The sequence below is a fragment of the Glycine soja genome, chromosome 5 (assembly GCF_004193775.1).
Source record: "Glycine soja cultivar W05 chromosome 5, ASM419377v2, whole genome shotgun sequence".
Lineage (NCBI taxonomy): Eukaryota > Viridiplantae > Streptophyta > Magnoliopsida > Fabales > Fabaceae > Glycine > Glycine soja.
In genome coordinates this window covers 14615233-14687321 of record NC_041006.1, presented here as the reverse complement: position 1 = coordinate 14687321, position 72089 = coordinate 14615233, and the positions used below count along the sequence as shown (strand labels likewise).

General features: G+C 37.4%; 1 protein-coding gene and 1 non-coding gene across 2 annotated transcripts; one reads left to right on the top strand and one right to left on the bottom strand.

The window, feature by feature from the left end:
- Positions 1-14591: 14591 nt before the first annotated feature.
- LOC114413853 lies at positions 14592-14698 on the bottom strand. Its single transcript, XR_003666998.1, has one exon. It is a non-coding gene; the product is annotated as a small nucleolar RNA R71 (small nucleolar RNA).
- Positions 14699-26358: 11660 nt separating this feature from the next.
- LOC114412351 (protein RRP6-like 2) lies at positions 26359-49584 on the top strand. The gene is made up of 15 exons (XM_028376193.1): positions 26359-27168; positions 28607-28762; positions 34800-34958; positions 35039-35122; positions 35362-35441; positions 35571-35621; positions 40299-40416; positions 45443-45525; positions 45715-45760; positions 46629-46716; positions 46805-46974; positions 48051-48116; positions 48206-48343; positions 48435-48533; positions 48656-49584. Exons 1-15 carry the CDS (start codon positions 26500-26502, stop codon positions 49280-49282), a joined length of 2634 nt encoding a protein of 877 aa, XP_028231994.1. The 5' UTR covers positions 26359-26499; the 3' UTR covers positions 49283-49584.
- Positions 49585-72089: the final 22505 nt, after the last annotated feature.

Below are 72089 nucleotides of genomic sequence, written 5' to 3'. Positions count from 1 at the left end.
GTCATTCATATCACTTGTCTTTGTTTGGTATCTATTTTAGCTTATTGGTTCATGTGCATACTTAGTTTGCTTGAAGATCACATGTTTATCTTAGTTGTTTGATGGTTTCTTGTTGTTTTAATTGATTACTCTTTGTTCTAATTGATTATTGTATGATATCGGTTTGGTAAGTTTTTCAAAACTTTATGTTTTAATGGATTACACCATGTTTTAATCGATTACCATTGCTTGTGATATGTTTCCAATTTTGAAAACTTTATGCTTTAATTGATTACATACTGATTTAATCGATTACCATTGGTTGATACGTGTTATTTGTTTTAAAAACTTGTTGTTTTAATTCATTACCCTGCATTTTAATCAATTACCGTTTTCATGTCTGTGGGGCTTATGTATAAAGTTTGTATTTTAATTTATTACATGTCCATTTTAATCGATTACATGCCTGTATGTTTGAACTTTATATGGATTTCGTTCTGTTTTAATCAATTACATAACATTTTAATCAATTACAATGGCCTCAGGGGGAGTTTTTTTGGCATATTTAATCGATTATGCTTGCATTTTAATTGATTACGTATAGAAAATTTTGGTTTTAAAGTGAAAACGAGGGTCAATTTAATCGATTACTATGTAATTTTAATCGATTACTTGTGTGTTGTGTGTAATCAGTTACATTTCTTCGTCTTCACCTCATCAAAACCTCCATTGCTCTAGCATTTACTCCTTTCACCTACCATAGCCAACCAGAATGCCACTTTCCCTCTATAAAAGCCAACCTATGGCCCCATCTCAATCACACCTTCAACCATATCATAGTTATCTCTTCTAAACCCTAGCCTCTCTTCTACCTTCATGCCTCCTTTTGAAACAATGGCTAGCAATCCCACTAGGGTTCAAAAGAAATCCAAGTCCCAAAAAAAGGAAGCAAGGAGAACGTTCTCAAGCAGCTCTCAACAGGTTGGATACTTGGTTCACGAACGAAAGCAAGAAGGCTGACTTCAAGATGATTTATCATGTGAAGAATGTGAGAATTTTGAAGTGTTTGAACTTGGAATGGTTCTCTCGATAGGGATTCAACTTTCTCAACATGCTAGAAGCACAGGGTCTATCAAAGTTTGTGCAGATGAAAGGAACATTTTACCCAAAGTTGGTAAAAGTCTTCTACACATGTGCTAAAGCTGATATGGAAAGTAACTTGTACTTTACTATCAATGGTGTAGAGATGGTGATTGATGTTGCAATTTGGAAAGCAATAGCAGGAATAGACATGGGTGGAGTCTACAAGTTTAAGGAATTTACGGATGACTATAGCAAAATGGCCACATACAGAGGTATGCTTCTTGACCCGACAAGATTGTTAAGGAACAGATTGGGTATTGGTGGTCTGATAGCGGAAGACAAAATGTTGGTATACATTATTACATATATTCTAGCACCAAGATCCAACAGTCATACTCAAGTCACGAACGACGACTTGTAGATTATATATGGGATGAAATCAAGTATTCAAATGAATTGGGTACTGTTGATTGAAGATATCATGTTGAAAAGCTATTGACTGGTGGATTATGAATTTCCATATGCAGTCTTGACCTCAAGATTCATTGATTATTTCACTATCGATATTTCTAATGAGATTGTAGACTTTACCAAAGCCTCTAATGAGATAACTGAAAGGCATCTCAAGAAGCTTGGCATGACATATGTTGATCATGAGTGGATCATGGAAGGAGAGCAACCACCACCAGCAAACGTTGATCAGATGGAAAAAGAAGCTCAGCAAAAGCTAGCTCATCAATGGAGCCCTTTTGAGTCCCTTATGATTCAAAAGATGGATGTTATCCTTCATCTCCATCAAGAGCATCAAGCTAAAGTTCATAACTCCTTAGTGAACATTAAAACTAGGCTTGAGAACATAGAAACTAGGCTATCCCTTAGTAACCTCCTAAACTCGAATAAGGATGAGGCCTAGTTATGTTCATGTGCTTGTTTGTGTTGTTTCATGGTGGTTCTATCATGTCATGTTCTATCTATCTTAGTTTGATGATAGTGCTTAAGTTTGTTTGTCTTTGATTATAAAAGTTTATGTAATGTTTTTAAGTGTTAATGAAATATGGTTTATTTCTCTGTTTAATTGTGTGTTTCATTTTGTGTCTACTCAACTTTTTGTCCTTGTTAATGCCGAAAGGGGGAGAAGAAGACATTGCATATCAATTGCATTGCATAGCATGTTGAGCATTGTATTATATAAAGATGGTTATATATGTTGAGCATTGTTGTATATAAAGATGGTTATATATGTATATATGTAAGTGTGTGTGTGTGTGTGTGTATTAGTTATATTTTGACATCTATGACGATGATGATGAATTAATCCTTTATTAAGTGTTAAGAATTTTTCAGGATAAGGCAAAGGATCATGTTTCCAATCCAATCTCAAGACTCTCCAAATGCACTCAATGTCGCATTCATGTTTGGCATCATCAAAGCTAAAAAAGGGGAGATTGTTAGAGATAAGGGAAGCAGCAACATGGAACAACCTAAGGCTAAAGCTTGAAGCTCAAGGAAAAGTTTGAAGAAGTTTTGGCTTTTACATGCCTAACTTCTTTGAGTGGCATTTGTATTGGTTGTTAACTTGATTGTTGCATCTTAGTACATCTTATATTTGTTTTTTGCATTGTGCATCATCATAGTGTGAGTGAAGCAAATTTTCTCTAAGTTAGAAAAATTTATTCAAAGGCAAAAACTCTTTGTTTTAATCAATAACAGAGTTGTCGTAATCGATTACAGCAAGCTATCTGAAACTTAAAGGGTTAAGTCTCATATCGGTTTAATCGATTACGATGATATTTTAATCGAGTACATTGTTGTTTGAGACAATGACTGATTTTTCAGGAGTCTCTGCTTTAATCGATTACTAGGTGGATTAATCAATTACTTCTCTCTTGTTAAAGTTTTTTAGAGGTGAACAAATAACACTTTAATCGATTACTTAGGTCATCTAATTGATTACATTGTTCTTGAGTTGTTTTCCAGATGTTAGATGAACACCTTAATCGATTACTTAGTTAATCTAATCGATTACTTCATTGAAATAATTGATTACATTATAAATTTAATCGATTACAGGCAGTTACAATTATTTTCTCTATAAATAACCAGCTTGTGTTCACATTTACACATCAAGAGATCATTAGAGAATACTCAATAAACTCAAAAATTACTTCTTAGCCTCAAAATGAGCAAGATTTCATGCTGTCATTGGTGAATAAGAGAAGAGAAGAAAAGAGCTTTATAGTAACTCGCAACTTCTTAATCTTTTGATTTGGAAGATCTTTTCTTGAAAGTGAGTTGTGTCTTTTGAGTAGAAGAATATCAACTTCTCAATCCAGCAAGGTTTTTGAGGAAAGATTGGTCAGGTTGTATCTCTCCTACTTGGTTTTTTCATGTGTATGGTTCTTAGGCGGTCTTGTGTTTATGCGTGAATTGCTTACAGCATGCTACAATAGGGTTTTCTAGTTTGGCCTAAGAGTAAGGTTCTCTTAGGCTTATATTTGTAGAGGTTCCTAGTGTTGGATGCCTTAATCTCTTTTTTTTGGGGTAAGAATTGTAGATTGATTGTGATTGTTTGTAAGAATTCTTGATGCATACAGGAAATCTAATTCACGTTGTGGATTAGATAATTAGATTAGTTTCTCTAGAAATAGATAGTGGACCAGTATAAAAGATTGTGTCTTTTTCTCTTGTTCATATCTTTCTCTCCTTCAAGTTTTAATCAAAGTTTAAAGATTCAAGTTTTATGATTGTGAAAGAAAGGAAGTTAACGAAGGATCATGTGTAAGGAAGGATTGATTAAGTATTGATTACGTTCAATTCATATTTGTTTTGTGATACGATCCATAGAAACGTTTTTTTTGTAAAAAAAATTTAAGGTATATTTTGTTTTGAAAACCAATTCACCCCCTATTGGTTTATTGAGTTCCATCATATTTTTTCAAAAGAAGAAGTGAAGTGGGACTCTAAATGAAGGTGTGTGTAACTAAGTTGAACCAGAGGTGTTATTGTTATCAACTACTAAGTAATTATTGGTCAATGGCCTAATGGAGAAGGATTGGTTTTTCAGGTTTAGAGAAAAATAGGTGTAGGCTGGGCAATAATGTGTGTTTTTTGGTCGGGAGGCCATAATTGTGGTCATTAAAAACAAGAAAATTTTGTTTTGTGGTCATTTTAAAAGTTTTCTTTCTAAGAAATTTGATATAAAAAAAACTTCAAAATATTGTGTTAACCATGCTTTAGTTTGAAGTACAACAATTATCTGTCTGTAGGTGCAGATATGAAATTCCAGTTGCTCAAGCATTTTTTGGCGGCTTTACTTGACAAAAAATTTGTTTAATACTTATGACTATTAAAAATATTTATTAAATTTGTATTTTTATTTATCTTTAAAATATTTTATTTTAAATTGAAAATTAAAAAAGGTTTTAAAAAATTGAAAAATACCAATTCATACTAGTTTTGAACAACAGATCTTGACTAGTTTTGCGCTAGTTTGATTGGTTTTCTGACCGATTTACGCTGATTATGAAATCTTCTTATTTTTTAGAGTATTTAGATTAATCATCAGACTAGTTTCCCATTAAACCAAACAATACATTTTTTAAGACAATGCTTTAATCTTGGGCTCAATCTAACCCTACTCATACTTAAAGAAAGGTTGTGTCATGAAGCATGCATAGTTCTTTGGAGTGAAATTAAAAAACCTCTATAGTTTGTGACTTCTCTCACTTCTTACCTTCATTCTCACACTTTACCTTTGTTTCACACATGCCATATATAACTATTCCTTCCTCACCTTTGCCTTGATCTTCTTCCATAGCACCCCCACCATTCTTCTATTTTTTTATTTTTTTTTTGTTTTCCTCTCATCCTCCTCAATTATATATGCACTGGATCATATCCAACCCATGATGTTTTCTTGTTTGTTTTACTCTCATTCTACACTCTTGTTTAATTAAGTAACCCATCATCCATTTATAAGCTTCGAAGAGTAAGGTGGCTCACAAAACTAGGTCCAACTCTAGAGCCTCATCCTCAAGAAGCCAAAATGTTGCATTACCACCACGTTATTTTTTTTTCATAAGATGGGAGTGTTTGTTTCACGAAATCATGCATCTTGTATTTTCAGAAATATGAAGATGAGAATGTTTATTTGATGAGAGTGTCTGTAGAGCACCTAGACTAGTTTTTGTATTAGGGGTAGTTTTGTAATTTCACATGCACTAAGTGTATTATTTGATGTGTGTGTTGGGAGAGAAATTTAATTGAATTGAGAGAAGCCCAATCCAATTAAATTTCGGACCAGTCTAAGGGGGAGGTGAGCATTTGCTTGCTACATCCCATTACCACATCATATAGTCACACTTTGTGCATGTCCTTCATGCTTTACATGTCTCATGACACCTAAGCACACTTAGTGGAGAATCTTGGATTTCTTGGATTAGTCGGTTGAACCATAGCTGAAATCCACTAATCATAATTAGTGAAATTTTGGCTCCAAACTTGGCTCCACAAATTCAAATTCAAATTCAAGTGAAATTTGAATAGAAATTCAAATTTCTCTCCAATTTTGTGACACTTAGGCTATAAATAGAGGTCTTGTGTGTGCATTTTTTCAACTTTGATCATGTGAGAAATTAGACTTCAAAGTTCATACCTCATTCTCCCTCTTCTTTCTCTCAAAATTTTGTTCCCCTCTTTCTCTCTCCCTCCACTCATCTTCTCCTACCTTCAAGCTCTTATCCATGGCTTCCTATGGTGGTGAGCTTGTTCTTGACTCATCTTCTCCTTAAAGTGGCATCTCCAATCACCTTTCCTCCTTATCCATTTCGCTGCCATTGATCTTCAAGAAGCAAAGGACTCCATTGATGAAAAAGATCCAAGGCCTACAATCTGTACATGGAGCTACGTTACCAAAGATCAAAGGGATAAAGGAATCCAAGCACTTAGCATCAATGTCGATGGAAGCTCTCTTCGAAAAATTGTTTGCAGAAGAAATAGAAAAGAAAAGAAAAGGAATTGCACTCAAAGTCAACTTTTCAAAGGAAGATTACAAAGAAAGCTCTAGTGATGACAAAGATGCAGAGAATTTAAGCTTGATGGTAAAAAAGTTTGGAAAATTTCTCAGAAGATCCAAAGGCAAAAAATTCTCTAAACCTTCATAGAAGATAGAAAGTAACAACAACACCTTCACATGCTTCGAATGTGGGAAGCAAGGTCACATCAAACTTGAATGTCCCATCTACCTTAGAAAACAACTTGCTGAAAAGAAAGGAAAGAAGGATAGAAAACAGAAAAAGGCCTACATAGGTTAGGAAGACAATGCATCCACATCCTTCGACTCTTCTAGTGAAGAAGAAGTTGCAAATGTGTGCTTGATGACAAATTCAATAATGACTCCTCAACCATTGAATAAACTGAGGTAAATTTTGAATTTGAAGAATTTTTGGAAGCATTTAATGAAATGCATGAAGAAGCGCTAAGGCTTGTTGCTTCGAACAACAAGCCAAGAAGCGATCTAAAATTTCATATCACTAAATTGGCTTCAACACAAAGTGAGCTGGATAAATTGAGACAAGAAAATGAAAAACTTGTTTCGAGCTATAAAGCCACCAGTTGTGTTTGTGCTTCTACTTCTCTTAATATGGATGATTACAAAGCTTTGCAAATTGAATTTGAAAAGTTCAAAAAGGATCACTATGAAGAACGTACGAAGTTGCAAACTAAGCTTTCCTATCTTAAAGATTTGTTTAGAAAAATGAATAGAGGAAAAAGTGATCTTAGTCACTTGCTTAACGTGCAAAAGCATACTACCGATAACATTGGTTTGGGGTATAACAAGCAAACTACCTTTTCTACGAAAATCAAGTTTGCATCCTCCAAAAAGGTGAACCCAAACAAAGTCTCCAAAAAGAAAAACATAGTGCATTCTAAGCCTAAAGCAAAGACTTGTCATTATTGCATGAAAAGAGCACACACATCTTATAAATGCTATGTTAGGAGATTTGACGTTCCTAGAGGTAAATGTGTTTGGATTCTTAAAGATTTAATCGTGGAAATTAACCCCATTGGACCCAACCTCAATTGGGTACCACCTCTCTCTAATTGATTTTGTCTTGTAGTGGTCCTAAAAGCAAGAAACTCACTATGGTACTTGGATAGTGGCTACTCTAGGCACATGACGGGTGATAAGTCCAGACTTACTGACTTTGTGTCAAAGGAAGGAGGATATGTCACTTTTGGAGACAACAATAAGGGACAAATTATAGGAGAAGGAAACATTGGAAATCAGCACAAGACTCAAATAAAAAATGTTCTATATGTTAATGGACTTATGCACAATCTCTTGAGCATAAATCAACTATGTGACAAAGGCTTCAAAATTAAATTCAACAAGAACTATTGTCTCATTTGTGAAGCTATATCTGGTGAGGTTGTTCACATAGGTAAAAGGATAGGTAACATCTACATGTTAAATATTGAACATGCAACATTTCATGAACTTAGTTGCTTGGTAAGTAAGCTTGATGATTCTTGGTTATGGCATCATAAGGCTGCACATATGAACATGCATCATCTCAATCATCTATTTAAAAAGGACTTAGTGATTGGTATTCCAAAACTCAAGTTTGAGAAAAATAAGTTGTGTGAAGCATGTCAAAAAGGGAAACAAGTTAAAAACTCTTTTCAATGTAAAAATGTTGTTTCTACTTCAAAACCCCTTGAACTACTTCATATAGATTTATTTGGACCTTCAAGAATTATGAGTTTAGGTGGCAACTACTATGACTTAGTAATTGTAGATGATTATTCAAGGTTCACTTGGACTTTGTTTTTGAAAACCAAAAATGAAGCTATTGATGCTTTTGGAAAACTTGCCAAGGTTATTCAAAATGAGAAAGGTCTTAATATTGTTTCAATTAGAAGTGATCATCGAGGTGAATTTCAAATTTTGAAAAGTTTTGTGAATAAAATGGAATTCACCATAATTTTTCCGCCCCAAGAACACCTCAACAAAATGGCATTATGGAAAAGAAAAATAGAACCCTTAAAGAAGGAGCTAGAACTCTTCTAAATGAAACAAAGCTACCAAAGTACTTTTGGGTTGATGCTGTGAGCACTATTTGCTATACTTTAAACATGGTTCTTATAGGACTTATTCTAAAGAAAACTCCTTATAAACTTTACAAAGGAAGAAAACCAAATGTATCTCATTTTTGGATGTAAATATTTTGTTTTAAATAATGATAAAGAATCTCTAGGAAAATTTGATGCAAAAGCCGATGAGGCTATTTTTCTTGGTTACTCATTGCAAAGCAAAACATATAGAGTGTTTAATAGGAGAACTTTATGTCTGGAAGAATCTATTCATGTTGTGTGTGATGAAACTAATTCAGTTGTTCAAGAAAATTCTCTGGAAGATGAAAATGTAGGTTTTCAGGATAATGATTCTGCTTTTGAAGATGAAACCAAAGTAGAAAAGCTTGAACAAAGCAATGAAATCATTGCCACACCTCCTAAAGACCTCCCAAGAGAATGGAGAACTCAAAGAGACCTCTCCTTGGACAACATTATTCAAGAAATATCAAAGGGAGTATCTACTCGCTCTCAGGATTTTATGCAATAACATGGCTTATGTTTCTCGGATTGAACCAAGAAACATAGATGAATCTTTGTATGATGAACATTGGTTGATGGCTATGCAAGAAGAGATAAATCAATTTAAAAGGAATGAAGTGTGGGATTTAATTTCTAAACTTGCCTCTCATAAGTCAATCGGAACCGAATGGGTATTTCGAAACAAACTTGATGAATCATGCATCATAGTAAGGAACAAGGCCAAATTGGTTGCAAAAGGATACAAGCAAGAGAAAGGCATTGACTATGATGAAACCTATGCACCTGTTGCAAGGTTGGAAGCCATTAGGCTGCTGCTTGCTTTTGCATGTATTATGGATTTCAGGTTATACCAAATGGATGTGAAGATTGCTTTTCTCAATAGATACATTGAAGAAGAGATATATGTCGACCAACCTCCAGGTTTTGTAGATTTCGAATATCCTAATCATGTTTACAAGCTGAAAAAGGCTTTGTATGATTTGAAACAAGCACCTAGATCTTGGTATGAAGGATTGGTCAATTTCTTAATTGAACAATCTTTTGTAAGAGGTCAAGTTGACAAAACATTGTTTATCAAGAGATTAAACAATGAGTTGTTGATTGTGCAAATTTATGTTGATGATATAATTTTTGGTGCTACTAATCAAACTTTGTGTAAGGAATTTTCCAATTCTATGCAGAAAGAATTTGAGATGTCTATGATGGGAGAGTTGAACTTCTTCCTTGGACTTCAAGTCAAGCAAATGGAACATGGAACCTTCCCATGTCAAACAAAATACTATACTAAACTAATTAAGAATTTCAGCGAGGAAAAATGAAAAGAAGCCTCAACACCAATGGCAACATCCACTTATCTTGACTTAGATGATAAAGATAAATCAGTGGATGAATCAAAGTATAGAGGTATTATTGGTCCACTTCTTTACTTAACTCCAAGTCAACCAGATATTATGCTTAGTGTTGGCTTGTGTGCAAGGTATCAAGCTAACCCTAAGGAATCTCACTTAACAATTGTTAAAAGGATTTTTAAGTACCTTAAGGGCACATCCAATGTTGGTTTGTGGTATCCCAAAGGTACCTCCTTAAATCTAATTGGTTTTTCAGATTCTGACTTTACATGATGCAAGTTAGATTGGAAAAGCACAAGTGGGGCATGCCATCTCTTAGGAAGCTCTTTTGTATCTTGGAACTGTAAGAAACAAGCTTGTGTAGCACTATCCACTGTAGAAGTAGAATACATTACAGCTGGAAGTTATTGTGCTCAAAGTCTCTAGATGAAACAATAGCTAGAAGACTTTGGAGTAATCCTTGATCACATTCCTTTGAAATGTGACAACACAAGTGCTATTAATCTGTCAAAAAATCTTGTCATTCAATAGATTACATGTTTGGCTTAAAGCTTTTTCTGGCATTGTGTTCTGTTTTAATTGATTACCTTACGTTTTAATCGATTACAAAGGCCTCAGAGGGAGTTTTTCTGCCATATTTAATCGATTACTTATATCAGCTTTTGGTTTTGGGTGAAAACAAGGGCCAACTTAATAGATTACTATGTAACTTTAATCGATTACTTGTGTGTTTTTTTGTGTGTAATTCGTTACATCTCTTCGTCTTCACCTTATCAACCATAATTATTACTGCATTTACTCCCACCATCCACCTCAACCAACCAAATTGCCTTATCCTCTCTTTATAAGCCAACCCAAATCTATCCACAAATCACACCAACACCTCCTCTAAAACCTCCTGTTACCACCCCTCTCTAAACCCAAACATCTTCTGCTCTCAAACCCTCTATCTCCTTTTCAAGATGGCGAGTAATCCTTCAAGAGCATAGAAGAAAGCAAGAACTTCCAAGAGGAAACAAGGTGAATGCTCACAGGCTACTCTCAATCGTTTGGACACATGGTTCACAGATGAAAGCAAGAAAATGACTACAAGGTGATATATGCTATAAAAAACGTGAGGATCCCCAAGTATTTGGACCTGGAATGGTTCTCTCAACAAGTTTTCAACTTTCCTAATTTGTTGGAAGCACAAGAATTGTCAAAGCTAGTGCAGATGAAATGAACTTTATCTAGAGCTAGTCAAGGTTTTCTACACATATGCACGTGCTAACCTTGAAGATAACCTCTTTTCTACTATAAATGGAGTAGATATGGTCATTGATGTTGTTGTGTAGAAGGAAGTAGTTGGTCTAGACATGGGTGGAGTCCGCAAGTTCGATGAAACACTTGATGGGTACATCAAGATGCAGACTTATAGGGGAATGCTTTTGGACCCAACTAGAAACTTGAGGAATCGCTTAGGAGTTGGTGGATTGACTGTAGAAAACAGAATGTTGGTTTATCTCATTACATACATTCTCACTCCAAGGTCAAACAATCATGCTTAGGTAACAAATGATGATCTACAAATTGTTTATGGTCTAAAATCAAGTATCAAGATGTACTGGGTACTGCTGATTGAAGACATTATGTTGAAGAGTCATGGCCTGGTGGATTATGAATTTCCATATGCTATACTTGTCTCAAGATTCATTGACTACTTCAATGTTGTTTCTCTAATGAGATTGTGGACTTTACCAAAGCGTCTAGTGAGATTACCAAAAGGCATTTCAAGAAGCTTGGAATGAGTTTTGTTGATCATGAATGGACAATGGCTAGAGAGTCGACAGCTGGAAACTTTGACCAAATGGAAGATGTCGAAGCTGAAGCTCCACAAGAGCATGCACATCAATGTAGTCCTTTTGAGTCACTTATGATTCAGAAGATGGACGTTATGCTTCACCTTCATCAAGAGCACTCAACTGGAGTTCATAGTTCGTTGGAGAATATAACTACCCGACTAGAAAACATTGAGACTAGGCTGACCCTTAGCAACCTCCTTAACCCTGATGAGGATGAAGCTTAGTTGTGTTTTAAGTGCTTGCTTTTGTTGTCTGATTGTCCTTTCTGATTATGTTTAATTTTGTTTATGTGTCTTTGATAACTTGTTTTGTGATGTTTGATTGAGTAGTTATGCTTTCTTATAATAGTTGAAATGTTTTTGTATGACTGAAATGCTATGATACTTTCCCTGTTCACATCATATATTTGTTTGTTTACTCTATGAGTAGTTGTGATTTTTTGGCCTTGTTGTGCCAAAAGGGGGAGAAACATTGCAATAGCATTGCATTAGGAAGAAGTAGTGCATTGCATACATACATTTGTATACAACTCTACTTGATGATGATGATATGATTTGACACTTCTCCTAGTGTTTAGAAACTTTCAGGATTTTTAAGAAAAGTCTCTACTCTCAAGACTCTCTGATGTGCCATCATTTTCTTCTATTTTCTAAACCCTTTTTGCACCATTTTAATTACTGATTGGTCTTAATTATCAATTAATTAGGCAGTTTTATTATTTGGGCCCATTTAGCTAATTTGATGTTTTTAATCTAATTTCAGGAATTAATGAAACATTGGGCTTAATCCGGATTTTGGTTGTGGACTTGAAGAGGGCAAATAAAGCAGCGCTTACCTTAGTTAATTTCTAATTAGGAAATTTCGCAATTTTATTTTATGTTGTTCAGTGTTTATTTCGTTTTGGGCCAGAGTATTGTAATAGGGCCCAGTGACTTTGAGTGACTCTTTTTAAATAGCAGCCTTGGGATTCGTGGAAGGCATTCTGTTATGCTATTTTCATTATTCAGAGCTTTTGTTTTAGGTTTTGACGTTTTTATGTTCTAAGGCTACTGTTTTCGTTCTTAATGCAAATTTCCGTTTTCTGCTTCTAATTACAAGTTCGTTCTTGCTTCTTCTTCTACTTTCATTTACGTTTCTGTCTCATTTACGTTTCTGTTCATTTACATTTCTGCTTCATGTTTCATTTGTGTTTTCTGTTTGAATCCATGGAAGGCTAGATTTTCTGGTGTTGTTTCCTTTTGAGGATGAAGCCCAACTCTCTTTGAGGTTTCGCTTGTAATGTGGTTTCCTGGCAGTTTTCCCTTCACCAGTTATCCCAAATTCGTGAATATTAATCAGTGCACGCTTCGTGTTCGATTAATTGCCTCTGAGCCTAACTTGTGTTCATGCTTAATGGACAAAGGGTTAACTGGTGTATGTGGTGCCTAATCACGTATTGAAAACCCTAAGTTGATTTTCGCTTAGTAAATTGAAATAGGGTTGGATTAAGTGGTTGACTGTTAGGGACGAATTCTCCATAACCCAGGATAAGAGAATGGCTTCTGAATCAGAGGAAATAACCCGTTTTTAATATTAGTAGTTTCGTATTCCAGTTTACTTGTTCTGCTCTTTAATCACAAAACAAACAAACCCCCTCAATCGTTACTGTTACTGCAAGTATATTATGAACATTTGGTTTGTCACTGCTCGTTGGGAAACGACATAGGATCACTTCCTAGTTACTGCATTTCCATGTTTATTTGATTCGGGTACGGCCTCGATCAAATTTGGCGCCGTTGCCGGGGAGCAGTGTCCAAAGGTTCATAATAGCTAGCGTTGTGTGTTTAATTCTTTCGTGTTTTATGTTTAATTGTTAGTATTGTGTTAGTATGTGTGTTAGTGTTGTTTAGTGTCCTGGTATTTCGTTTAGTGTGTGTTCTGTTTCAGTTTTCCTATTAACGCTTCACCTGTTTCAGTTTTGGGTGTTTTGCTGTGAATAGTGTTTTGCGACGGACTTAGCGACCATTTCTGCTTGCGGCAAACGAGTAGTAGTAGAAATCCCTTAGCGACGGATTTTAGCGACCACCCATGCTGAATTATTTGTGATTTTTTGTTTTAGTAGCTAGGGTTATTATTTTTGGCTGAATTTTTTTGTGGTAACTTCTTTTAATCCATATTTTGTGGGGAAAATAGCTAGAGCCTTTAGTTTGGTCAGTTTTGAAAGTTCCAAAAAACTAGCAAATTTTGTGTTTGTCAAAACTTCAAACGGCCATAACTTTTGCTCCGGTTATCAGAATCGCAATTATTATATATGCATTTGGGGTAGAAAAAAATTTCCTACACCGTGGCAACCTACCATAGGCTGGCTGAGGTCTCCATCATCCAAAAAAAGCGATTCTGTCAAATGTTTTTTATTTTTCAAGTTTTATTCACTTATTTTTCTTAACCTACCATTTTTAGATTTCATAGTTAGACTTTGAATTTTTGTCTGAAATTTTTTGTGCTATCTTCTCATGATTTTATAAGGTTGCTCACAAAATTTCAAGTCATTTGGATATCATTTGAGGGTAGCTGTAGTTCAAACCTACACCTTTATTTACATGACAAGGCAACTAGTTGTGTGCATGCTGAATGTAGTGTATGACTAGAGGCAATCCATCTGACTTACAACCCTTTGATCTTGAGATAGATAGGACATTTCATAGATTAGTTAGGCATCATTTTATACCTTTTGATCATTCTGAGCATTCCATTACTGGTGAATCTGTGCATTCTGTTATTGGTGATTTTGAACATCCTGATCTTGAGCATTATAATTTTGAGCATTCTGATTCTGAGCATTCTGATTTTGCACATTCTGAGAACATGGCACAACCTCCACCCCATGAGAGGACTCTAAGGGAAATGGCTGCACCTGATTTCACCTACGAAAGCTTGTGCATCCAATACCCTGATGAGGATGTCCCATATGTTCTTAAAACTGGACTGATTCATTTGCTTCCAAAGTTTCATGGCCTTGCAGGTGAAGACCCGCACAAACATTTGAAAGAATTTCACATTGTCTGCTCCACCATGAAACCCCCAGATGTCCAAGAGGATCACATATTTCTGAAGGCTTTTCCTCATTCATTAGAGGGAGTGGCAAAGGACTGGCTGTATTACCTTGCTCCAAGGTCCATCACAAGCTGAGATGACCTTAAGAGAGTATTCTTAGAAAAAAAATTTCCCTGCTTCCAGGACCACAGCCATCAGGAAGGATATCTCAGGTATTAGACAACTCAGTGGAGAGAGCCTGTATGAGTACTGGGAGAGATTTAAAAAACTATATGCCAGTTGCCCCCACCATCAGATTTCGGAGTAGCTTCTTCTCCAATATTTTTATGAAGGACTCAGTAATATGGAGAGAAGTATGATAGATGCTGCCAGTGGTGGAGCCCTTGGAGACATGACTCTTGCTGAAGCCAGAAATTTAATTGAGAAGATGGCTTCCAACTCCCAGCAGTTTAGCGCCAGAAATGATGCCATAGTCATTAGAGGAGTGCATGAGGTAGCTACAAACCCATCTGCATCATCTGAAACTAAGAAGCTTGAAGGCAAACTGGATGCATTGGTTAACTTGGTAACCCAGCTGGCCTTGAATCAGAAATCTGTACCTATCGCAAGGGTTTGTGGTTTGTGCTCCTCTGCTGACCACCATACAGACCTTTGCCCTTCCATGCAGCAACCTGGAGCAATTGAGCAGCCTGAAGCTTATGCTGCAAACATTTACAATAGACCTCCTCAACCTCAGCAGCAAAATCAACCACAGCAGAACAATTATGACCTCTCCAGCAACAGATACAACCCTGGATGGAGGAATCACCCTAATCTCAGATGGTCTAGCCCTCAACAACAACAACAACAACAACAACAGCCTGCTCCTTCCTTCCAAAATGTTGTTGGCCCAAGCAGACCATACATTCCTCCACCAATCCAACAACAGCAACAGCCCCAGAAACAGCCAACAGTTAAGGCTCCTCCACAACCTTCCCTCGAAGAACTCGTGAGGCAAATGACGATGCAGAACATGCAGTTTCAACAAGAGACCAGAGCCTACATTCAGAGCTTAACCAATCAGATGGGACAATTAGCTACACAATTGAATCAACAACAGTCCCAGAATTCTGACAAGTTGCCTTCTCAAGCTATCCAAAATCCCAAAAATGTCAGTGCCATTTCATTGAGGTCAGGAAAGCAGTGTCAAGGACCCCAACCCGTAGCACCTTCCTCATCTGCAAATGACCCTGCCCAACTACACTCTACCCCAGAAAAAGGTAATGACAAAAATTTACCTAACAATTTCTGTGCAGGTGAATCTTCCACTGGTAATTCTGATTTGCAGAAGCAGCACATCCCTCCTCTTCCATTCCCTCCAAGAGCAGTTTCCAACAAAAAAATGGAAGAGGCAGAGAAAGAGATCTTGGAAACGTTTAGAAAAGTAGAGCTAAACATACCTCTACTGGATGCAATAAAGCAAATTCCAAGATATGCTAAATTCTTGAAGGAGCTGTGTACTAACAAGCGGAAGCTTAAAGGAAGTGAACGAATTAGCATGGGCAAAAATGTCTTCGCATTGATTGGTAAATCTGTTCCCCAAATTCCTGAAAAATGTAAAGATCCAGGTACATTCAGCATACCTTGTATTATAGGGAATAGTAGGTTTGACAATGCCATGCTAGATTTAGGAGTTTCTGTTAGTGTTATGCCTCTGTCTATTTTTAATTCTTTATCTCTAGGTCCCTTGCAGTCAACTGATGTGGTAATTCATTTAGCTAATAGAAGTGTTGCCTATCCTGTTGGTTTCATAGAAGATGTCTTAGTTAGAGTTGGTGAACTGATTTTCCCTGTTGATTTTTATATTTTGAATATGGAGGTGGATTTTCTCAAGGATCAGTTCCCATCATTCTAGGCAGACCCTTTATGAAAACTGCTAGAACTAAGATAGATGTATATGCAGGCACACTATCCATGGAGTTTGGTGATGTAACTGTTCATTTTAATATTCTGGATGCTATGAAATACCCATCTGAAGATCTTTCTGTATTTCGTGCTGAAATAATTGACCATGTTGTTGATGAATACATGACTGATCTTTATTCTAATCTGCATGCCTCTCACTCTTCATGCATTGAGTTTGAAATTGTACTTGATCATATGTCTGAATTTGATGCTGAGAGTGAATCTGAGAGTGATATTGATTGCATGTCTGGTGGTGGTGCTTTACCTCTCGAAATTGATTTTATAGAGTCAGATAGGACTAACCATGTTTCAGGAAGTACACATACCTCTGACTTTCTTTATGAGGTAACGGCTGAGAAATCATCTCCTTCTACCACTATCCAGCCGACCACACCAGAATTGAAGCCTCTGCCATCAAATTTAAAATACGCTTACTTGGATGATAGCAAGAGTTTTCCAGTGATTATATCTGTCTCCCTTGCTGATGAGCAAGAGGAGAAGTTGTTGTCTGTTCTCAAGAAGCATAAGAAAGCTATAGGTTGGACCCTGGCGGACATTCCTGGTATTAGCCCATCCACATGTATGCATCGAATAAATTTAGAGGATTGAGCTAAACCAGTAAGACAGCGACAGAGAAGACTTAACCCGGTGATTCTTGATGTAGTGAAGAAGGAGATAACCAAGCTTTTGCAAGATGGGATCATTTATCCTATCTCTGACAGCCAATGGGTGAGTCCCGTCCAGGTAGTCCCGAAGAAGACTGGCCTCACAGTGATCAAAAATGAGAAAGAGGAGTTGATTCCTACTCGGGTGCAGAACAGTTGGAGAGTCTGCATTGACTATAGGAGACTGAACCAGGTTACCAAAAAAGACCATTTTCCCTTGTCATTCATTGATCAGATGCTTGAACGCTTGGCAGGTAAATCTCACTACTGTTTCCTTGATGGTTTTTCTGGTTATATGCAAATTACTATTGCTCCTGAGGATCAGGAAAAGACCACATCCACCTGCCCCTTCGGCACTTTTGCCTATAGGAGGATGCCTTTCGGCCTGTGCAATGCCCCTGGTACCTTCCAGCGGTGCATGATTAGTATTTTCAGTGATTTCTTAGAAAATTGCATAGAGGTGTTTATGGATGATTTCACTGTATATGGATCCTCTTTTGATGGTTGTTTGGATAGTTTGGAAAAAGTTTTGAATAGATGCATTGAAACTAACCTTGTTCTAAATTTTGAAAAATGTCATTTTATGGTTGAGCAAGGTATAGTTTTAGGGCACATTATTTCCAATAAGGGTATTGAAGTAGATCCTGCAAAATTTCTGTTATTTCACAATTGCCATACCCCTCTTGTGTGCGAGAGGTGCGATCTTTTCTTGGTCATGCAGGATTCTACAGGTGCTTTATAAGGGATTTTAGCAAAGTAGCCCTTCCACTGTCCAACTTGTTGCAAAAGGAGGTGGAGTTTGACTTTAATGACAGATGCAAAGAGGCTTTTGATTGCCTCAAAAGAGCGCTGACTACCACCCCCATCATCCAGGCACCCGACTGGACAGCCCCTTTTGAGCTTATGTGTGATGCATCAAATTATGCATTGGGGGCTGTCCTTGCTCAGAAAATTGATAAATTGCCCAGGGTGATATACTATGCTTCTAGGACTTTAGATGTTGCCCAAGCGAATTATACTACTACTGAGAAGGAGCTTCTAGCCATAGTTTTTGCTCTTGAAAAACTTCGATCTTATTTGCTTGGTACCCGCATTATTGTTTATACTGACCATGCAGCTTTAAAGTACTTGTTGAAGAAGGCTGATTCTAAGCCTAGGTTGATCCGGTGGATGCTCTGTCTCCAAGAGTTTGACTTGGAGATCTGTGATAGGAGCGGAGCAAAAAATCTAGTTGTTGATCATTTGAGTCAGATCGAACGTGTATCTGATGCAGATTCACCTATTCGGGATGATTTTCGAGATGATCATTTGTATATACCGTATAGTATTTCTGACTCTCTTTCTACTCCCTGGTTTGCTACCATTGTCAATTATTTAGTTGCTTCTGTTTTTCCTCCCTTAGCATCTAAGGCCCAAAAAGATAAAATTAAAAGTGATGCTAAGCATTTTATTTGGGATGACCCCTACTTGTGGAAATTGTGCAGTGATCAGGTCATTAGACGGTGCATTCCAGATCATGAGACTGACTCAGTCCTGCAGTTCTGTCATTCTTCCGCACCGGGAGGTCATCTGGGTGTTCAAAGGACAGCTCGCAAAGTGCTTGATTGTGGTTTTTATTGGCCCACCATCTTTAAAGATGCGTGGAAGATCTGCAGCACTTGTGAGCAGTGTCAGGGAGCAGGAAATACACTTACATGGCGACAACAAATGCCTCAGCAACCTATGCTATTCTGTGAGGTGTTTGATGTCTGGGGTATAGATTTCATGGGCCCTTTTCCTGACTCTTTTGGTTATGTTTACATTCTCCTTGCAGTTGACTATGTTTCAAAATGGGTGGAAGCCAAACCCACTAGAACTAATGATGCTAAAGTTGTTGCAGATTTTGTCAGGTCTAATCTGTTCTGCAGGTTTGGAGTACCTAAAGCAATTGTTAGTGATCAAGGAACCCATTTTTGCAACAGAACAATGCATGCCCTGCTTAAAAAGTACGGGGTGGTACACAGGGTATCCACACCATACCACCCCCAGACCAATGGACAGGCAGAAATTTCTAACAGGGAAATCAAGAGAATTCTAGAGAAGATTGTGCAGCCAAGCAGGAAAGATTGGAGTACCAGGCTTGATGATGCTCTCTGGGCACATCGGACTGCCTACAAAGCACCCATAGGAATGTCTCCTTATCGGGTTGTCTTTGGAAAGGCATGTCATCTTCCAGTGGAAATTGAGCACAAAGCATACTGGGCAGTGAAGACTTGCAACTTCTCTATGGATCAAGCTGGTGAGGAAAGGAAGTTGCAACTGAGTGAGTTAGATGAAATCCGCCTAGAAGCCTACGAGAATGCCAAGTTCTACAAAGAAAAGACCAAGAAGTTCCATGATAGCATGATAGTTAAGAAGGACTTCATGGTTGGGCAAAAAGTGTTATTGTATAATTCTAGGCTTGGACTCATGAGTGTTGAGATCAAAAGAGACTCCACAAACAAGAGCTTCAAGGTCAACGGATATCGACTTAAGCCATTCCTCACGAACCCTTCTCTAGTGGACGTAGTGATGGAAGAGACTTCCTTACTCCACCCTACTCTTCCTCCACCATGACTTAGGGAGTTTTTCTTTTCCTATCTCCTTCTTTGCTTTTATTACACTTGTCTGATTCTATTTGATGATTTAATTGTTTTTAATCTTTTAATTGTGCTACATTGAGGACAATGTGTTGTTTAAGTATGGGGGGGGAGTGTTATTTGGTTTTGCTAGTTTTGTTGGTTTTGTTAATTTGTTAATGTTGTTAGTTTCGTCGGATTGTTAGTTTAATATTTTGGGTCAATTTTGTGTGCATGTACGACTTTGCATGTTTTTCTTTGAATTATAGGATATGTTCAAGAAATGGGTAATTGTTTTGAAAATAAAAGTTTTTGACATTTTGTGACTTGAAATCCTTGATTCTCCTCTACATGTCATGATAGTTTTGAAAGCTCAATTTGAAAGTGATGAGTTTACCTTTGTGAGAATTTGAGCCATCCATCATCATAATCATTTTGGTGTGTTTTGCCCCATTGATTGCTTGCACAATAGCCTTGGCTTGATTCTTGTTGATGCGTCCTAATTCACATGCATATTTGGAAATGATTGAGGCAATTTTGTTCTTATAAGCTTCTAGCCAAATGGACTTACCTTGAATTAATTCCTTTGATAGCCCTTTTGAGCCTTGTTTCCCTTTCCTTGTTTTGAAGCTCACTACAAGCCTTAAGTGAAAAACCATGATATCACCATATCCTTAAGGAATTTTGGAGCTTTGGAATTGTTTTGGGAATAAGTGTGGGGGGCGGGGGGGGGGGGGGGGGGGTTGTTTCATTGGATAACTTGTTTTGTTGGCTATACTTCATGATGTATTTTGGGCCATACTTGATGTACATTGTATATTGGTTAAATGTTGGACATGCTGAATGAAATGCTATTTCTCAAAGGATATAGAGTAAAAAAAAATCGAAAATGAAAAAGAAAAGCAATAAAGTTGAGTGAATAAGATCTTAAATGGCAAAAGAATGATGAGACTCTTGGTTCTACTCTTTATGTTTAAATTTTATCTTTACTTCTTTTTATTTTCTTATTTTTTTCTTATTATGCACTTATTCCCCATTGCTCCTCTATTCCTTTGGGATTTAGCCACTTATTCCATATTTTTCCATACCTTGTCCTTGGCCCCATTACAACCTTAAAAGACTTTTTGATCCTCATGTACTTGTGTTTATGGGTTGATTGTCAATTTTAGAATCTTGCCAAGTTTATGTGGTGTTTGTTTTCTTGGGTGCTTTGAGGGTAAATAGTAGCCTAGACACTTGAGAGATAGAGTGTATATCTTGTGAGGCTTTATCACTTTTCATTCTTTAGCTGATTAACTATTTTGCCATGATTGGGTTGCTTGGATGATTTTCATGAATGTCTTGACTTTTCAGATCTCCTTATGTTAGATGTTACCCATTACTTTCATTCCTTGATGTTCATTGAGAAATATGTGAATGTTTTCGTTTGTCTCTCTTTGATATCCTTGGATTTTGTTCTTTGTTTCATTTTGCCCAGGAGTGCAAAAGGCTAAGTGTGGGGGGTTTTGATGTGCCATCATTTTCTTCTATTTTCTAAACCCTTTTTGCACCATTTTAATTACTGATTGGTCTTAATTGTCAATTAATTAGGCAGTTTTATTATTTGGGCCCATTTAGCTAATTTGATGTTTTTAATCTAATTTCAGGAATTAATGGAACATTGGGCTTAATCCGGATTTTGGTTGTGGACTTGAAGAGGGCAAATAAAGCAGCGCTTACCTTAGTTAATTTTTAATTAGGAAATTTCGCAATTTTATTTTATGTTGTTCAATGTTTATTTCGTTTTGGGCCAGAGTATTGTAATAGGGCCCAGTGACTTTGAGTGACTCTTTTTAAATAGCAGCCTTGGGATTCGTGGAAGGCATTCTGTTATGCTATTTTCATTATTCAGAGCTTTTGTTTTAGGTTTTGACGTTTTTATGTTCTAAGGCTACTGTTTTCGTTCTTAATGCAAATTTCCGTTTTCTGCTTCTAATTACAAGTTCGTTCTTGCTTCTTCTTCTACTTTCATTTACGTTTCTGTCTCATTTACGTTTCTGTTCATTTACGTTTCTGCTTCATGTTTCATTTGTGTTTTCTGTTTGAATCCATGGAAGGCTAGATTTTCTGGTGTTGTTTCCTTTTGAGGACGAAACCCAACTCTCTTTGAGGTTTCGCTTGTAATGTGGTTTCCTGGCAGTTTTCCCTTCACCAGTTATCCCAAATTCATGAATATTAATCAGTGCACGCTTCGTGTTCGATTAATTGCCTCTGAGCCTAACTTGTGTTCATGCTTAATGGACGAAGGGCTAACTGGTGTATGTGGTGCCTAATCACGTATTGAAAACCCTAAGTTGATTTTCGCTTAGTAAATTGAAATAGGGTTGGATTAAGTGGTTGACTGTTAGGGACGAATTCTCCATAACCCAGGATAAGAGAATGGCTTCTGAATCAGAGGAAATAACCCGTTTTTAATATTAGTAGTTTCGTATTCCAGTTTACTTGTTCTGCTCTTTAATCACAAAACAAACAAACCCCCCCAATCGTTACTGTTACTGCAAGTATATTATGAACATTTGGTTTGTCACTGTTTGTTGGGAAACGACCTAGGATCACTTCCTAGTTACTGCATTTCCATGTTTATTTGATTCGGGTACGGCCTCGATCACTCTCCAAATGCACTCAAATGGCAATTCAAGTTTGGCATCATCAAAGTCAAAAAGAGGGAGATTGTTAGAGATAAACATGAAGACTAAGCTTTGGAGCTTGAAGAAGTTTTGTCTTTTTACATGCCCAACTCTTTGAGTGGCATTTGTATTGATTGTTGCATCTTAGTCTCTATCTTTTCATATGTACATCATGCATCATCATGTAGAGGTAGGAAGATTGTTTCTAAAGTTAGAAACTTCTTCAATGCATAAAACTCTCTGTTTTAATCAATTACAAGGTTGATCGTAATTGATTACACAAGTGTTTGTAGCTTGTAGAGAGATTCTAGTTTCGGTTTAATCGATTATCACTTAACCATAATCGATTACATAGTTCAGTTGAGACCATGTTTGGTTTTTCATGAGTCTTTACTTTAATCGATTACCAGGTGATCATAATCAATTATTTCATTATGAAAGGTGTTCCCAGAAGTGATCAAGAACACATTAATCAATTACATCAAGAATCTAATTGATTACATTTTTCTTGAAAGTTTTCCAGATGTTGGGAATAACACTTTAATCGATTGAAATGATAATATAATCAATTACTTCTTTGAAATAATTGATTACATCGGATATTTAATCGGTTATAGATGGTTATAACTGTTTTCTCTATAAATAACCACCTTGTGTTCTCACTTTTAAAAAAGAAGGGAAAAAAAAGAAGAAAAAGTGCTTAGAATAAGTATGTGATTCACAACTTCTAGACTTCATTTTTCTGAAGCTCTCATGATAAAAAGTGAGTTGTGAATTATTACTTGTGAGATCAAGAAGAGACTCATTCACTTAAGCAAAGGCTCTTGTGTGTGATTGATCAGGTTGCGTCTCTTTTTTACTCAAGTTTTTTATGTGTTTTACATGTTGTTAGCATATGCATGAATTTCTGAAGGCATGCTAGAATAGGTTTTTTTAGTTTGAGCTAAGGGTAGGTTTCTCTTAGGCTCTTATTCACAAAGGACCCTAGGGTTGGGTACCTTAGTCTCTTTTTTTGGGGTAGGAATTGAGATTTTTTGTGATTGCTTGTAAGAATTCTATATGATAGTGAAAATCTAATTCGGCTTGGATTAGATAACTAGAGTAGATTCTCTACAGATAGAGAGTGAACCAGCAACGATTATGGCGGCCGATTAATTCACCCACTCACAACCAGCAATGGTAGGAGGGGACGATGGCGACCCAGCACTGTGGCTACGACACACACGAGGGGAAGCCATAATGTCCTTGCCACCATTCCTTTTCACTCTCCCAAAAGTAGAAGGGGGGAGAATTGTGGTGATTGGAACAGGTTCCCCATCCAAAGAAGCAACAGAAGGTAATGCCCTCCTACGGAGGCGAGATGTGCCTCCACCAACACAGTGCAAGATCGTCAACCTCTTCGAGGAAGAGGACTTGTTATCAGAAGCCCCATGGCGAGTCTCCTCCTCCGAGGAATCGTTGATGGGGATAACCTCTCGGTCCACTAGGGGTTGCTGAATCAAACCCCCAGAGTCACTACCGCCCATACCCATGGTTGAGTGAGAAATAAAAGACACGATCAAGAGAAAGAATACCTCGAGAATGAAGAAGACAAACAAAGAAAGAGGAAGATCACAACGATTGCAAAGAAGTTTTGGGAGAGAGGAAGCAGAAATTCAAAAGTGACGGTGATCCAAAACCAAATGTACACTCCATTTAAAGTGGAGGTGCAACCCTTCAGTAACTGGCAGGAGCTGAAATGATGCCCAAAAATTTTGCACCACGATGGAGCTCCACTCACCCACGTACCGTGTCTCCAGTACGTGCCCATTCCACGAGTGACACGTATGCAAAAGTAACGCCCGTGCGCAACATTCGCCTGTAGCAAAAGGAAAAACGAGAACATTTTCCTTTAATGCATTCTCCAAAAGTTAGAAAATGGTAGAGTTGTCAAAATTAGGGACTCCCTTCACTTGACACGTCTGACTTTGCTTGTAATACAAAAAGCATGTCCATCCTAGACAACTTGATAGAAGCAGCCCGGACAACACTTGTCCCGGCTGGGGGCCTTGACAAGCTTGAAAGACCTACAACTCGCGTACCTATCAAGGTTATCACCATCAACATCAGACAACACTTGTCCATGCTTGGGGCTCAACAAACTGACAACCCTCTTACTTGTCAAGGCTACTATGCTCGACACGAAATTTCTCCTTCGACACTAGACAACCTCTTTCGCTCGTAAGCTGACTAAGAGCTTAGGGGGCTTATGTACTGTCTAGGGTCCACAAAATAAACGTGGAAAACTACGTGGCACTCCAATACACATGCCAACCCTCCATTTCAGCCCTAACACAGGAGCATGGACGTCTCGCCCTCAGCAGCTGGGCTCCCAAATTGACAGGTTATCTTTAACCACTTCATTATTTGAATATGTTGTAATCTCCTTATCTCATGGCAGGTATTATATTATATAAGCTACACATTATGGGTAAGCCATAATTATCTACTAGCTATTATCTACAAGCTAGTAATTATCTACAAGGGTTATTACTCCACCGTAACAACCCCTATAAACAAGGACCCGCAACTCCCACTCCACTCTATAAGTATCAGGTTCCATCTCACCCTTTTCACTCTCTCATTCTCACCTAATTCATGTACTTGCTTAAGCGTTAGAGTCTTTTGTTTTGAAGGTCCTTTCTCTTGTCCTTTTAACAAAGGGTACTCACAGTCCAACGTGTGAGATCGTGGAGCCTTTCTTAGCCATGTCCACCCTGACGACAGTCAGCTCCAAATTTCGGTAAGTTGAAGGATGTTTATCACAATGGGAGGTGGTAGTGGAATTTGTTAGCAACTATTGTTTCCCAAGAAGTAAGAAAGGAGTTCAATTTCATTTTGTTACACCTTGATAGCCCAGATTCCATCATTTGGGATAATGCTCAGAATGACATTAACACGGCCAAAGCTGCTTATGGTTGTCTCACTCAAGCCTATGTCTCTTTTGGTGCTCCTGCAAGAAACAAATCCTTGATGTGGCCCCTAAATCTTCCACAAAACATTAAATTCTTCTTGTAGCTCACTAGTCATAAGAGTCTTCCCACAAATTCTTTTCTTGTTTATAGACATTTTTCTACTAACCCTCTTTGTTGCAGGTGTGGTCTTCAACCGAAATCCATTTTGCATCTCTTAAGAGATTACAACAAATCTCAAAGAATTTGGCTAAAGATCCACTCTTCCCTTATGGTGGATATTGTAGATCAAAATAGTACAATTGGGTTGTGTAAGCATGCTACTGGTTCAAGTGGCATGTTATTTTCCATCACGTGCTGATTTATTTGGAAGGAAAGGAACATTGCAATTTTCAATAATGAGAGTTGGCAAGATTGGTTCGTGCTATCTCAGATTAATAGTTTGTTGTCTAATGTTTCAAGTTAGCTTTCTCATCATTCAAATGATTGAGGAACAATTCAAGTCTCTTGGAAAGCTCCTCTAGACGACATGTTCAAGCTCAACATAGATGGTTCTTCTCTTGGCAACCCAGGTAAAGTTCGCTATGGAGGCATCATCAGAGACTTTCATGGTGATTGAGTAGGTGGTTTTTTTGGATCGTGCGAGTTTACAACATCTTTTCACGCGAAGTTGTTCGCTTTGGCGCATGGTATTGAGTTTGCTTGGTCTAAGGGCATTTCAACCTTGTTGTGCAAGAGTGATTCAAAAGTTTCTCATGAGATGGTGAGTTCGGGAGTTAGTAGCTTGCATCCTTATGCTGCTCTGGTGGATCGTATTTACTCCTTCAAGAATCGTCAATGGAATATCTCATTCACTCATACCTATCTTGAGGGTAATGGTATTACAAATTAGTTGGCCAAGGAGGGAGCTTCTTCAAAGTCCATCCTAATTATGAGGAATAAGTGCCCATTTGGTATCTCATCCTTGTTATTAGTAGATGCTTTGGACACTTTTTAGCTTATATTTAATTTTCTTGTCTTTTGTATTTTTTCTTCCGATTAAAAAAAAATCAGTCAAATAAAGTGTTGTTCGCATTTTAATGCATGATCAAATGATCAAATTTTCATACACACTTTTATCGCCCCTTGCTCTTGAGACCCAAAACACGTGACATAAACGTGAATATAAATACGAACTCAGTTTCTCAACACTCTACAATGGTGACGACGCTTCTAAAATTCTAAAACCCTAACCCTAACCCTAAGGAAAAAAAATCCCAATCTTCGCAAGACTCGATGAACGTGGATCACGATCAGCCTCCCTCGGTGGCCAAGGCCCAAGCGCTGCAGACCCTAACGGCAGGTTCTCTCTCGTCGTCGGTGGCGAAGCTCGCCGCATCCTCGCGGTGCATCCCTTCCGACAAGGACTTCCACTTCTACCGCAACTTCGAGGAGTTCAAGGTCCCCGTCGACGAAATCGCGCGGGAGTCTCGGTCGATGCTCGAGGCCTTCGGCGCTGTGGCGGCCCACGCGGCGTTCCCTGGCGACGTCGACGACGACGCCGCTTACGACTGGCTAGTGAACGCGAATGACGACATTTTGGAGCGGTTCGACGTGTCGGCGGACGAGTTCCGGAAGGTGCTGCAGGAGGAGGAGGCTCGGCGTCCGGCGATGCATTCCATGGAGGAAGACGGGTTTCAGTTGGTTTCTGGGAGGAAGAAGAAAGGGGGGAGAGGAAATGTGACTCTGGCGGCTACGGATTCTGAGACGGTGGCGTCACCGGGAGTTACGGTGGCAACCAAGGATAAGAAGACGATGGGGCCGAAGTCGAAGGTTCCGTTTCATATACCGACGATTAGGAGGCCGCAGGATGAGTATAGTATAGTGGTTAATAATGCGAACATGCCGTTTGAGCATGTTTGGTTGCAGAGGAGTGATGATGGGTTGAGGTTCATTCATCCACTGGTTAGTTACTTAGTTCATTTGCCTTCAGCTTGGTAATTCTATAGCTTGATTTTTTTTAGTTTGAATTTGAATTATGAGTTGATGCATCGCTACCATATGTGGTTGTGATGGTTGGATTCCATTTTTCAACGACTTGACAGTGAGTTATTAGAATCAGCATAAATCTCGTGTTTTTATAATTTTCTCTTTTGTTTTGGGTTTTTCAACAAATTTATGTGAAGTGAAAATTTTTTCAACTGTGTTGACTGCAATCGGCCATCGTTTAATATGATTGTTTGTTGGCTACTCATATATTTGCTTCTGCTAAAAGGAAGTAGTTTTCACAGGTAGGTTAGGCTTTTTCAGTGTTTTTCATTAAGGTAATTTTGTGACTTGGGTTGGAGACTTGGAGCGTATATCAAGTTCATTAGGCAAGTTAATAACTTGCTTATAGTTGCTCTTTGATCTTGCTGATATTAATGTTACTTCATGGATGCATGTTGTTAATTTAATATTTTAATATTTGGTTCTCAACCCTTGAAACTAGATTGAATCATAATGCTAGAAAGGTTGGTGCAATCACAACTCCATTGCCTTTATGTGGAGAAGTCTAATAATTGATGCCTTGATAAGAGAAGGAATTTGGAATTTTGGATCCTATTCTGTTGTTAAGTAACACGATGTTGTCCTGTTAGGGAGAGAAAGAAACAATTTTTATTTTAATTAAACAATGGCCTACCATGATTGGTTGTAGGACCACAAAATATACATTGTTTTGTTATGTCTTTCTTTCTTTGACCTGACCATATCCTGTTAACAACAAGAGAAAATCCAAATCCCATTTGAGAACGGCATTAGTTAAACTGAATTGTTCCCCCTTCTGCCAGTTATAGTGTTTAGTTATGTGGTCTCTTCAATCAAGATGAGATAACAATGCTAGTTGCATGTGGGTGATTTTTAGTAACCTTAAAAGCAAGATCAATCATGCTGACTATTTGCATGTTGGTATGGTATACCTGAAAGCAATAGTTTGGGTTTAACAATATTTTCTGTATCATGTTGATACCCTTTCATTCTTGTAATATTACATGAACCAGGATTATGGATTCAATGAGCCTTGTTGTAAGTCTTAGGATGCATGGAGGGCTAAATCCTTTTCAAAGGAGTAAATGCTATTTTTGGCATTGAAATCTTGTTAGAAATAACTATTGGTTTTCTGATAGCATTCTACTTATAACATTCTACATCTAAATCCTGCTTTTCTAACATTTAAATCTCCATAGAATAGCTTTTGGTGGTTTTATTTTGTTTTGCATTAGCAATCTCTATCCCTTGTGCGTGCAGGTGCACTTATGGAAAATTTTCATAACTTTGATTATTGTTGGTTGTGTTGGGATGTTTTTATTTTGTCATCTTCTCTAACGGTTAGTGTTAATCTATTATTAATTTATTATTGAAGGAAAAACTATCTGTTTTGGATTTTGTTGATACAAATCTTGAGGATGTTGTGCCAGTGAAGCCTCCCTCAATAGAAAGCACCCCTTTTAAGCTCGTGCAGGAAGTCAAAGATTTAAAAGAGTTGGTGGCTAAGCTGCGTTCTGTGAATGAATTTGCGGTAAAACATGATCACTATTCTATACTTAGAAATTACCTCATGACCATTTACACAATTTGATTCTTGTATCTGATGTGTGCAACAACAATTACACATGATAAAAAAAATCAAATTTCCTGTTGGTTTCCCTTAGAAAAGTTGAATCTTTATACTAAGTAGTGCGAATTCTGATGCATTTTCTCTGAAGCTACTCTATCCAACTTTAGAGAGAAGTACTAAAAGTCTAAAACTACTTTTTTTTGGTCAAAAACCATATCTAATCATCATATATCTTTTGAACATTTTTTCTAAGGCTCATAGAAAGGAGCACAATTGGACAGGCTATTAAGCTCTAGCCTTTCAAGCTTATTGATACGTGTTACACATGAACGTTTGTTGTATAATAGTGTCATTTATGAGCCTTCATCTTATAGCTTAAACTTTTAGATTTGTTCGTTAACCATGGTAAATTCTTACCATGATTATCAAACTTGCTAGTCAACTTGTACACTCAGCTGAGTTTGCGAGTCTAGTTGCCTCTCATGAGTCAACTCGTGAGTAAACTCACTTTTTGAGCAAACTCGTACAGACTCGAAGTGGACTCGTTAAACTTATGCAGCCTGATTCCAGGGCCGAGTCAACGAGTCCGGTTAGGGTCAAATTTTTTAATGAAATACTTGAAATGAAGGTGAGGAGGAATCAAAACCTCACTTTCTCTCACAGCTTTATTAGATTCAAAATGTTACATATATATAGGATACAAAAAAGAGAGAGAGGAGAGATGACAGTGACATCTCACTACTGCCTTCTGAATATGGCTTACAGATTAAGCTACCAAACAAAGCTAAAATACAAAAGAAATATTCAACATTCAACACTCCCCCTCAAGCTGGAGCATATAAATCATATGCACCAAGCTTGGAACATATAGTCTGAATTCTGGGTCCTCTTAGGGACTTAGTCAAAATATCCGTTGGCTGGTCATTAGAACCAATGAACTCAGTGACAATCTCCTTGGACAGAAGCTTCTCTCGAATGAAATGACAATCAATCTCTATATGCTTAGTCCTTTCATGAAAGACTGGGTTTGAGGCAATATGAAGAGCAGCCTGATTATCACAATACAACTTCATTTGCAACTCTTCACAAAACCTCAATTCTTGTAGAAATTGTTTAATCCACATGAGTTCACAAGTAACCATAGCCATCGATCGATATTCAGCTTCTACACTGGACCGAGCTACAATCGTCTGTTTCTTGCTTTTCTAAGAAATAAGATTTCCTTCAATGAAGACACAATAGCCCGATGTAGACCTCCTATCCGTGGGACAGCCAGCCCAATCAGCATCACAATATCCTGATAATTGCGTATTACCCTTGTCTTCATACAACAACCCTTGTCCAGGAGCTCTCTTAATATACCTCAAAATATGCATGACAACATTCCAATGGTCCAAATGAGGATTCTGCATAAATTGGCTAACCACTCCCACAGCAAAGGAGATATCAGGTCTAGTGATGGTAAGGTAAATGAGTTTTCCCACAAGCCTCCTATATCTCTCGGGATCAGGATAAACTTCACTTTGATCTGCCATGAGCTTCAAATTAGGATCCATAGGACTTTTAACAGGTCTACAATTTTGCATACCTGTTTCTTCTAAAATATCAAGAGCATACTTCCTCTGAGAGATCACAACACCATCTCCTGATTGAGCCACTTCAATACCAAGGAAATACTTCAAAGATCCCAGATCTTTGGTCTGAAAATGACTGAATAAATGCTCTTTTAGCTGGCTGATCTTAGTAGCATCATTCCCTGTAATCACTATATCATCAACATAGACCATTAGATAAACACATTTTCCATGAGATGTATGACAATAAAATACAGAGTGATCAGCTTCACTTCGTTTCAGTCCAAACATTTGAACAACATGACTAAATTTATCAAACCAAGCACGAGGAGATTGCTTCAACCCATAGAGAGATCGGTGAAGCTTACACACAAGGCCATACTCCCCCTGAGCAACAAACCCAGGTGGTTGCTCCATATAAATATCCTCCTCAAGATCACCGTGGAGGAATTCATTCTTAATATCAAGCTGATGGAGGGACCAGTGACAAATAGCAGCCATAGCAAGAAATAGACGAACAGTGGTGAGTTTGGCGACAGGAGAGAAAGTATCACAGTAATCAATGCCATATACCTGTGTGTAGCCTTTAGCTACCAAACGAGCCTTAAGCCGATCAACCTCACCAGTGGACCCAACTTTAACAGTGTAGACCCACCTACAACCAACAGGGGTCTTACCAGGGGGAAGAGGAACAAGCTCCCAAGTACCATTATTTTCAAGGGCCTGCATTTCATCAATCATAGCTTGTCTCCAGTCAGGATGATCAAGTGCCTCACGGACAGTGGAAGGAATGGCAAGGGAAGACAATGAACAAACAAAGGAATTGTATGAAGGAGACAAACGGTGATAGCTTAAGAAATTATAAATAGGATGAGGATTACGGGTAGAACGAGTACCTTTTCTGATGGCAATGGGCCAATGTGAATCAGAAGGAGAAGAAGTGGAAGGAGAGGGTGGATCCATGAGTGGAGGACTGGTCGAAGAAGGACGAGAATCACGAGGAGAGGCTTCAGGTACTGGAGATCCAATCTGCCTTGTCCTGTGTTGATCTGTAGTCAGAGGTGGTAAGACGACTTCAGGTGAATTTGGTGAGGAAGATGGAACAATACTGACACTTTGGCCTGAGTTATCTAGGGGATAAGGAGAAGGAATAGGGAGAACTTCCTGAAGAGACGAAGAATGGTCCACGGAGGGTGAAAAGAAGGGTGTGTCTTCAAAGAAGGTTACATCTGCAAACATGTAGTATCGTCTCATGGTTGGAGAGTAACATTTGTAACCCTTTTGAAGACGAGAATAACCCAGGAAGACACATTTGACTGACCTAGCAAAGAGTTTATCTAAACTAGGAGACAAATCATGAACAAAACAGGTACAACCAAACACTTTAGGAGAGACATGAAATAGAGGATCATGAGGAAAGACAAGTGAGTGAGGAATTTGGTTTTCAAGAGAAGAAGAAGGCATCCGATTGATTAGGAAACAAGCAGTAAGCACTGCATCTCCCCAATGATGTATCGGAACATTCGAATTTAGCATTAGGGAGCGTGCAGTTTCAAGAAGATGATGATTCTTTCTTTCTGCAATACCATTTTGTTGTGGTGTGTGAGGACATGTGGATTGATGTAGAATACCTTTGGAAGACAAAAAAGAAGAAAGATCATGAGAGAAATACTCTTTAGCATTATCACTTCTGAAAATTTTAATTGTTTTTTCAAATTGATTCTCAATTTCATTGTAGAATGACACAAATATAGGCAAAAGTTCATATCTGTCTTTCATTAAATAAACCCAAGTACATCTGGAGAATTCATCAATGAAGGTTACAAAATATCGAAAACCAAAAGATGTAACACGACTTGGTCCCCAAATATCAGAATGAATGGTAGAGAAAGCCGAGTTACATCTTTGTACAGTTTGAGGAAATGACGACCTGACATGTTTTCCTAGTTGACAAGATTCACAATCTAAGACTCGAAGATTCTTAAGACTAGGGACCATCATCTTCAATTTTGATAAACTTGGGTGTCCTAGACGATCATGCAAAAGTTTGGGTTTTGAGATTGCAAAACAAGACCTAGGTGGACTGGATTCCGAATAGTAAAGTCCTCGTGATTCATGTCCTTCTCCAATCAGTCGCCCCGTCCCATGTTCCTGAATAACAAAAGGATTAGCAGTAAAGGTTACTGAACAATTTAATGAATGAGTTAACTGACTTAGTGAGATTAAATTATAGGGACACTGAGGAAGGAATAAAACAAAGTTTAATTTCAAGGAAGGAGACAATGAAACTTGACCACTTCCTTGAGACGCAACCTTGGAGCCATTAACTACAGTGACGAGGTGAGGAATTTTTGGTAAGGAAAAGGATGAAAAGGAAGACTTATTACCGGAAATATGGTCAGAGGCACCTGAGTTGAGTATCCAAGGACTAGGACCTTCAATTGATTGAGAGATACAAGCTGTTGAAAAACATGGTACAGATGAGGATTGAGCTTGGTTGCTGGGTCTCTCGGATTTGAGCTTCAAATACTCCTGATACTCCTCATCAGAGAACTTAGACTCCGCTTTCTCTGATTTAGAAACCTGTGCAACCTTGTTAGGAAACCCATGCAACGAATAACAATTCTCTTGGGTGTGACCCATCCTCTTGCAGTAGGTGCAATGAGGACGTCCACCCCTTCCGTTGCGGCCTCCTCTGCTGTTGCGGCCACCTCCTCTACCACTTGATGCAACCATTGCTGACGTCTCCACACTATCAGTAGGATTTTCATCCTTCGATAAGTGAGGCACACGGAGAAGCCTAGTGATGAGAGAATCCATGGATGGAACCTGATCCCCAGCGAGTACTTGATCACGAACATGATCAAAGTCTGAGTGTAAGCTTCTCAGGATAAGGACCATGTAAAACTTGTCCAGTTTCCTGTTCACTTCTTCTAATGAATCAGTCACAAGAAACTTTCTCAGCTTTTCCACGGCAGCCTGAGCCTTACCCACATGAGCAATCATGTCATGGCTGGTTTGCTTGAGGGCTGTAACCTTCATGGTTGCATCAAATAAGCTTTGAATATCATTGGCAAAAATTTCTTGAGCCTTCTTCCAAAAAGAACGACACGTTTTAAATGATCTAAGGATATCCAAAATATCCGGCTCAACTGATTGCCATAACACAGCACACAATTGATAATCAAGCTTCTCCCATTCGGCTCTTTTGTCACTTGAAACAGAATCGGAAGCTTTCTCCAAGTGGTCATGGTGTCCTTGATCGAGAAACCAAAGTTCTACGGAAGCAGACCATGAGGGGTAATTTTTCCAGTTGAGTTTAGCAGCTGTGATGGTTGGAGTCCCGGAGAAGGAGAAAACAGGTCCAGGGGAAGCCATTTTGACCCACAAGGTGAAACCTTAAGGGAGCAAAAAGGTGGAGAGAATAGGGCTGTAGCATTCCAGGTAACGAAACTGGAAACTGAGGGCTGGAACGGACTCAGGAGAAGTCAACGAAGGGAACGGCGGACGGCGGCGACGGCGACGGCGACGGCGGACGACGGCGGATGACACCTGCTCTGATGCCAACTTGAAATGAAGGTGAGGAGGAATCAAAACCTCACTTTCTCTCACAGCTTTATTAGATTCAAAATGTTATATATATATAGGATACAAAAGAGAGAGAGGAGAGATGACAGTGACATCTCATTGCTGCCTTCTGAATAAGGCTTACAGATTAAGCTACCAAACAAAGCTAAAATACAAAAGAAATATTCAACATTCAACAGAAATGACACAGGCTTGGGCCTTCTCTATTGTCTATTTTGTATTGTAGGGCCTGTGTTTCAGCCCAACATGTTTTTTTTACATAAAAATATAATGAATTGTTGGGCCTCTTTTTGTGTCGAATGACTTTTTTTTTAATGTAAAACGTAGCATATAATATATAAATTTATAATCAACTAAATAATAATAAATTAAATAAACAGGTATTTATAGGTATTTTATATTTTTTTATTATTATTATTTTTATATGAAGTAGCTCTTACGAGTTAAGTTTGTGAGTCGAGTTTACGGGGCTCCCACGAGTCTACGTAAACTCTCAAGTTTATGATTGTTACCATGTCATTTTTCTGGTTTACTCTTAACTTGAGAGTTACAGGTTGAGCTAGTGATTTGCTTAACTTGTAGAAAATATGGTTGCTGCCATTTTGTTTGGAGTTATGTTTCTCTGTTGGTTGTGAGAATAGATTTTAGTATCTCAGGTTTATAGTTCTTGTACTCTAGGATAGGATACAGTTCTTCAACATTTTGTACACCTTTAGATGCACTTAATTGCATTTGATTGTTGGGCTGATATTCTCCTTTCCTGTAGTCACTCCCTCCATTAATTCCATTCATGCATTCTTTTGACTTTTGTAATGACTTGAAGTTGAAATGTATAGGTTGATTTGGAACATAATCAATATCGGTCTTTCCAAGGTTTGACTTGCCTGATGCAAATTTCAACAAGGACCGAAGATTTTGTTGTTGACACATTGAAACTTCGCATTCATATTGGACCCTATCTAAGGGAAATCTTCAAGGACCCTGCCAAAAGGAAGGTTAGTTGCACATAAATTGGTTTTTCTCTTAATTCAACTTATTTGTCTCATTCTATTAACACTATTTATGGGTTAATTAGGTCATGCATGGTGCGGATCGAGATATTGTGTGGCTTCAACGAGACTTTGGAATTTATATTTGTAATTTGTTTGACACTCACCAGGTTTGTTTAAATGCTCTGGCTATTCAATATTGAAAGATTGAAATTATTTCATTTTTACTTATTGAGGCACAAAACTGTACTATCAGTTATTTGGTTGGCAATAGTTATTATGCAAGAGTTTTTCTTTTATTGGTTGATACTGGCTCTGCATGTGGAATTTCAGTGTTTTGGTGTTCATGTATTCATAAACTTGGAGAATTTATTGCACTAGACTAATCTATTTTGATTGCTTAGCTTAGGCTTCAAAGTTGCTAAACTTGGAGAGAAATAGTTTGGAGCATATTCTACATCATTTTTGTGAAGTTACTGCAAACAAAGAGTATGCTGTCTTTAGTTTTTCACTTAAATTTTTTGCATTAATCCATTGAGCTTAGAGGCTTTACTAGTGCTTCTGGCACACTTTTTTCATTTTTTTCTTAAATTTTGAAACATTAACAACTCCTTGCAGATACCAAAATGCAGACTGGAGACTACGTCCACTTCCTAATGAGATGCTAAGGTATGATTATACTTTTAACTTCTTAGATATGACTCTTCCTTGATTCATCATTTGTTTTTCCTCCCTTTGTCTTCTTTTTGCACTATTGGATTTTAAATGTGCTTGGTTTCCAAAAATCTATTGGAGGTAAGTAATGAGTAATCTAGTTTTGTGCGATTGTTTAGCATACTAGGAATCTATAGAATTTGATAATCCTTGGTTACATTGTTGGCCATTTCCCTTGTACTAGGGTGGGGTTTACTTGCAATTAACCTGATAGTACATTAGTGCAACAATAACAATAATAACCTTATGCAAAAAGCTAGCTCATGGGGTTGAGTTAGGCCTAAACTCACATTCTAAGATGGTATCACATTCTAAGATTCTAAGATGATATCAAAGCATATCCAAGATTAATCCAAAGGGTTACCCACCATTGTTATCTATGCACCAAGCCCAAGAAGTGCTAGGTATGAGGGGGTGTAACAGAAAAAACCTAAGTCTCACATCAGCTAAAAATAAAGCTAAGTTAGAGTATATAAGTGAGGGACAACTCTCATCCCTTGAGCTAGCTTTTGGGGTTGAGTTAGGCCCAAACTCTCATTCTAGAATTCTGACCATAGCAGCCTCAAATATTTGTTTCAGCAGCGGATTACAACCACAGATCGACAATGTTGGCTTTCCAAGTTGATGGGGTTTCAATTTGAGATGATTTACAAACCAGGCCTTGAGAACAAGGCAGCCAATGCTCTATCCCGCCAGTTTTAGTCGCCCGAGCTTAATACTGTCTCCATAAGCCCATATTGGGTGGATTTTTCTAAGCTTCATGAGATGTTAAGACCTGAATGTATTGCAACGGCATAAGTATCAAGCTATGTCACCAGCCAGCATGCTGCAACCCATTTCCATTCTAGAGGTCGTTTGGGCTGATATCTCTCTTGATTTTATAATTGGACTACCTTGATCACATGGTTTTGAGTTTATCTTGGTGGTGGTGGATCACTTCTCGAGGTATGCCTATTTTTTGCCTCTCAAACACCCTTTTACAGCCGAGATAGTTGCAAAGTCTTTCACTAGAGATGTAGCCAAATTGCATGGGTTTCCCAATTCTATTATTAGTGAACCCCATCTTTTTGAGTAAGTTTTGCGGGGAACTCTTCCGGCTTCAGGGAACAGTTTTGTGTATGATCACCTTCTATCACCCCAAATTGATGGGCAGACAGAAGTTGTGAATCACTGTCTGGAGACCTTTCTTTGCTTCACATTATAACAGCTAACCAAATGGTACTCTTGGTCATCTTAGGCTGAATTTTGGTACAACACTTCTTCCCATTCAGCCATCGGAAAATCCCCTTTTGAAGTGTTGTATGGTCGACCACCTCCCACAGTGCTTTGTTTCTTGGTTGGAGAAACATAAGTTGAGTTTGTTGCTACCGTTCTCATAGACCGTGATGAAGCATTGTGCCAATTGAAATAGCATATGAACAGGGCACAACAAACTATGAAGAAACATGCTGATGCTCACCAACTCCAGGTTATCTATGCTGTAGGTGATTGGGTTTATGTCAAGCTTGGTCCACATCGCCAACACTCAGTAGCCCAGCGTATCAACCCAAAGTTGTCCCTTGGATACTTCGGTCCCTTTTAGATTGTCTCTCGTATTGGTGAAGTTGCTTATAAGCTGCAATTACCTGATTCAGCACGCATCCATCATGTGTTTCATGTATTCCAGTTAAAGCATTCTCTCAAAAGTGGGTCTATAGCTGTGGCTTTACTACCACCTAGAATGGAAGTCGGGAATTCTAAAAACCCCACTCCTTAAGTTGTGCTTGCCACGCAAGAGAAAAAACGTAACGAAGTTACCACTTAGGAGTGGTTGATATTATGGAAGTCCCAACCAGTTGAAGAGGCAACTTGGGAAATTGCAGTCTCGATCCAGGAAAAGTTTCCTTCTTTCTGCCTTGAGGACAAGGCAGCTTTTGTAGCAGACGGTATTGGTAAGAACCAACCCAATGTAGGGAAGCCTTTTTAGATCTACACCCTTGGGCCCAAGGGTTCCAAAAGTTCAATATCCTAGCCTCAATTTTGTTAGGAGGAAGGATGCTAGAAGTTAGTTAGACGAGAGAGAAATTATGCAGAGTCTGTTATCAATAGTGGGAGTGCATATTGAGTGGGTAGTGAGGAATTGTTTTAAGATTGGGAGTCGAGAGTTATTCTCTTACTTGGGGGAGCTTTGCTCTCAAATTGTTATTTGTATTCCCTTCTTTTATCTTTCAATACAAATTGCAGAATTTCTGATAGGAATTACCTATCATTGTTCCATATAAATCTCCTCCTCCAACTCACCATTAAGAAAAATATTTTTACGTCTAACTGATGAACATGCCAATGATGAATGACAGCCATGGCAAGGAAGAGATGAACAATAGTGATCTTGGCCATAGGAGAAAAAGTATCTCCATAATCAAGACCATATATTTGAGTGTAGCCTTTGGCTACCAAGCGAGCCTTAAGACGATCAACTTCACCATTAGTACTAACCATGATAACATATACCTACTGAAAATCAACAGCCTTCTTTTCAGGTGGAAGAGGAACTAACTCCTATGTACCACTATGTTCAAGAGCCTGCATTTCAACAATTATGGCTTGTCGCCATCCAGGGTGAGCAAGTGCCTCAAACATTCTTGGGAACAGTAATGGAAGACAAAGAAGAAAAAATATAAGTATGAAGGAGACAACTGGTGGTAACTTAAATAAATAGGATGAGGATTTCGAGTAGACCAAATACCTTTGCTAAGGGCAACCTATATCTGGATCATGAGAAGATGATGATGAAGAACATGAATCAAGAGTATCTTCATGCATTGTGGAACCATCTCTTTGTGTCTCGCTCTAGTAGGTAGAGATAGAAGATGGAGATAATTCAGCTTGATGATTAATTGGAGAAAGATGGCTGAATTTCTCTTTGATTGAATGTTGTGTGAGTAGAGATACTATTGGACCGAGACAAGGAATAGGTAAAACTTTTTGTATAGAGTTGGAATTTTATTCTGTTTGGAAAGAACATTGTTTCTTTGAAGAAGATAGCAGCAGTTGGCATGTAGTATCTCCTGGTCGTTGGAGAGTAACATTTGTATCCCTTTTGAAGGCGGAAATAATCAAGAAACACATTTGATAGCTCTTGCCGTGAGCTTGTCAAGACCTAGAGAAACATCATGAACAAAACATGTACATCCAAAGACCTTAGGAGAAACATGATACAGGGGTTCATTAGGAAAGAGGATTGAGTGAGGAGTTTTATTTTCAAGAGATGAAGAAGGCTTCCTATTTATTAAAAAACTGTCACCCCAATGGTGAACAAGAACATTTGCACTAAGTAACAATGTCTGTGTAGTCTCAGCTAGATGTCTGTTTTTCCTTTCAACTATTCCATTTTGTTGTGGTGTGTGAGGGCATGTGGGCTGATGTAGGATTCCTTGTGAGGACAAAAAGGAGGAAAGTTTTGAAGAGAAATACTCCTTGGCATTGTCACTTTTAAGAATTTTAATAATTTCCCAAACTGATTTTTAATTTCATTGAAAAAGGACATGAATATAGACAAAAGTTTAGATTTATCTTTCATTAAATAAACCCAAGTACATTGATAGCATTAAAAAATAAAGGTTGCAAAATATCTAAAACCAAAAGATGTTACATGGCTTGGTCCCCATATATCTAAATGAATGGTAGAAAAAGAAAAGTTACATCTTTTTTCAGTTTGCTTTGGAAAAGATGACCTGGCATGCTTGCCTAATTGACAAGATTTACAATCTAACATTTGTAACTATTATCTTCAACTTTGCTAGACTTGGGAGACCTAGACGATCATGCAAAAGCTTTGGAGATGAAGAAGTAAAACAGGACACAAAAGAGCTGGTTTCCAAATAGTAAAGGCCTTGTGATTCATGTCTTACGCCAATCAGCCGACACGTACCTCGGTCCTGTATAACAAAGGAATCAAACATTAAATGTTATCAAGCAATTTAAGGATTGAGTCAACTGACTTAGAGAAATTAGGTTATAAGGAGAATTTGGAATATACAAAACTGAATTTAAATTCAAGGAGGGAGAAAGAGGAACTTGACTAATTCCATGAGATGCAACTTTGGACTTATTGGCTAATGTAATAAGGTGAGGAAATAGAGGAAAACAAGGAATTATTACCAGAATAGTGATCAGAAACACCTGAATCAAAATATCCATAGACCTTGACCTTCCAGATGTAGAGACATTTGCTGCCTTATCAGGCCAATCATGTAGGCCATAACACTTATTTTGAGTATGATTTTCTTTTCCACAATAAGAACACCTCTACCCTCACGTCCTCCTCCTCTATTACCACAACCCCCTCTATCCCTACCACGAGAGGCAACCATGACTGAAGTCTCACCAGTTGTAGCTGCATTTTCACCTTTGATCAAAGTAGGAACACACAGAAGTCTAGTGACCAAGCTATTAACTGAAGGAATCTAATCATCGGCCAAAATTTGATCGCGCACATGATCATAATCTGAATGCAAACTCCGCAAGTTAAAACCATAAACAGTTTATCAAATTACTTTACTCTTTTATCTTGGTTTCAGCTTGATGATTACTGGTATACTGTCATGGGCAATAAAATTAATACAATCTAATTAACTATTTTTCTGATGACAGATATGCCAGAGAAGATACACACTATCTGTTGTATATATATGACTTAATGAGGATTAGGTTATTTGCCTTGTCTAAGGAGTCTGAAAGTTCCGAGTCTTCAGACACTCCTCCAGTGGAGGTAAGTGTTAACTATCATCTACACCAAATAAATCTCTTCCTGTGCATGCTATTACATTAAATTTTTAGATGAATTTGATTTGGTTGAAGTTGAACATCTTCCTTTCATGCTTTACTGTGTTTGGAAATTTGACGTTTGGTTTAAATTTGTTAGTACTTGTGTTTATGTCACCTTCAAATACGTTTAAAATGTTTAGTAATTGAGAATTGATTCAAGTTCTAAAATAGAAGGTAACACTTATGTGTATCAGTTCTTCCAACTTTTTTCTTTATGATATTCATTGTGATCTGCATGTTTTGAGAAAGCCTTTCTCATGTTTTTTTTTTCTTTGTTCAAAAGCTATCTTAGGAAGCTGATAGTAAAGCCTTTTATTTTCCCTCCCAAAATAAGCTACGTCCAAACAACCATACAGTTGTAGTTATTGAAGAGACTAGAGGTTGTGAAATGCTTGAGTGCTTAACCCACTCAACTGATCTATATTTATATAGACTTAGGGAGTAAATACAATGTGAAATTTACAAGAATATTAATGAAGTTCTAGTACCTATGTACATGCATGTGAATTCCTAGATACATGAATATGTGACTAACTAGGTACATTAATAACTATTCTTTATTGGAACAAGTACCCATGCAATGTGTGGAACAAGTACCCATACAATGTGTGTAACTCCAACACTCCTCCTCAAGCTAGAGCATATAAGTCAAATGCTCCATGCTTGGAACAAATATTTTGAATTCTTGGTCCCCTTAGAGATTTTGTAAAGATGACTGCTAGTTGATCATTAGAACTAACGAATTCAGTAATAACTTCCTTAGAAAGGACTTTCTCCCGGACAAAATGACAATCAATTTCAATATGTTTAGTTCTCTCATGGAATACTGGATTAGAAGCTATATGTAGGGCTGCCTGATTATCACAACATAACTTCATTTGTTGGGTATTTTCAAACTTCAATTCTTGAAGAAGTTGTTTAATTCAAATGAGCTCACAAGTGGCTATAGCCATAGCTCTATATTCAGCCTCTGCACTAGACCTTGCAACAAAATTTTGCTTCTTACTCTTCCACGAGACAAGATTTCCTTCAACAGACACAATATCCTGAAGTGAAACGCCTATCGAATGGGTGATCCTGCCCAATCTGCATCGCAAAATCCAACTATTTGAGTGTTTTCTTTGTCTTCATAGAGTAGTCCTTGTCCTGGGGTCCTTTTAATGTATCTCAAAATTCGAATTACTACATCCCAATAATCATTATGAGGAGACTGCATGAATTGACTCACCACTCCAACTGCAAAGGAAATATCTGGCCTTGTAATAGTGACGTAGATAAGCTTCCCAACCAATCTCCGATATCTTTTAGGATCAAAATAAGGCTCCCCCTAATTGGGTAGCAATTTTTGATTTGGATCCATGGGACTATCAATTGGTCTACAATTTGACATATCAGTTTCTTTTTTTTTTTTGCTCAGCACATACCAGTTTCTTTAAGTATGTCTAACGCATACTTTCTTTGTGAGATGATAATCCCATCTTTTGACTGAGCAACTTCAATTCCAAGAAAATATTTAAGTTTTCCCACATCCTTAGTCTGAAAATGACTAAATAAATGTTCCTTCAGTTGAGCAATTTTTTCTTGCTCATTTCCTGTGAAGACTATATCATCTACATAGACCACCAAGTAAACACATCTACTCAATGAGGTATGACAATAAAAAACTGAATGGTCTGCTTCACTTCGTTTCATCCCAAAAGCCTGAACAACTGAGCTGAATTTTCCAAACCAAGCTCGTGGGGATTGTTTGAGTTCATAAAGAGACCTCCGAAGTTTGCAAACCAAGCTAGACTCCCCCTGAGCAACAAATCTCGGTGGTTGCTTCATATAAATCTCCTCTTCTAATTTTCCAAGTAGGAATGCATTTTTAATATCCAATTGATACAGTGGCCAATGACGGATGGCAGCTATGGCAAGAAAGACTCGAATAGAAGTAATTTTAGCCACAGGGGAGAAAGTATCTCCATAGTCTAGGTCATAAATCTGGGTATAACCTTTGGTTACCAATCGAGCTTTGAGGCTATCAATCTGTCTATTGGCCCCAACTTTTATAGCATAGACCCACCGACAACCAACAGGTTTCTTGCCTGGGGGAAGAGGAACTAGCTCCCAAGTACTATTATGCTCCAAAGCCTGTATTTCATCAATCATGGCTTGTCGCCATTCCGGATGATCAAGTGCTTCACAAAGATTTTTAGGAAGAGAAACAAAAGATAAAGAGGAAACAAAAGAATGGTACGAAGAAGAAAAACGATGATAACTTAAGAAGTTATAAATAGGATAAGGATTATGTGTCGACCGAGTACCTTTTCCTAAGAGCAATGGGCAAGTCAAGATTCTCTTCGGATAGGTCCATGGTCGGGTTGTCTACTGGAGTAGGACATGATTCAGCTGGCCTTTCATTACCTTCAAGTTCTACATCAGGAATTTGAGGACGACGTTGATATACGATGGGTGATCTTTGAGTCTGCTCAAGTGGAAGATTGTCAGGAATATTTATGGTAGACTTTATAGTTGACTCTAATTCCTGCAAAGAAGGTGATGGACCAAGATAGGGAATAGGAAAAACTTCTTGAAGAGTATTGGACTCAACCATGGAGGGAGCAAAGTATGGTTTTTCTTCAAAAAAAGTTACATCTGCAGAGATATAATAACGATTATGAATAGGAGAGTAACATTGGTAACCTTTCTGTAACTTGGAATATCCAAGGAAAACACATTTGATGGCTCGAGCAGCAAGCTTATCAAGATTTGGAGACAAGTTATGAACAAAACATGTGCATCCAAAAATACGTGGATCAACATGAAACAACGGGTCTATAGGAAACAAAATGGAATGTGGTATTTTATTTTTAATAGAGGAAGAAGACATTCGATTTATCAAAAAACAGGTTGTCAAAACTGCATCACCCCAATGCCGGACAGGTACATTGCCATGAAGTAATAATGTTCGAGCAGTCTCAACAAGATGCCTATTCTTCCTTTCGGCAATGCCATTCTGTTGAGGAGTATGAGGACAAGAGGACTGATGGAGAATGCCCTGCACTGACAAAAAAGAAGAAATAGCAGAAGAAAAATATTCTTTCGCATTATCACTCCTAAGGATCTTAATTGTCTTACCAAACTGAGTTTTAATTTCATTAACAAAAGAAGTGAGAATGGAAAAAATTTCAGATCGTTCTTTCATTAAGAAAACCCAAGTGCATTGAGAAAATTCATCAATGAAAGTAACGAAATATTTGTAACCCATAGACGAAACACGACTAGGACCCCATATATCAGAGTGAATAACCGAAGAAGGGGAATCAACACGACTTTCAACATGCCTAAAAGAAGAACGGACATGCTTTCCTAGTTGACATGACTCACAAAATAGGTCCTTTATTTTTTCAAGACTCGGAACCATTATTTTTAATTTAGATAAATGTGGGTGTCCCAAACGTTCATGAAGGAGCTTTGGTGATGTGGCAGCACTGCAAACCCAAGAAAGATTAGGCTTAGGTAGTAAAGACCATGAGATTCATATCCTACGCCAATCGTCCGACCCGTACCACGTTCCTGTATGACAAAGGAGTTAGCATCAAATGTTACTGAACAATTATGAGAACGAGTAAGTTGACTAAGAGATATTATATTGAAAGGACAACCAGGTATGAGCAAAACAGAGTTTAAAGACAAAGAAGAAGTGGGTGATACATGGCCGATTCCTGTTGCTGTAACTCTAGAACCATCGGCTAAAGTAATGAAATGAGGAATTTTAGGAGGAGAAAGGGATGAAAATAAAGAACTATTACCAACAGTGTGATCAAAAGCACCTGAATCAATTATCCATGGACTTTGATTATTACCCGATTGGGAAATGCAGGTAGTGGAGTTATGACCACTTATAGTAGATGATGTTAGAGATTCCTTGGCAGCTTTTAGCTGGAGATACTCTTCATAGTCATCCTTCAAAAACTTTATCTCAGATATTTCAGACTTTGACATATGCACCAATTTTTCGAGGAATCCATGAATAGAATATCAAGTGTCTTGTGTGTGACCCACTCTCTTACAGTAAGAACATTGAGGGCGACCTCCTCTTCCAACTCGTCCTCCTTGGTTTCCATGACCACCTCGTTCCCCTCGATTAGATACCATGACAGAAGTTTCAATACTGTCAACTGAATTTCCTCCTATTTGAAGTGTTGGATATTGAGGTTGCTGTTTGGACAAAGGGACAAAGACTGACCAGATGTAGAAACCTTTAAAGAACAAACAAGGTGGCTCTGATACCATATTGAAGAGACTAGAGGTTGTGAAATGCTTGAGTGCTTAACGCACTTAACTGATCTATATTTATATAGACTTGGGGAATAAATACAATGTGAAATTTACAAGAATATTAATGAAGTTCTAGTACCTATGTACATGCATGTGAATTCCTAGATACATGAATATGTGACTAACTAGGTACATTAATAACTATTCTTTATTGGAACAAGTACCCATGCAATGTGTGGAACAAGTACCCATACAATGTGTGTAATTCCAACAGTAGTTTTAGTTGCTTCAATCTTCTGTTTTTCTGTTGGTGTGCCTACTTGAAATTTAACTAACTAGATGAGCATGTGAACTATCAATCGATCATTACCACAAGGGTACCCTTTTATCCCTGTAGGCTGCTTTTTTGTTGGTGCTTACTTGAAATTTAACTAACTAGATGAGCATGTGAACTATCAATCGATCATTACCACAAGGGTACCCTTTTATCCCTGTAGGCTGCTTTGTCTCAATTGTTTGAACATTTGCAAATGTTACAATAATGTAAAGGTTGATTAGACATGTTTGACCTTTCTATACAAATAAAGTTTTTTGGGAAATATATTTATTCTAAATCTTTAATTAAATTGAGATACATGACTGAATGGTTGACTCAATGAAGTTTCTTTTTGGCTTTTGACTGGAATTTCCCTTGAACCAACCAACAGGTCTACAAACGCAGTTATGATGTTTGCATGCAGCTATATGAGAAAGAATTTCTGACAGAGAACTCCTATCTTCATATATATGGGTTCGTCAATATCTGTTCTTTCATTAATTTTGCATTCTATGCAAGCAACAATTGTTCACCAAGCTTTTTTAGTATATCCTGATTACTTTTCTGACTCTTCTATATAAAGGGAGTATTTATTAATTTCTGTTTTGCATGTAATGCATACCAAGAAGTGTAAAGCAAAGCTTAATTACTGTTTCTCTATAGGTTGCAGGGGGCCGGTTTCAATGCTCAACAACTTGCTATTGTTTCTGTAAGCTTTTTTTCTTTTAATTATTTGTAGCATCAATCTTGAATTACTTAACACTTACATAGGAAACAATATCTTGCCCCCTTTTTTTATTCATCAAACACCATTCTTGCCATGAATATGAAAAATGATTTCCACAGTTCTTCTAAGCAATTCTTTGCATTAAAGGTACATGATTTTATCAAGTATTGTGGTCAAGTCGTCTTAATCTAGAAGCCATGATTTTCTCGTGAATCTCAATTTGACACAAATGTGAACTTATACTCCTGGATTTTTATAGATTAATCTTTGTTAATTTTGTTTATTTTATATGTCTGGTTTACTCCTTTAGCAGTGCTCTCTGACCACATTCATTGTCATTGTCAAAATCTCAATTTAGCTATTGATAGCATTTCTTACCACCTTCATTAGTGTCATTATCACCTTTGTTTCAGTAATTTTAATAATAAAACTACAGCTTCTAACTATGTTGTCATCTCAATCACCACTATGAACTTATAGAATAGTGAGTTATCTTTATGTTGTCATCTCAATCACCACTATGAACTTATAGAATAGTGAGTTATCTTTATGTTGTCATCTCAATCACCACTATGAACTTATAGAATAGTGAGTTATCTTTGTGTTTCATGCTGTTTTCTATCATCTATCTCTGTTTATGTTTTTTTACTTTTTTCTGAAACAATCCAAAATAGCTTTCAGCTCCAAAAGGACCTGATACAATGTCGGGATTTTGTGAAAGAATGTCCAACTTCAAAAACTAATAGAATGTGGCGTGTCACTGCATAATTTACATTTGTTTTGGATTTCATTGCTCTCTATTCTTGTAATCTATTGGAGTTTATTTACTCTGTTTTTTGCTGGTTTGCAGGGGTTGTGTGAATGGAGGGACATTGTTGCCCGTGCAGAGGATGAGAGTACAGGATATGTATTGCCAAATAAATCTGTTCTTGAAATCGGTATGAAACTCATGAAAATTCTGTGTATCTTAATGTTAGCAATTTGGCTGTATGCTCAGAATTTAATTTGTATTTACTTATTTAAAAGCTAAGCAGATGCCTCTTACTACAAGCAAGCTACGGCGATTGGTGAAGTCAAAACACCCTTATGTTGAACACAATCTTGATACTGTTGTCAGCATCATTAGGCATTCTATTCAGAATTCGGCTGCATTTGAGGAAGCTGCTCAACAGTTGAAAGAGGCACAAGCTGGCACTGTAAGTAATATGTTTACAATTACCATATGAATGTTTGGGTAGAGGTTTAGTCTCTGTTTTATATCTGTACTTCATTGTCCATATAATATCACCTGTGGTCTTGTATGATGATCAATTGATTGTTATGAAGACATCATGTTATTAATGTGGGAGCTTTCTGTTTGTTATTTGTTCAACTGTCCCAATTATTTAAAGGTTATGTGTAACACCCATTTATAATCTTGGTTATTTACTATGTGTTGCAAGTAATACTTGTCCAACCCGGTAATATTGTGATTCGTAAGATCCATAATGCATAGTAACCTTATATTTAACGTTAAAATGTTCTAACATTTCTAATTAATAAGATCTAGTAGTTTGGTACTGCTAGTACAGGTCCAGCCCAATATTAGAAAACTGTTGTAACGGGACTCCTGACACACGTACTACCCTAATTTTTTAACAGTGCCCCTCATGATATAACTTACTAATCTTTTAGCTTGTTACAAAGAAACACAATGACTAACCTCATGGTTGTTAGTGGCATGAAATTATTGTTTCCACACAATGTTAAAGAAAATGTAATTATTGGAACTCTTCAATATATCTTTTGTTTGTAATCTTCTATAGGTTTTATTCATTTTATGTCTCCGTATCATGTCAATGATTAATCTAAATTAGATTTATAGTAATTTTGTTACAATACTATCATTAAAATAAACCGTTTCAAGTTCACTGTTAAGTATATTTAACATTAATATAGAAGTAAGGTATTTTAAAGTATGTATGTGTGTATATATTTGAAAAGGTGTCTAATAAACAAGGATTATGGTAGTTGGCTACTACTGTCATTTTGATCCTTGGATCTGTTATGAATGCCAGCTGAGTCAGTTTCAAAACTGATAAATTTGAGTAAGGTGAGATGTCTAAATAATTACTTTAAGAAGTTTAAAATTTTCTACTTTGATTTTCTCCTTATTCCCTAATGCTTTTCAACTGTTGAGTGCTCTACCAGCTTAATGGGTTGTTATTTAAGTGTTATTCAGTCTTAATTTCTGATTTTGTGTTGATTTAACTGTATGATGATCGCTGTACAGGCATCGGATGTAGTACCCTTTACAGATGGAACTGAAGATCCCCAATCCCATACACAAGATTCTAAGGTTGGAAATGCAATTAAGTGTTGGAATTGAAAATACCAGCTATGTCAATATCCTCGAGAAGTCATTGTAATTCTTTTGACCTCAAGCAGGAATCTTCTAATCATCAAGATACAAATGTACCAATAAATCTTAAGTCCAATAGTCTTAGATCCGAGCCACCAAAGGATAGTCTCACAATTGCAGATCAGAATAGGGATGCTAATGTTGGTGCACTTTCTACTACAAAGGTTGCAAAATTTATGTTTTTCAATGTTTAGTTCAATGTTTTAGCCTCCTCCTAGTGATGAGCATTGATCTAAATTATATTGCTAATTATAGGGAAATGGAGCAACTGTTCAGGTGCTAAAAAAGCCTACTGGTGCTTTTGGGGCACTCCTTGGGAATTCTGCTTCAAAGAGGAAGCTTGGTCCTGATAAGGTATGCTTTCGCCAGATATCTCAATGAATGTCTATATTTTAATTACATACATGATGCAAACATGCAGCTCCATGTTTGTTCTCTACTTATTTCCATACCACTTTTTGGGGATTTCTTCTTAGGGCAAGGAAGACAGCAAGCTAGAGCAGATTAGATCTTCTGTCAGTCTTCCTTTCCATTCATTTTTGGGTAGCAGTGAAAAGTCAGAACCTACAGTAGAAACTCATACTGTAGCATCTGAAATGTTAGAGTCACAGAGACCTGTTTCTGATGTAGTTTCTGTCTCTCCTCTAGATGAGATTATAATGCTAGAATCAGGCACGGGTGCAGAGAATATGGAGCAGAATAACCTAGAAAGCTCCAGTGAGCACAGGGAGAAAGATTCTGTTGTGTCCATTTCGGGAAAAGAGGATGAAGATGAGTCAGTATCACTGTTGGAATTGTCATCAAATTTTAAAAAATGCTTTCATTCAAATGATCAAAATTATAAAACCAGATGGCCCAAGAAAACTGAACAGCCCAGTGGCTTAGTGCCGATGAAGCCATTTGATTATGAAGCTGCAAGGAAACATGTTAAGTTTGGAGAACATACAAAGCATGCATCTTCCAAGGGTTCTGATAGTCATATGGAGGTAGAGGACTCAGGCAGCAAGAAGCAGCGGTCAACAATAGGACAGGGACAATTGCCACAAGGTAGAAGACGTCAGGCATTTCCTGCTTCTGGGAATCGTAGTTCAACATTCCGCTGAGACAATGAAAATGGATTCTATGTACAAATTGGCAAAGCCAGATTTTCAATTTAGCAGTGTTAAATCCAACATGATCAAGATATATAATTTTATGATTTAGCGTTGGCTGTGTCATAAGTTCTCACATCTTTTTATTATAATTTTTCTTGTTCATTATATGAGCAGCAATAGTTTTTTCCGCCTGATCAGCTATGGAAGGTGAAAATATTTGAGGGACCAGAAAAAGATGTTAGACATTGAATTGTAATATATTGGTTTGAAATTTCCAATTACAAGGTTAAATATTCTTTGCATTTAGAGTATGGAGTTTTTCCGTTGCATTTAAATCTAGAATTTATTTTTGATAAACATTAGTTGATTTTGTCTTATTATCTATTCGTGTTAATCTTAGAAAACAGTTGCATATGATAATTGAGTTTAAACATTTGATGCGATGATTAGTGATTTTTTTGGCTACAGTTCGTTAAAATTGTTCGTTGAATTTGACTAGTGTGTATGGATAAATCATTGTTGGGAGGAAACAGTCCATCTTTGAGTGCATGTAGATTCCTCGGAGAAGTTTAAAAATCCCGGTGATTGATCGGGATATTTCTTTGTAATTATATGCACAGAAAAAGAAAAAAAGGCTGTTAGTTGAATTTAACAGTGATGTCAATTTATGGTAGTTTTTTTCCCCACACCAGAATGTTGATATTGGATTTACACTTTGTGGCGACTTTTAATAAACCACAAAATAGCCTTCGGCCTTAGCCTACTTCCTTTGCTCGTTATGATTACTTCGGCATGGCTTCTTCAATAAACATTCCAAATTTCAAATTGCTAATAGACAAGGCACACAACACAAGCATTTCTTATGCGCAACCATGACCACCTTCATGGAACCATCACCAGTAAGCATCACCCAACCACCACCAAACCCAGTAGCAACTAAGCCTCACACCACCCACATACTTGTCACTGATGTTAAACCCACCACAACAACCATTACCAACCCCAAGCAAAAAGCATCAATGGAGACTTACCCTGCAACTCTTTCAGATAGTCATATCCTTTTAGCTCATTGCCTTTTCATGTTTCTCATGTTCTCTCCAATCATTTTGTGTTTCTATTTTTTTTTTTTTTATTTGGATTGAGAATTTGGTATTAGGTTCGTAAAACTATAAATCAACAAATAAGAATTTAATAATATGACTAATTATACTAAACCAAAATACTTACTGGATTCTTTGTTTTCAAACTAGCAATCTAGAATTTTCTATTTAACAAATTGTATCTTATAAACTTATTATGAGAATAAAGTGACAAGTATAAAACGAGTATTCAGATTATAATAATTGATTCTTACAAATGTAAATATATTTTGTAAATGAGTGTAAAATAATACGTGTATTGACAATATTTATTAGCATATTAGTATGTTTGTTACAATCCAAAACAAAAGAAAGTGTTATAGAGAGAAGAGAAGAATAAGTTATAGATAGACTAATGTGTTATCGAAAGGAGGAGACATAGAAAGTAGGATAGAGATGAGGATCATAATCGAAAATAAGGACAAGAACATACATGTTTCCGTAGAATACAAAAGTCATAAGTGCGGTAGAGTTGGTATACAGGAAGTATGTAAATGTCTGTGATGCAATCCTATCCCGCAAGGGCATTGGGTAGAAGACTCCAAGTAGATTGGGCTAGAGATCCAAGGGAAGGCCCTAGGGTTCTCATGAGCCTTAGGGTAGATTTCGAGCCCATGGGCTAAGTATGAGCCCGCTTATCTTTGTAAATATTAGAATAGGTTTTTCCTTCGTTTGGGCCTTGTATTTTTGCCATTCTAGTAGTATAGGGTTTTAGGCTTGTATTTCGAGGCATTTTGAGTAGTCTTTGTAGTAAGGACTTTTTTTGTATTTTCATGTTTTTTGTCATGGGGGTGAGCTTAGCTATTATAGGGGGTGTGTAGCTAAGTTCTAGCTTCTCGTCTCAAGGAGGTGAGCTTAGCTATTAGAGAGGTATGTGTAGCTAAGCTCTAGCTTCTTTAGGAATCTTCTTAAGGAAGCTTCTCAAGGAGGTGAGCTTAGTTATGAGAAGGGTGTGTGTAGCTAAGTTGTAGCTTCTCAAGGAAGTTTTCTCAAAGAAGCTTCTCAAGGAAGTTTTCTCAAGAAAGCTTCTCAAGGAAGCTACCTAGTCTATAAATAGAAGCATGTGTAACACTTGTTGTAACTTTGATCATTTGAATATTAACTTCAGATTTCAGAGCTCTTTTTGAGCACAAAATTTCGTGCTCTTCTCTCCCTCTCCCTTCATTCATCTCCTTCTTCCTCCAAGCTCTTATCCATGGCCTCCTATGGTGGTGAGCTTCTTCTAGACTCATCTTCTCCTTGAAGTGGCGTCTCCTCTCTCTCTTCCTTCTCCATTACGCTGCCATTTATCTTCCAAGAAGCAAAGGAATCCATTGATGAAGAAGATCCTAGGCCTACAAGCTCCAATGGAGCTTGCATCATGTGGTATCAGAGCACAAGAGCTTCAAGTGTTGAGGGAAGGAGCCCAGAGTATGAAGAACCTCGGGATTTGAGGTCAAATCCTTTCCAAGGTGGAGGGAATGATGCAATCCTATCCCGCAAGGGCATTGGGTAGAAGACTCCAAGTAGATTGGGCTAGAGATCCAAGGGAAGGCCCTAGGGTTCTCATGAGCCTTAGGGTAGATTTCGAGCCCATGGGCTAAGTATGAGCCCGCTTATCTTTGTAAATATTAGAATAGGTTTTTCCTTCGTTTGGGCCTTGTATTTTTGCCATTCTAGTAGTATAGGGTTTTAGGCTTGTATTTCGAGGCATTTTGAGTAGTCTTTGTAGTAAGGACTTTTTTTGTATTTTCATGTTTTTTGTCATGGGGTGAGCTTAGCTATTATAGGGGGTGTGTAGCTAAGTTCTAGCTTCTCGTCTCAAGGAGGTGAGCTTAGCTATTAGAGAGGTATGTGTAGCTAAGCTCTAGCTTCTTTAGGAATCTTCTTAAGGAAGCTTCTCAAGGAGGTGAGCTTAGTTATGAGAAGGGTGTGTGTAGCTAAGTTGTAGCTTCTCAAGGAAGTTTTCTCAAAGAAGCTTCTCAAGGAAGTTTTCTCAAGAAAGCTTCTCAAGGAAGCTACCTAGTCTATAAATAGAAGCATGTGTAACACTTGTTGTAACTTTGATCATTTGAATATTAACTTCAGATTTCAGAGCTCTTTTTGAGCACAAAATTTCGTGCTCTTCTCTCCCTCTCCCTTCATTCATCTCCTTCTTCCTCCAAGCTCTTATCCATGGCCTCCTATGGTGGTGAGCTTCTTCTAGACTCATCTTCTCCTTGAAGTGGCGTCTCCTCTCTCTCTTCCTTCTCCATTACGCTGCCATTTATCTTCCAAGAAGCAAAGGAATCCATTGATGAAGAAGATCCTAGGCCTACAAGCTCCAATGGAGCTTGCATCATGTGGTATCAGAGCACAAGAGCTTCAAGTGTTGAGGGAAGGAGCCCAGAGTATGAAGAACCTTGGGATTTGAGGTCAAATCCTTTCCAAGGTGGAGGGAATGATGCAATCCTATCCCGCAAGGGCATTGGGTAGAAGACTCCAAGTAGATTGGGCTAGAGATCCAAGGGAAGGCCCTAGGGTTCTCATGAGCCTTAGGGTAGATTTCGAGCCCATGGGCTAAGTATGAGCCCGCTTATCTTTGTAAATATTAGAATAGGTTTTTCCTTCGTTTGGGCCTTGTATTTTTGCCATTCTAGTAGTATAGGGTTTTAGGCTTGTATTTCGAGGCATTTTGAGTAGTCTTTGTAGTAAGGACTTTTTTTGTATTTTCATGTTTTTTGTCATGGGGGTGAGCTTAGCTATTATAGGGGGTGTGTAGCTAAGTTCTAGCTTCTCGTCTCAAGGAGGTGAGCTTAGCTATTAGAGAGGTATGTGTAGCTAAGCTCTAGCTTCTTTAGGAATCTTCTTAAGGAAGCTTCTCAAGGAGGTGAGCTTAGTTATGAGAAGGGTGTGTGTAGCTAAGTTGTAGCTTCTCAAGGAAGTTTTCTCAAAGAAGCTTCTCAAGGAAGTTTTCTCAAGAAAGCTTCTCAAGGAAGCTACCTAGTCTATAAATAGAAGCATGTGTAACACTTGTTGTAACTTTGATCATTTGAATATTAACTTCAGATTTCAGAGCTCTTTTTGAGCACAAAATTTCGTGCTCTTCTCTCCCTCTCCCTTCATTCATCTCCTTCTTCCTCCAAGCTCTTATCCATGGCCTCCTATGGTGGTGAGCTTCTTCTAGACTCATCTTCTCCTTGAAGTGGCGTCTCCTCTCTCTCTTCCTTCTCCATTACGCTGCCATTTATCTTCCAAGAAGCAAAGGAATCCATTGATGAAGAAGATCCTAGGCCTACAAGCTCCAATGGAGCTTGCATCAGTCTGTAACCAAATAAACAAAATACATTTTTGCCTATTTATAGAAAATGCAAATAACTAGTCTTTGTAATTGATTGCAACAATGTCCGCAAACTCCATTCCTTCATTTTAGATGGTGTCACATGTTTGGCGTTTCTTTTTAAATTTGAATCATCGTTAACTGCTCCAATAACTATTGCTTTGATTGTTCGATTTAACATTCTTGATAATGTTCTTTCAAATCATTTTAATCATCACCAAGATGCTGATCATTCCATCATATCGAATATTTCCTTTTCGGAAATTATTCTTATTTCTCCTATTTATCTTTTTTGTTGATTTTATACTTTCAGCATCACCAAATGAGCCCTTCCTAATGCATTGTCATAATCAAAAGAAATAAAATAAAATTGAACACCCTTTTAAGAATTTCATTCAATCAACCGTAATAGTTCCAAATCCTCAAATTTGCATATTAAAGAAGAGGAAAGGATCATTGCGAAGGGTTGAGGGAGAGGAGATGGCGGCATCATGGTTGCCATGCATGACGATAAGCGAGGTTGTTTGCGAAGGAAAGAAAAAGGGGGAACGAGCAAGGAGAAAGCGAGCGATGTGAGAAGAGGGGATCATGGTGGCAATTTAAGCACGATGAAGGGGGTTTAATCTTTGATAGGAAAGTTTGTGTGGAAGTGAGAGGGAAAATGCAAGTTGAAGAGGTAAGATGATGCAATCCTATTCCCCAAGGGCATTGGATAGAAGACTCCATGAAGATTGGGCCAGAGATGCAAGAGAAGGCCCTAGGGTTCTCATGAGCCTTAGGATAGATTTTAGGTCCATGGGCTAAGTATGAGCCCACTTATTTTTGTACATATTAGATTAAGGTTTCATTATTTTTGGGTCTTGTATTTTGGGCTCCATAATGTAGGTAGGGTATCCTAGAAATATAGGATTTTTCAGCCCTTGTATTTTATTGCACCTAAATTGGTTTTTGTATTAGGGGTAGTTTTGTAATTTCATATGCATTAAGTGAATATTTGATGTGTGTGTTGGGAAATAAATTTAATTGAATTGGGAGAAACTCAATCAAATTAAAGTTTAGAGGGGGAGGTGAGCATTTGATTGTTACACCCCATTGCCACATCATATAGTCACACTTTGTGCATGTCCTTTATGTTTTACATGCCTCATGACACCTAAGTACACATAGTGTAGAATCTTGGACTTGATCTAGGATTAGTGGGCTGAACCATAGCTAAAATTTCACTAATCATAATTATTGAAATTTTGGCTCCACAATTTGGCTCCACAAATTCAATTTCAAATTCAAGTGAAATTTGAATAGAAATTCAAATTTTCCTCCAATTTTGTGTGACACTTAGGCTATAAATAGAGGTCATGTGTGTGAATTTTTTTAACTTTGATCATTTGAGAATTAAACTTCAAAGTTCAAACCTCATTTGATGCATAAAATTTCGTGCTCCTTCTTTTCCTCTCCCTCCACTCATCTTCTCCTACCTTCAAGCTCTTATCCATGGCTTCCTATGGTGATGAACTTCTTCTTGACTCATCTTCTCCTTCAAGTGGCGTCTCCAATCATCTTTCTTCCTTCTTCATTCCGCTGCCATTAAAATTCAAGAAGCAAAGGACTCTATTGATGAAGAAGATCCAAGGCCTACAAGATGGAGCTACGTCATAAGAGCAAGAGAACTACTCATTTGACCCAATAAAAGGCGAATATATTCTTGTTACGAGCGAGAATTATTTTTCCCTAGTTAAGAATCACCATAAAGTGCAAATCCAAAATTCACATTTTGTTGTGGTTAAAAATTGGCACAGATTTGCATCACCATTAAGTTCAACTAACAAAGTTAGTGTTGGGTTTATTTTGATTGATTTTCAAAAATAGAGGACCAAAAGTTGATATTTTTTAAAAGGAGGGACTGAAAATGAAAACGATCATATTTATAGGGGCTAATAAGATAGAATGGATTTTTTTATTTGAATTGAAATTATATATTAGTTTGATTGTTTGTGCCAATTGAACATACAAAAGTATATAATAACAAAGCTCTTTTTTTATATATTTTAAAAAATATATTTTGTCAATGTTGATGTATATCAATAGAACAAAAATCTCCTCAAGTTCTCTAGACCAAGAAAATTACAACATAAATGGTGTGGTGGAGAAAAAAATAGGTCATTGTAAGAAATGGCCAGAACCATGTTGAATGATAGCTGAACTCCTAAACACTTCTAGGTTGAAGCTGTAAACACTTCATGCTATTTACAAAACTAAATATATATTAGACCTATCTTGAAAAAGACTTATGAATTGTGGAAAGGATGAAATCTAACATATGTTACGTATCTTATTTTCACCTTTTTGGATATTTGTTTCATCTTGATCACTAAGGACATTCCTTGAAAGTTTGATTCTAAGTATAATAGTGAAATATTGTTAGGATATTCTGAAACATCCAAAGCATATAAAGGATATGACTCTAGAACTTTAGTAGTATAAGAATTCATTCATGTGAAGTTTAATGACAATAACCTTGATAAATAATTATTCGAGATGGATAAGTCTTTTGTAGAGATGAAGTCGGTTGACAACAAGGAGTAAGCATTCAATGAACTTTTAAATGATGTAGAAATGGAAGAACAAATGTAGTTATTTGGATGAAAATGGAAAGAGAGGAACTACCATCTAGATCATCAAATCATTGGATGTGTCCATGAGGTCAGAACAAGTGTTAGGTCTGGATGGCCATTCGTGTGATCCACCTTGGATTTTGATGAATAACAACAAGTATAAATTATAGATGTTCTAATGAGTTTTTGACAAGTGGACACAATCAATATGTTAAAGGATTTAACAATATTCAATATCATCCACACTCCAAGAGAGGATGCTTTCATTTATCTAGCGTCCAACATGCTAAAACCAGAGAGCGTCCACCATTATGAGAATTAGTGTTATAAATTGTCTTTTAGTTAACTTTCGTGTCCAGCAAGAAACTCAAAAAGACTGTGATAGACGAAAAAAAGAAGTACACATGTTTTATTTTATACATTTTCAATTTGCCTCTCTTTATTTTAAATTACTAATGTTTGAATTTAAGAAATAGACAATATAAAAGAGTATAAAAGGTATTCACTGAATGTTCTCTTAAAGGTCGCTTTTGCTACGGACAAGGAGCACATGGCGCTGTCTGTACTATGGTTTATTCCTCCTAAATCAGAGCATGACACAATCTTATCTTCTAGTGTGAGACAACGATCTTTTCATGGAATAGACGTTGATCTTGTAACAGATCCTTCATTGAAGTCTACTAAAGGTAGTCTCCATCTAAAGAGCAAAGATGACAAAATCGTACAATAAAGCAAGAAAATATTTGAAGCAAAACTTCGTTGAAATCACTAGATGACTAATGTACAGTTTTCATTTGTTTACTCTTTGCTAAGCAAAGTAATTTTGTATTTGAGCTTAATTGTTTATTCACTCATTAAGTGTCATAGAATACTTGTATTCATCCAAACTTTTGTTTGTGAAAGCCAGGAGTGAGTGGCCTAGTGTTAAACAATACTTGAGTTTCTTAGATTCAAAGGGAGTCTAAGAAAGTATCAGAAGTGGTATTAAGAATAATTGTAAATCCAGAAATGGCAGGTCATAATACTTGTTTTGTAATCAAGTTTTGATTAGCAGAACCCTTTAATAGTGAGTAAAGGAGAACTAAATGTAGCTTAAGTTGAGTGAAACAGTATAAACCAAGTGTTTCTACTTTTCTCCATAATGGTTTATTGTGCGTTCTTATACCACTCTCTATATCACCGTTTTAACACCAAGTATTTATTTGAAAAATTGTTTTAGGAACTCTTTCTTTTATCAAGTAATTGGATGACCATATTTATCTTCATTAAATATTTGCGGTATCGTTAGTGGACAACCTGCCACACACACACACACACACACACACACACACATATCACTATCTATATCTACTTTAATATTGTAAAAGTTTATATCTTTGATATACACACCATTCAACCCCCCTTTTAGTGTGTTTGTTGTTATTTCAGTTGGTATCAGAGCTTGGCCTTAGGGGTTGAGTATCTAACAATATTAAGGAAAAGATCCAATGTATCAAAGATATGGAAGAAGGATTCTCCACCAACAAACCACCTCTGTTTAGAGGCATAAAGTATGATTATTGGAAGGAGCGTATGATAGCCCACTTTGAATTGATTCATATAGATCTATGGGGCATGGTGGAAAATGGAGACTATATTTCGTATGATGATCAGTTGAATGAAGTTCCTAGAGGCCAATGGATGAAGGGACAAAGACTTAGATTTATGCTAAACTGCAAGGCTCAAAATGTGATGTTGTGTGCTCTTTTAGAAGAAGAATACACCAATGTACACAACTTCAGAAGTGCCAAACAAATGTGGGACACTCTGGCTATAACATAAGAAGGAACTTCACAGGTAAAAAGGAACAAACTCAGTCTCCTCACTCGTAAGCATGAACTCTTCTTTATGGAAGAAAACGAAGACATACATTATATGTTCTGACTCTTTCAAACAATTCCTAATGAACTAAAATCCTTAAGTAGAACTTATGATAATTTTGATCAATTAACAAAATTTTGAGAAGTTTATCTAGGAAGTGAAGACAGTAGGTCACAATGCTGAGAGCATTAAAGAATCTTGACTGTATGTCCATTGAGGAACTTGCTAGTACCCTTAAGGTTCATGAACAAGAACCTCAACAGGACGAAGGAACCAAAAGAGAAAAGTATCTAGCTCTTAGTAGTCAAAAGAACAAGAAGGCATCATCATTTAGAGAACCAGTCTTGAGAAGTTCGTCAAAAGATCTTAAAGTTGATGATTCATCTAAGGAAGACTTAGATGAAGATGAGCTTGCCTTTATTGCTCAAAAGATTCACAAGATGTGGAGAAGAAAAAGAGGCTCTAAGTGGAGAAACTTCTCAAGAAGAACGTCCAAAGAAAAGAAAGATAAAGACAAAAGCTCCATAATTTTCTATGAGTGCAAAAAGCCTGGACATTTCAAGTTTGAATGCCAAAAATTGAAGAAGAGTCATGATAAGAAGAAATTCTTCAAGACTAGAGAAAATAAGGGTCTTATGAGTACCTGGGAGGACCTGGACAACACCTCGTCTGATGAAGATTATGAGGTAAATTTTGATGATCCTGAATCTCTTAGAAAAGCTTATCATGAGATTCTATCAAACTCATCTATTCTCTCAAAAGCTTACAAAAACCTACAAAAATATTTCAAGAATCTAACCATAGATCATTTAAAACTTGAGAAAACCCTTCAAGATCAAGTAGATGTTTCATTGGATGAGTCCACTCAGACATGTGAAGCTTGTATAACTCTTAAAGAAAAAGATTCCAAGTCATGTCTTGAGATTGAGACAAGTGCTAGAGAAAGAGCTATTCTTCTCAAGAACGTTCAGAAGTTGAAAAACAAACTGTAAGATCTTCAAAAGGATCTGAAGAAGCTAAATGAACTTCATGATTATCAAAAGGAAGAAAGATATGATCTATGGAGGGAATTGCACGAGCACACAAAGATTATGAAGATCTCAAAATGAATAAACATAATCTTTGGGTGGAATGTGAAGAATACAAGTGATGTGTGAAATTCTTGGATGATAAGCTTTTGAAGAATCAAGAATTTAAGGGTCAACCTCTAGATGTTGTCAAACTTCATGAGGAAATTAGAACCTTAAAAACTACATTTTCAAAATTTGTCAATGGAATAGATAATCTTAACAAACTATTAGGATACTGTACAATTCCTCAAGGAAAATGACTGGTTATGGCATAAAAAACTTGATCAGGCAAGTTGGAGGTTAATCTCTAAACTACAAAAAAAAAAAAACCTTATAAGAGGTCTACCAAGTATGTCATATAAGGATGATTTGCTTTGTGAGGCATGTCAAAAGGGGAAACAAATTGAAAACTATTTTACTAGTAAGAACATTGTTTCCACCTCCAGACCTCTACAACTACTACATCTTGATATGTTTGGTCCAACTAGAACTGCGTCCTCTAGTGGGAAGAGGTATGGACTTGTCATAGTGGACGACTACTTTAGATGGACATTGGTTATGTTTTTAAACCACAAAGATGAGTCTTTTGATATCTTCTTTAAATTTTGTAAATGTGTTCAAAATGAAAAAGGAGTATGCATTACTTCAATCTGATGTGATCATGGAGAAAATTTGAAAATGACAAGTTTCAATTGATCTATGAAGAAAATGGAATCCTTCACATTTTTCAACATCAAGAACACCTCATCAAAATAAGGTAGTTGAAAGAAAGAACAAATCTCTATAGGAGATGGCTAGAACCATGCTCAAAGATAATTCAACCCCTAAGCACTTATAGGCTGAAGTAGTAAATACTGCATGTTATCTTCAAAACAGAATTTACATAAGATCTATCCTTAAAAATACTTCTTATGAATTGTGGAAGGGACGAAAACCCAAACATATCATATTTTCATCCATTTGGATACAAATGTTTTATTCTCAACACAAAGGATAAATTGGGAAAATTTGATTCAAAAAGTGACAATGGGATATTTCTAGGATACTCTAAAACCTTGGTAGCTGAAGATTCTATTCATGTAAGATTTGACAAAAATAAGCTTGATAAAGATTTATCAGAGCTAGACGAGTCTTTTATAGATCTATGATTGGACGACAACTCCATTGCAACTACCTCGTCCAGGAAAAATCCAGAGACAGAAGCGTCCACTCAACAAAAAGTTCAAGAAGAGGTAAGAGAACCCATTGGACGCATCATGAGAAGAAATCATCTAGAAAATCAAATAATTGGTTATCTAGCACATCATATTCAAACAAGGTCATCACTCAGAACACAAGGGCACATTGCATTGATATCTAAAATGAAACCCAAAAACATTGATGATGCAACACAAGATGACAACTGGGTTAGAGCGATACGCGAAGAGCTTCATTAGTTCCAGAAGAATGGTGTTTGGAAGTTAGTTGAATTACAAAAAGGAAAGAAAGTTGTTGGAGCAAAATGGGGCTTTTTCAACAAATTGGACGAAAATGGTAAGGTTGTGAGAAACAAAGCAAGGTTAGTTGCTAAAGGATACTCACAACAAGAAGGTATAGACTACAAAGAAGCTTAGCACATGTAGCTCGTTTAGAGGCAATACACATCTTACTTTCATTTGTAGCTTATAGCAATATGAAGCTGTATCAAATAGACGTAAAAATCACATTTTTAAATGGCTTAATCCAAGAGGAAGTTTTTGTTGAACAACCTCCAAGATTTGAAAGTGAAACCCTTCCCCAACATGTTTTTAAGCTCAACAAAGCCCTATGTGGACTTAAGCAAGTTCCTAGAGCTTTGTACAAAAAAAAAAGTTCACTTCTCTTGAAAAATGGTTTTGAGCGAGGAAAGGTTGACACTACACTCTTTCGCAAAAACTACGATTCTTAATTTTTATTAGTGCAAGTATATGTGGATGATATCATTTTCGGTGCTACTAATGAAATGCTTTGTGAAGATTTTTCTAAGTTGATGCAGACGAATTTGAATTGAGCATGATGGAAAAGTTAAAATTCTTTCTTGGATTTCAAATAAAACAAACACCCAAAGGCATCTACATTCATCAAACCAAGTATGTGAAAGAAGAGAAAGTTAAACATATTTGTAGATATCCAATTGGAACTTCTAATCTTCGTCTTATGTTCAAAAGAAGTGAAAGTTTTAGACTTACAAGCTACTGTGATGTCGGTGATAAAGTTGAAAGAAAAAGCACATGTGGAAGTTGTCACTTTATTGGTGTCAACTTACTAACATGGATATGCAAGAAGAAAGGCTTAACTGCATTGTCCACTGCTGAAGCTGAATATATGTCAGCAACAAGCTATTATGCTCAACTACTCGGGATAAAGAATCAACTTGAAGACTACAATATTTGTGAGAGTAAAATTTCCATCTATTGTGACAATAAAACTGCTATTAGTCTTTCATAAAATCCAACATTACATTCTAGAGCTAAACATATAGAAATTAAGCATAATTTCATTAGAGATAATGTTCAGAATGGGACAATGGATTTACAGTTTGTACCCATTGATGATCAGGTTGTTGATATCTTCACAAAACCCTTAATTGAAGAAAGGTTGATTTTGTTAAGAAATCAACTTCGAATGATCTTTGTTAAAGAATGTTTTAATATCTTTATGTTGTCCACCATTACATCCAAGGATATATTCTCCAATGGACTTTAACACATACTCACAACATTGAATATATGGACAACATATCACGCACTTATTATTTTTATATAAAACTCAAAATTTCATATTGAAATGTTGTAATGCTTTTTGCTGTCAGTTTGGGAAAGCGGGCTTAATAATTGCTTTTGAAAAGGCCCACTATAAAACCTTAAAAAGTCAAAACTCTTGGTATTACTTATTACTCTGAAACACTTCATCTTCCTTTATGAAATTCCAACCCTAACTCTCAAACTTTTTACAATGTCCACCTCCAACTCCCTTACTGTCGAGGTTATCCCAACCCTAGAAATCACCACTATCCACACAAAAGATGAACCGTTCATCAATGTAGAACACTTTTTTGACATTCAAAAACTTGAAAAGTGGATCCAAAGCTCAACGAGACTCTACTATTCTATGCTGCTAGACACTTTTTCAATGAGCCATAAACAATATACCCTGAACAATATAGCCTGAACTCATGAAGAAGAAAATGATAGCATCCAAGGTTTAGGGAGTCAAAGTCGTACTGTCAAGCGACTCTATTGCCAAGGCAAAAAGATGGCTTTGTGAAGGCAATGCCTATCAAGAGGGATGGGAGAAGAACTATGATTCCCATGTTACAAGGGCTCTCTATTGGGAAAATGATGAAAAAGTAGGACATCAAAAGACTATTGTGTATAATCCTATGTGCGAGAAGGCAAAGATTTGGGCTAACATTTTGAATAAGAGTGTTCTCCACAAAGTAGGTTCTAAAACAACTCTGTCAGACCTCCACAAGTTTTTTCTTTTTCACTTGGCAGAGAATCTCCTCTTTGACCTTCCACACACCATCTACTTCAACATATTGAGAAACCTAAAGGGCTTAGGTGGTCTGGACAACATCAATCACACTGATTCCATCAATAAGATGCTATGGGATCAAGGTGTGTGTGTCACATTTTCAACAAGATGGGCAAAGACTCTAAGCACACCCTAATAGCCAAAGGTTCAATTGTTGCTAAACAACAAAAATTTAGCAAGACTAACCTAAAAGCTATGATGGTTGCTTTAGAACAAAGCTAGAAGAAGGCTCTTTTGGTGGATCTGGACACCATCAATAAAAGAAAGCCAAAGAGGCTAGCCATAGCCATTGTTGATGAAGATCAAGGTCTTAACAACTTTGGTAACTCCAAAACGATATAGAAGGTTATGGCTAAGTAACAGAAGACAAAGAAGACAAGGAAGCAATCTGATAAGTGCCATATTTCAGTTATTTTTGGGATCAAAATGTTAGCACTTATCTTTTGATTGTAATAGTTTTTCTTATAAACTACCCTTAAATCTAGTTGTTTTATATATTGTACATTTACTATTTTTTTTAAATATGAAAGATTCATCCATGATTTTGTAGGTTTTGATGGTTGTGATGTAGCTCCATGTGGAGCTTGTAGGCCTTGGATCTTCTTCATCAATGGAATCCTTTGCTTCTTGAAGTTCAATGGCAGCAGAATGGAGAAGAAAAAAGATGATTGGAGATGCCACTTCAAGGAGAAGATGAGTCAAGAACAAGCTCACCACCATTGGAAGCCATGGATAAGAGCTTGAAGGTAGAAGATGAGTGGAGGGAGAAGGAGAGAAGGTGTAACATCCTGGAAATTTCTACCCGGAATTTTTGGAAACAATGTATTTTGAATGATTATATATATATAAGTATTATTCAGTGTATATGCCTATATGTTCTTGGTAGAAGTAGGAATAGTGGGGGCAAGATACGCGGGTTAGGCTAATTAAGGAAGAGAAATCCATAACTGGGAGGTTATGGGTTAATTCTTAATTAATTAGTTTAAAAATCATCATTTTGCGTGCGACTTAGAATTTAACGAAACCAACCTCTGAACCACGCTCGGGGTTTTATTCTGAGCATTTTGATATATATATTGCTTGCTTTCGAAAACTGGCCCCGACGGACGCAGAGAAACGCGAGGAACTGGAACCAGAGAAACGGCACGCAAACCGAGGCATGATTTTAGCGTTTCAAAGGTCAGATTTTTCTCACTTTTGTGGCTGAGTATGGGTCACAGTCAAAAGGGAAAGTGGGCCCTTTTTGCTCCACTCAAATGGAGACATGTGCTTAAATAAAATAATAGAAAAAGAGAAAACCCTTTATTTAAAACCAAAAAGCTTTTCTCTCTCCTCACTAAGCCAAAGCAGAAAAATTCAGAAGCTCTCCCTCTCTCTCACGCAGCCTTCTTCTTCTCTTCTTCCTCTACCATTGTTGCCCAACAAAGCTCCAACCTTTGGCCATCATTTCTGCTCCAAATCGCGAAAGGAGAGCATTTTTGGAGTCGTGAAGTGCGTGGCTACGAGTGAGACTTCGAAATTTCAGGTTTGGGTGGACTTCTTTCTCCTTTGATTTTCGTGGGTATGGGGTTTTGGGAGATATGATGGGTAGTCTTGCTAGTTTTCTGCTTCATGATAGTTATTTGTGAAGAAACTTGTTGAAAGCTTGTTGAAATTGCCATGTTTGGATGAGTTAAACATACCCATTCTGTTTTAGGGTTTTTGTGATGATGCTTGTGATGTTCATGTGCTGAAATTGCTTATGGAAACTGTTAGAGATGAAGGGTAGAATTAACCTAGGGTTAGAAAGTGAAAATGTGGTGTTATGAGTGGAAAAAGAGTGAATTTTTGAGGGCTGGAAGGCCAAATCTGGAATTGGTAGTATTTAGAGGTTAGAGTGAGTTAATCTTAGCTTGAAATGTCATTTAGGACTTATGAGAAAGGTTAGGCTGTGCTAGAGGGAAAAGCAAATAACCAAAGTGAACCAAGAGCCATTTCTAGGGCAAAATTGGGTGTTGAGGAGTCAAATTTTGATTCGGTGAGATTTTAGGTGTAAATCCAGTTTGAGCAAGTTTAGATTGATGTTATAGACTTGTGTGAGGTGAGAGTTTGCTTCAAATTTACCTCATTCTAAATTTCACTTTTCAAACCTAGAAAACCCATTGAATGGAAGGGTGTTGGACACCTAGATTCTGTGTTGCTGTGCTTTAAAGCTTGACTTTGGTTTAGACATGATTGATACATGATTTGGGACTTGTAGGAATTGATTTGGGCAAGATTGGATGAGGGAAAGTGTGATTTTCGAAATCTGCACTTATGCAGAATTTTGCTGTCAAAATAGGTGCAGCAGGATTTTGGCTTTGTGCAGAAAAATGTTTGTGTGTGGTTGGCTGTGGAAAGAGTAGTGCAGAATGAGTTCTGAATGTTTGCTAGTAGATCCCAACGGTCAAAATGTAGGCTTATGTACTATAGACTCCCAGTAGAATTTTGGAGTCGATCCAACGGTTAACGAATTGGATCGAAGGAATTGTTACTGGGGTCTTTAAGTGAGAAAAGCTGTGATTTGGTTGGTGTTTTGGCAGAGTTTTCTGCCTTTGCTCTGTTTTGCTTGGCTGTGATAGCTGTGCTGTTTGATCGTTGTTTTTCTTGGATGTTGTGGAAGCTTGGGAGGATTGATGGGGACCCGGTGTTGAGAGAAACGAGGATATGGGCTACGTGGGAGTACGTGAGCTCAGTTGGAGGTGGGCAACAGGGGATGGTGGGTTTATGCGCGCATTGTGGATGTGGAAAACTTGTTGTGCACCATCGCCCGACCGCCACCTAGTACCACATGTGATGGGTACCCCATAATCCTACAAGCTTGAGATGAGGAAGTGTTGAAGGGTGAAACTTCCTGCTTTTATTGTTGACCACAGAGTGGTACCTGGAGATATGTCGCGGGGGTCAGGAGACCTTGGGGACGTTAGGTGGGGTGCTATTGCCCAAAACCAAGCTTGACCAATCCCGACCCAACCCGGGCATAGTCGGTCAGTGAGAACCTGTGATGTACCTAAGCAGACGAGCTCCTGGCAGTCAACAGATAAAAGGAACAAAGACCACAAAGCAAGGAGGCTTGTGGTGGCTGGCCAGCTGTGAAACTTGATTGATATGTGAGATATGGTCTCTGGTAATCGATTACCAAGGGTGGGTAATCGATTACAAGGCTTAAAAATGAAGACAGGAGACTAAGATGGTCTCTGGTAATCGATTACCACGGGGTGTAAGCGATTACCAGGCTTGAAAACGAGGTCAGGAAGCTAGGGAAGCCTCTGGTAATCGATTACCAAGGGGTGTAATCGATTACCAGGCTTAAAAAGGGAACTGGAACATTGTGGAGGCCTCTGGTAATCGATTACCAGCCTGTGTAATCGATTACACAGAGGAACATGCCACTGGTAATCGATTACCAGGTATGTCTAATCGATTACACAGTGCATTTTTGCATATTTCATGTCCTGAGGCTGTATAATTCAAGTTTAGCCTCTGGTAATCGATTACCAAGGCTGTGTAATCGATTACCAGAGATGAAAAACCTTAAGATACTCCTTTTTAATTGCATGTAGTGGTTATGAGACGCATTTGTGTGGCGACATAGATAGATTCTTGTGAAAGAGTCTACCCCTTTCTTTTGTTTCTTGTAGATCGTGATGGCGGCGCAGCTAATCCGTGATCGAGTAGAGATGGAGTGCCTAGAGGGAGTTTGGGAGACCCTCGAAGGCAACACGAGGTGCCGATTTCGGGGCACCATTCGATTCACGGCTACTTCTTTGGTGCATCCAGATGAACCTGCACGGACGCTTCAGCGCACTGTGGAGTGGATACTACCCACGCCTACACCATATCGTCTAGTGGAGCCCGTCCAAGTGATCGAGGTAACGTCATCCGAGGAAGACCCCGAGGAGGATCTGGAGGAGCTACCTCCTGAGCCTGCTGTGGATGCCCTTGACTTTCTAGAGGGTGATGAGGATCCACTTCTTGAGGTGGATTCTCCCGAGGAAGTCATGTTGGCATCTGAGGCAGACTCTACGGAGGATGGTGGTCCGGGGGAGATGGCGATCAGCGGAGGCTCTTCATCCTAGTGGACAACTCTTTGGATTCGTTTTGTATACTTTTGAGGGTGGGTGTATCTAGGACTGACTGTTAGGTTTACTCTTTTGTTTTTGTATGGGTAGACCTGATGTATAGGCATTTGATGATTGTATACATGTGGCTGAAGCCACCACTATGAACACCTTTGCTCTGGATGACACTATGTATTTTGTAAAACTCCCATATTTTGGACAGCTTTAAATGATGAATGCATTTATGATCAATCTTGTTATTTGAAAAGAAAGCATTAGCAACTTTATTTGTAAAAGAGTTTATCGACCGTATTATATTCTTTTGTTTTCACGGGACGACCTAAAGTAATGGCTGGTACATTCTTCCTTTTGAAAAAGCAAAATAGTTTAGAGATTATGAGCGGTAAGAAAGAAATGACTCCGAATAGAGTTGTGAACTGGCCATTCAGGACTTTATAGTGAGGATTTTCCTTCTAAACCTAGTTATGGTGAAAAGAGAAAGAAATGAGAAAGAAAAAGAAAAAAACAAAATTTACCATGGGTTTTGTTATTTAAATTATTACTATTAAACCAGTCATTAATTTAGGGACGCCACAGAAGGAGCACGGAATTTTGTGCCCCAAATGAGGTCTGAACTTTGAAGTGTAATTCTCAAATGATCAAAGTTGAAAAAATGCACACACATGGCCTCTATTTATAGCCTAAGTGTCACACAAAATTGGAGGAAAATTTGAATTTCTATTCAAATTTCACTTGAATTTGAAATTGAATTAGTCGAGCCAAATTTTGGAGCCAAAATTTCACTAATTATGATTAGTGAGTTTTAGCTATGGTTCAGCCCACTAATCCAAGATCAAGTCCAAGATTCTCCACTAAGTGTGCTTAGGTGTCATGAGGCATGTAAAGCATGAAGGACATGCACAAAGTGTGACTATATGATGTGGCAATGGGGTGTAGCAACCAAATGCTCACCTCCCCCTCTAAAATTTAATTGGATTGGGCTTCTCCCAATTCAATTAAATTTATTTCCCAACACACACATCAAATATTCACTTAATGCATGTGAAATTACAAAACTACCCCTAATACCAAAACTAGTCTAGGTGCCCTGTTAGTCGGTGAATACGACTAACTTTTGTGTATATAACTTGTGTAAATTGTAACAAACTCTTCCAATTTATGGTTATTTTGTAGTGTTATAAGTATTTTCTGTTAAGTATAGGTAATAAATACTTAGTACTTCCATTTTGTGTGTTTAATAATCATTTTCTCTCAGTTTCAGGTTAATTAGGCAAGCTTTGAAAAGTGTTGTTTTTCACCTTCTCGCTAAGCCAATCTGTTGGCTTAGCGAGTGTCCGCTAAGCGCAACACTCATGGGCTAAGCACGAGGAAGACTCTGGAAGAAGATGAGTTGTACAGGTTTGCTAAGTGCAGCGCTTCAGTCCATCCGCTAAGCGAGAAAGGCACGCGCTAAGCCAAAATTCACTAATGTGCGCTAAGCGGTCCATAATTGCGCTAAGCGCACGAGCACAAACAAGGCCACCTATTTAAGCCTGAAATCAGATTTTAGAGGGGGAGTTTGGACTGGGATTCAAAGCTTTGCATGACTAGAGATTCTAGAGAGAGAAAGGTCCAAGTTCTAGAGAGTTTTGAGAGATTTTGCTGTGTGAAGATTTGCAGAGACTAGAGCTTGAAGCAGGAGCCGGTTTGAGAGCTTGAGATGAGTTTGTGAGTGATTGTGAGATCCTAGAGGTGAAGGAGACATCCTTACCACTTGTATTTTTGCAATCTTTCATCTTGTTCTTCTCTTTGTTGTAAAGAAGGTTTCCTGGTTATGGAAAGCTAAATCCTCTGTGAAATCTTCTTTCATCTTGTTCTTCACTTAATTCATGTGAAATTACAAAACTTCTCCTAATACAAAAACTAGTCTAGGTGCCCTACAATACAAGGGCTGAAAAATCCTACATTTCTAGGGTACCCTAACTACATTATGGAGCCCTAAATACAAGGAAAAAAAAATAATGAAACCTTAATCTAATATGTCAAAGATAAGTGGGTTTATACTTAGCCCATGGGTCCAAAATCTACCCTAAGGCTCATGAGAACCCTAGGGCGTTTTCTTGCATCTCTGGCCCAATCTTCTTGAAGTCTTCTATCCAATGCCCTTGGGGGGTAGGATTGCATCATGTTTTTTGTTAGATCCAAAAACAAAGTCAAAACGAAGGGAAATTTTTTTATTATCCAAGATTTCAGACATTCACTCGCCCAGGCTAGCATCCAGTTCGCCTAGGCTAATAAGATTTCTTATGCCATAACAACCAACTCGCCTGGGTGAGCTGTAGCTCGCCTGGACGAATTTCTCAGCACCTCTAGGCGCTTTTCTATAAATAGGCATGTTTAGGAAATTAAAGGGGATCCCAGCTAATACAAAATCAGTGAAAAATGCAGAGAAAGAGTGAAGAAGAGGAGAAAAGGAATAATGGAGCTGAGGCACTCCAGAGTTGTGACCGTGGATCACTTCCTTCGTCACTTCTCTTGCTAGTCTTGTGCTCTGTGCAATGATCAATTAGTTTTTCTTAAGGATTGGATGTAATCTTCATACCCTTATGTATCCCATCTAATATTATATGTATGAGTCTTTCTTACTCATTATCGGCAATTTCATTCTACTCGTAATGCTTGATTCTATTTGATCACTAGTGTCATGAAATTGGATTTTTAGTGAGATTGGAAAGTAATCTTAGAATTTGAATTGAATGATTTTACTCTTTACATTATGTTGCTAGGAATAGAGCATAACGTTTTGATTGCAAAAAGCACAAGAATATAATTATAATACTGGGGTATTTCCCTCATATGCGAGGGATTAATACTTAGTAAATATTCTTAGGTTCCAAGCGTGAGGAATCGAATTGGGATAACTATGCGTGCATCAGTAATGTTAGAAAATAATTCATATATGTTATTTTCACTATTCTTTTACTTTCAGTTATCTTTAGTTAGTTAAACCAAAACCAATGACATTCGATTCAATTTGTACATAACTATTGAACTAATAATCTTTATCCGAATGAATTAAGTAAACTCAAGTCCCTATGGACACAAACTCTTTTATAAATGTGAAACCTACAACGACAGTGGGTATGCTTGTCAAAAGTCCCAACATCCACTCGCCAAAACTCATTAGAACATCAATAATTTATACTTATTATTATACAACAAAATCCAAGGTAGATGAGACAAGTGGTCCTCTAGACCTAACAATCTCCCTTTTTTATAAATGTGAAACCTACAACAACAATTGGTATGCTTGCCAAAAGTCTTAAGAGGTTTCTAGCGCCGTTGCCAGGGACTTGCGTCATCCACTTAGTTCTTTCGGATTTAAACTTTTAGTTCGATAGGCTATTTTCCTTTGTAATTATTTCTTTTTTTTTATTTTGTATAAATTCCATCTTTTATTTTTTCTTACTTTTGTATTTATTTCTTTCATTTTGATCTTATACAAAGTTGGACTAGCTAATCAAGGTTCCTATAAGGAAGGAGTTCAACCTTATCCCTCACTTCCATATTAAGCCCACTAAGGAACCTAGCTATGCTTATTCTTTCCTCCTCCTTAAGTCCAACTCTTAAAAGGAGTAGTTCCATTTGTTGTCTATATTCTTCAACACTCATACTCCCTTTGGAGCTTGTCCATAAGCTCCCTTTCATAGTAGGAAGGAATGTGCCTCTTCCTAAGGGCACTCTTAAGATCATTCCAATACTCTACTAAGGGATCCCCATGAATCCTTCTTTCCCTAAGAAGGGAAGTCCACCAATAGAGGGCATACCCTTGAAAGCTAAGGGTAGCCAATGGAACTTTTCTCTCTTCACTAATATGATTGTTGGACAAGTGGCCTCAAATATCTTAAGAAGGGGGGGGGGGGGGGTGGTTGAATTAAGATATTACAATCTTTTCCTAATCAAAAATTCTATTTTGATTTTATCCCAATAACCTAAGATTCCTTTTAAAAAATGAACTCCTAAATGATAATACAAATTAATCTTTACTAAATAGAAATAATAAGCAATACACAATAAACAATAAAGGAGTTTAAGGGAAGAGAAAATGCAAACTCAGATTTATACTGGTTCGGCCACACCCTTGTGCCTACGTCCAGTCCCCAAGCAACCCGCTTGAGAGTTCCACTATCTTGCAAAATCCCTTTACAAGTTCTGAACCACACAAGGACAACCTTTTCTTTGTGTTCAGATTTCTTTATAACAAGAGACCCTCGGTCTCTTAATCCCTTTTGAGAAATAGAATGAAGAGAAGAAGAAATCTCTCTTAAAGGAGATAGATTGTACAATTTGACCACTCAATTAATTCTTATTGAATTGCTAGTGTATTGGCCAAGGAATTCTTAAGAGGATAAAATGATTTTGCTTTTTGAGAGGATACAACTTTTTGTTCTGAAAAACTCTAAACAAATTCGTGTTCCAAGTCACATATAAATAGACCTTTGATGGCCATGTAAAAACCATTTGAAAAGTTGTGACCCTTGGAAATAATTTTATGAAAATATCCTCTGGTAATCGATTACAAGACTTGTGTAATCGATTACAGGCTTTAAAATTTGAATCAAAACGTTTAGTAACTGCTAGTAATCGATTACCATCCATGTGTAATCGATTACACAGTGTAAAATTTGAATTCAAATTTCTAGTAGCTGTTATAAGTCATTTTGGCCACTGGTAATCGATTACATCCTCTGGTAATCGATTACCAGAGAGTAAATCTCTTGAAAAAGACATTTTTGCTTAAATTTCTTGGCCAAACCTTTTGCAGTTTCAATTTGGAATTCCCTTCCTAAAACACTAGAGATCTTCTTGATGTTGTATCTTGTATTCTTGGATTTTTGTCTTGAATTAAACTTGAGAAGCGCATTTTCATAAGGCATCAAAACATCACGATCATATGGCATCATCAAAACATCAAAGGCAAAAGTCTTTGCTTCTACAATCTCCCCCTTTTTGATGATGACATTTTAATTCCTGAAATCAAGATACAAGCAATGTATATGCAAGATATAGTGTTGCGTTCACTCATTTCATACTCCCTCTTTGTTTTGGAATTGATGATCACTTAATCACCACTTAATCACTTGATTTCTAAGCTTCTATACCACCCCATTTCTCTCCCCCTTTGGCAACATCAAAAAGCCAA

Excerpts from the sequence above, each read along its gene's own strand:
- LOC114412351 (XM_028376193.1), top strand. The coding sequence starts at position 26,500 with ATGAACGTGGATCACGATCAGCCTCCCTCGGTGGCCAAGGCCCAAGCG. Across the intron at positions 28,763-34,799 it reads GTTCTGTGAATGAATTTGCG|GTTGATTTGGAACATAATCA; the intron begins GTAAAACATGAT and ends TGAAATGTATAG. Across the intron at positions 40,417-45,442 it reads CAGACACTCCTCCAGTGGAG|GTCTACAAACGCAGTTATGA; the intron begins GTAAGTGTTAAC and ends ACCAACCAACAG.